The sequence below is a fragment of the Gopherus flavomarginatus genome, chromosome 1 (assembly GCF_025201925.1).
Source record: "Gopherus flavomarginatus isolate rGopFla2 chromosome 1, rGopFla2.mat.asm, whole genome shotgun sequence".
In the NCBI taxonomy this organism is placed as follows: domain Eukaryota; kingdom Metazoa; phylum Chordata; order Testudines; family Testudinidae; genus Gopherus; species Gopherus flavomarginatus.
Genome location: NC_066617.1, coordinates 53,008,797 through 53,080,885, shown reverse-complemented (window position 1 = coordinate 53,080,885; position 72,089 = coordinate 53,008,797). Strand labels below are relative to the sequence as shown.

General features: G+C 41.8%; 1 protein-coding gene across 5 annotated transcripts; it reads right to left on the bottom strand.

Annotated features, from left to right (window-relative positions):
• Positions 1-31,183: 31,183 nt before the first annotated feature.
• GPR85 (G protein-coupled receptor 85) lies at positions 31,184-62,361 on the bottom strand. Of its 5 annotated transcripts, none has more exons than XR_007772058.1 (3): positions 62,173-62,361; positions 60,544-60,643; positions 31,184-31,649 (listed from the first exon to the last, which is right to left on the bottom strand). XR_007772058.1 is itself a non-coding variant. In XM_050936335.1 (3 exons), exon 3 carries the CDS (start codon positions 60,461-60,463, stop codon positions 59,351-59,353), a length of 1,113 nt encoding a protein of 370 aa, XP_050792292.1. In that variant the 5' UTR covers positions 60,464-60,643; positions 61,428-61,555; positions 62,173-62,361; the 3' UTR covers positions 57,686-59,350. The 5 variants fall into 5 exon arrangements, 4 of the variants coding, with proteins under 4 accessions (XP_050792292.1, XP_050792291.1, XP_050792294.1 ...); XM_050936335.1 differs by lacking the exon at positions 31,184-31,649 and adding an exon at positions 61,428-61,555 and having other exon boundaries at positions 57,686-60,643; XM_050936334.1 differs by lacking the exon at positions 31,184-31,649 and having other exon boundaries at positions 57,686-60,643.
• Positions 62,362-72,089: the final 9,728 nt, after the last annotated feature.

Sequence of the window (72,089 nt, the reverse complement as noted above, 5' to 3'; positions counted from 1 at the left end):
GGTTTCTGGCCTAGTGGATGGGGGGAAGCAATAGTCATGCTATATCTTGATTTTAGTAAGGCTTTTGACACAGTCCCACATGACATTCTCATAAGCAAATAAGGGAAGTGAGGTCTAGATGAAATTACTGTAAAGTAGGTACACTTACAAACCTCCAGTGCAGGGGAATCCACAACCTCCCTTGGAAGTCTGTTTCAGAGCTTAATTACACTTATAATTAGACATCTTTCCACATATCTAACCTCATATCTGACTCAAAGAGTATTTATCAATGGTTTGCTGCCCTACTAGGAGGACGTAACTAGTGAGGTCCAGCCAGGGTCAGTCCTGGGTTCACTACTATTCATTATTTTCATTAGTGACTTGGGTAATAGAGTGGATAATATGCTTATAAAATTTTCAGATGACATCAAGCTGGGAAGAGATGCAAGCATTTTGGAGGACAGGATTAGAAGTCAGAATGACCTTGACAAATTGGAGAATTGATCTGAAATAAAAAAGATGACATTCAATATAGACAAGTGTAAAGTACTTCACTGAGAAAGGTAAAATCAAATGCACAACTACAAAATAGGGAATAACTGGGTAGGTGGTAGTACTGCTGTAAAGGTTCTGGTATTACAGTGGATTACAAATTGAATGAGTCAGCAGTGTGATGCGGTTGCGCAGAAGGCTAATATAATTCCAGGGTATATTTACAAGAATGTTATATGTAAGACATAGGAGGTAATTGTCCTGCTCTACTCAGCACTGGTGAGGCCTTAGCTAGAGTACTGTGGCCAGTTCTGGGTGCCACACCCTAGGAAAGATGTGGACAAATTGGAGAGAGTCCAAAGGAGAGCAGCACAAATGATAAAAGGTTTAGAAAACCTGACCTCTGAGGAAAGGTTACAAAAACTGGGTATGCTCAGTCTTGAGAAAAGAAAAGTGAGGGAGGATCTGATAACAGTCATCAAATATGTTAAAGGCTGTTATAAGAAGGACTGTGATCAGTTGTTCTCCATGTTCACTGAAGGTAAGAAAAGAAGTAATGGGCATAATCTGCAGCAAGGGTGATTAGGTTAGAAATGAAGAAAAATGTCTAACTATAAGGTTAATTAAGCTCTGAAATAGGTTTCCAAGGGACGTTGTGGATTCCCCTGCATTGGAGGTTTGTAAGAACAGGTGGGACAAACACCTGTCAGGGATGGCCTAGGTTTACTTGATCCTGCCTCAGTGCAGGAGGCTGGACTTGATAACTTCTGGAGGTCCCTTCTAACCCTACATTTCTATGATTCTATACAGGAGATCAGGCTTCTGGTTTTAAAATCTGTGAAATGGGGATAATAGTACTTCCTGGTCGCTACCTCACAAGGATATTGTGATGTGCTTTGATATTACAGTACTGAGGGCCATATAAGTACCATAGATAGAAAAAGAAAAACAATCCAAGCTTCTGATGCAAGACAAAAGAGATGAAATTCAAAAATAGAAATCTATTTATAAGAATCCATTTGGAGAGCAAGATAACAGTGCCTAGAAGGATAAAACTGTGTCACAACAGCTTAGCCCAATCATTGTTCAATAAAGCACCTTGATTTTGAATACATATAAGTGAATACATACAAATGGAGCAACATACCTAGATATAGTTAAGAAGACTATCATTGAAAATGCCAGTAGACACAAGAGGTAAATCCTGGCCTCATAGAAATCAATAATTGGAGAACTGATCTGAAATCAAACTTCCAATGACTTCAACGGGGCCAGGATTTTACTCAGAATGTTTTCAATCTTCCCTGATCTCTTAATTTATAACTAAGATAACAGGGGCAGTGTAGCAGACATAGATAATAACACTGAAAGGTTTTTTTCATTAGCTTGTATCGATGACCAACAAAAACTGGACCTGGAGACCTGAAGTTACCTTTACTGAAATGTGTGAAACACATCAAATCCTCAGCTAGCGATAAAGCCCCCAGCCTGAGGCTTTTAGTGGAATTTTACAATCCAGTTCACAGTTTACTTTTCCTTATGTTATAAAAGGTATCCTAGGGAGATTACAAAATAGGTTAAAAACTATGCTTGTAACTGTGCTTTGAGCATGATTACTCAACAATGAAACCAAGTGTTTCCTGAAAGAGTGCAAAAGGCCTGCAGAACTGAGTCTATTATTACTATATTCATGACCAATAGGCTGATATACATTTTGTTTTGGATTAGAAAAAAAAAGAACAAGCTAAAATCATCACACTCTGTCATGTTTTTAAGTCTATTATGTACATAATAGAAGCACTGCTGTGACTTATCACTTAGTAGGAATTTGATTTCTTATTTTTAGAACAAAGAATAAATGTTCATTTTAGATCTAGGTTGCAACATAACTAGACTTGGAAATTCAGACAAACCTATGATCTTTTTTATCTGTTTACTGTGCTAGTAAAGCAGGGTGAGAGATAGCTCAGTGGCTTGAGCATTGGCCTGTCAAACCCAAGGTTGTGAGCCTAATCCTTAAGGGGGCCATTTAAGGAACAGGGGTAAAAATCCATCTGGGGATTGGTCCTGCTTTGAGCAGGGGATTAGACTAGATGACCTATTGAGGTCCTTCCAACCCTGATATTCTATGATTCTAAGTGCTCTAGGCACAAGTCAATTTCCATTTCCCCCAAATTTTGTCTCTTGGTCTGCACAATTCTTAGACCTTTGTTGTTTAGAGCTGATTTTAATTGGAGGAGTCAAGAGTGTTGAGCGCCATCCAAGAAGTGCTTAGCACTTTTCAGGATCAGGACCCAGCTTTAAATTAGTCTCACACATCCTGCCTTAGAATTTATGTGTGTGTATGTGCTGGGGAGTGGGTGTTAATAGTTTTCAAGTGACACATCTTTCTGTCTCCCTTTTAGATTTAAAAATAAGTGAAATAAATTAGGCTTATTGTCATAACCCAATGGCCCCCTCCCCTTAGGGAGTTCCCCAGGAAGGTAGATCAGCACTGTATATTGTTAATGCTGTTGCAAGCATTGCAAAGCATTTTGGGGAGGGTTAAAGGCATGTGAGTGGAGAGTGGAAGGTTTCTTTGTAGGTCATAAGAGGCCGAAAAGGGGGGAGGAGAGAGAAGAAAAAGAAAAGAGCAGAGAACAGGTTAACTCAACACTGCAATTAACAAGCTCAGTCCAAAGATAAGAAAACTCCAGCCCAAGGCCAGCTGCTACCCACCAAGACAGAAGGAGAGGAGTCCAACCCCCCACCCCCACTGACCAGCTGTGAGAAAAGAAGAACTAAGTGAGACACAGAGCTGCAAAGATAACAGCAAGAACAGTGAAGGCCAAGACAGAAAATAAAACAGTCTCCAGAGCCGGGCTCTTTTGGAAAAGGAGAAGATACCATAGTAAGCCTGTTTGGATTAGTACAAAGAGCACCAGGAACAGAGGGCCCTGGATGAAACCACCCCCAAAGAAGCCCAGGATTTGAAAGCCTCTTGAGAACTTGAGCAACTTGAAGAGCACAGCAGATTCTTGGATGCCCTGGGCCCAGGACAGCACTCCCATCCATCCTTCCCCCCCATCTTCTTGTGATGTTATATCCAGACTTGGCCAGTCTGGGTAGTGTGGGTGTGAGTATGAAAGTGGGTTAGGGCCTGCGGGCATTAACGCTTTCTTTCTTCCTCTGAGTGACGTGGGAACAGTCCCAGCACTCTCTGCTGTTATTTTATTATTTTATTGATAAAGCTTTAAAATCTAGACACTTGATTCATTTCATCATCTCCTCCCCAAATGGGCCTGTGGCTTCAGCCTGATCAACTGATGCTCCAGGCAGATTGGTAACAAAAATCTGTCACATTGTTCCTTCTTGTTTGCACTACAGTTGCTTAAGTCTTCTCCTTAAAGATTCAACCATTTTCCATATTTTCTGTGTGAAAGTTATGGCGCACAGATAAAGAAGCATAATAAAACTTGTGTGGCGTAAAGTGAAGTCTGTAACTTCTGTGCCATATATCAAACTGTTCAAATCAGCTTATATTGTAGATGTCTCTTAGTCTTAAATATGACATATATACCATAAGCCAATTTAATATGTGCAAGAACTGAAAATTACAGTCAGTTTGGGAAGTAGATGGATCTTTTCATTTTTTTGAGACTATTGTATTCTAATGGAAGATAAGTTTCTGTTATGATCCATAGTAACCTAATTCTGTGGGTTGCCTGACTCTCCTATATTCTGGGCTAGACTGAGAATTTATATCTTGCTCTGCAAAAGGGGGGCATGCAGCTAAGCCCCGCTCCTCAGGAGGAGCCCAGCAAATAAATTTTCCCTCAGTTATATTCCTTTCCTGACCCCTCCCTTGCTCCAGTGGAGAGTAATCCAGTCCACCTGTTACCAGGTTCAGATTACTTCCAGCAAGGGTCTGCCCACCCCCCACTCCCAGCCCCCTGCACAGGAGGAAGCAGCAGGCCTGCTCACCCAGCTTTCACAACTGTAGTCAAAATGTGGGGAGGCTGCACAATGGAGTTGGAAGGGGCATCTCACTCCTCTTTTTACCCCTGCTTGTCTGTGTTAGGACCATCCACAATCTGCCTCTTTTCTAGGAACCAATGGATAATGAATGGTATTCTTGAGAGGGAAAATGGGAAGAAGTAATATGTGTTGGTCATGACTCATTTTCCCTGAATCATCCTCAGAATAAAAGCTACTTACTTGATTCTGGATGAATGTTGTAAAGTCAAGTTTTATAGACATATATTCAGTGCTGGAAGGGAGTTACCAGGTATTTACAGTCATGCATTATAGAGATACAGTTAAAAGTTACCTGCTGTATTGTATGTGAAATCAATAGGGCTATTTTCAGTGTCCCTTCTTGTCTTTCTCCATGTTTGTATAGGAGCATTAATAGGTGCTAGTGCTACCATTCTGAAACTCTGACAAAAGCTGCACCCTATGGAGAAGTCCTATAGAATTAAATAGACAATGATCAACTTTACAGACATTTGTAACCAATCTGTGGAATTCTAGAGTGGGGTTGTAATTCTCTATTTAATAGTAAAGGATTTTAGAATAATGTCTATAGAAACCTATTTATCTTTCATGTAACCTCTATTTGTTTCATCCCTATAAAAATCCTATAGGACTTGACAATTCTTCTCAATGTCAGAAAGATCACAGACACAGCGAATGGGACAAACGTCGTAATAGTAATAATAGTGTTAAATTAAATATTTGCACTGCAGTATCATCTAGAAGCCTCAGTCAGGACTGAGGTCCCATTTAGACAGGTGATGTACAAACATAAAGAAATTCATGGGAAGAAATAATGGTCACATTAAAGTCAGTGGCAAAATTCCCATTGCCATTGACTTCAGTAGGACCAAGATTTTACCTGTGGCCTCAATCACAAAGACCCAACAAGTTCATAAAAGAACCTGGTTCATAAAAGCACTTAAACACATGCTTAAATCCACCTCTTTTTAGGACAGCGCATAAGTATGTGGTTAATTTAAAGCCTGTGCTTAAATCCTGTTCAGTTCATTTTACCATACTCCTAAGTACCATCCTGAAAGGGGGTACTTTCCTGTATTGAAGCCTGCAGAAGGAATTATGTGAGAGAAGACTCAGAGCCCCAGCTACAGGAATATGTGGCTATCAAAAATTTAATTTAATTTAATTTTAATGTTAAGTTATAAACAAACAAATAAATTAACTAGATAGCTGCAATCTCCACTGGCCTGCTGCATATCCAGTATTATACACAGTGATGATCTTGCTCTTATTAAAAAATGTCAACTTGTTAACAGCAATAATAATACTGAGCACTTACGTAGCACTTTTTAATCCTCAAAGCGCATTCATTAACATTAACTCATTAATTAAATTAATTAAAAAGAAATGTGCTCTTTGAAAATATAATGAAATGTAGCCCTTATCGTTTTGGCATAATATATTTTATAACTTGAGTTTTATAGCTTGTTAAAATTGCTCAGTTGAGAGAGCAATTGTTCCCATGATGCCAGTATTAGTTGCTTCATAGTTAAACTTGAAGCTAGCTCTCCACTACAAGCCTGATTTTCATTCACCTCATGCCTCATTTTTCTAAAAAAGAAACTGATTTTTCTAAAGTTTTGCATCTCGCATCTCTTCCTAGAGAACAGTTTTCCTGAGAAGTTTGGTAAAAATTAGAAAAAACATAGTAAAAAGTGACAATGAAATCCTGGCTCCATGGAAGTCAATGGGAGTTTTGCTACTGACTGCAGTGAAGCCAGGATTTCATCCCTGGTGCTGAAAAATGTAGCTGTCATTTACTTTTTCAACTGATTGTAATGGTTTTTTGTTTCACCATATCTATGAACTGGCATGGCCTGTAACCTCCAATTATTTTTATAGGCCTTTCTGAGAAGTGCAGATTAATATTTTGAGAAGGCTAATGGGGATGATGCTTAGTAAAATAATATCAAGATTTTTTTCTAAGAGTATAAAGAGCAATGTAAAAATAAAAGCTGACCTTCTGACTCCAGTTATTGGGCTTAGTCAGAGGTTGGAAGTTAGCAGGAAGGTAGGAGATCAGGGGAAAATGTGGAGAGGCAGGAGCCTCGGAAGGATTTCGGAAAGGGGCTCAGAAGGACACGGACTGGTATAGAGATCTCGGAGCACATGAAGGGTGGCATGAAGCCATGCTACCTAGTTTTGGCATGGGGAAGGAACACATGGACTAGTGGCTGGAAATTGGTGGGGCATGGAGGGAGGGATCAAAAATCGCATCGGCATTTTGGTGTCTTAAACTGGGTCCCACACAGCGGGACATCCAGAATTAGAGGCCGCTTTTGAAAATGTTGCTGCGTTGTAGTTTCTTTCTCCATTTATTACACATTTTTGAATCTGATTCTACCTAGAGACACAGACTTCAAAATAACTTTACTCCAGTCTGCTTAGTTTTCATACCAAACATTCTGTGAAAGCAGAAGCCAATTCTTTGTGCTGTTTTTGTTACTCCAAAAATATTATGTACAACAGTGATGGTTTTAGTAATTATTGTAATTGCTTTATATCCACTGAGATCACATTTATCATGCAAATTGTGCTTGTGTGTCTTCCTAATTGTAAGTACTGCTATAAGAGCTCTGTTGTAATTTTAACATTACTTAATGTCCACTTATGAAAAGTCACAGTTTCAATGCAAGAATTGTAAGGTTTCTGATGTATATGGGATTGAGGTAAATCTTTCTGTAGCTAACACAATTTGCCTCTCTTCTTCCAAGCTAAGTCAACACCTACACAAACACTGCCTCTTACCAATTATTGCAGTTGTGCCCTTTCTCTGTGATGACAAAAAAGGAGCAAAGGTACTGAGCAACTGAATGAGACTGGATAAGCAGGTATCCATTGGTAAAAATTTAAGGATCAGCTCTACATATTAGAGGCCAGATTCATTTCATATAATCACAGAATATCAGGTGTAACTCTTCTGCCCCTCTGAGTTGGCAGCAACAAGGGCAGGGTTCAGTATCCAGGGGTTCTGTTTCAATAACACAATACAAAACCGTCTCGAGCCCCCACCCAGGGACCTGGGACAATTACATTACACCCTCCTCGGTCACCTCTAGGAGGCAATACTTCCCCACTCACAAGCACAGAGTCTGAGTGTAGCAAAATCATTTTAATAAAGGAGGGAAACAATGCGGCATCACGTTGGACAAACACCAGAAACAGGATTATAAGACAAACCATAAGCAAAAACCCACCTCCAAGTACATTTGGCAATGTCCTTTCCCCCTTAGGGTCTTAAGTCCAATCGCCCCAAAGTCCAACAACCCGAAAGTCTCTGGTCAGTGCCACCCCAGAGTTCAGAAGTTTATCTGCAGAGTTTTACCCCCCCAGCCTGAGTGGAAATGGGGGGGCACACACACACAAGGTGTTAAGGGGCACCTTATGAGGGCCAGGGCCAACTGCTCTGCCTCTCCATGGAGTTCTGCTGCAGCCTTCACCACGACCAGCTCCACTGCACCGGCTGTGCCGCTCCTACAGCCGTCCCCGCAAACCACTTCACGCCGCTCACTTTTCCATGGGCTGCTCCAACATGCAGCAAACTGCTCCGCTCTGCCAGCCGCTTAGCGATAGATCTTCAGGCTCCCTCACTAGTTAACACAGCACTTAGTGATGTCAGCTCAGTAAGCTTAGCTCTTTTAGTGATTTCAGCTTGTAGTAGGGGAGCTCTGGTGCTGGTACACCATTGGCCCAACGTGAATTCAGCTCAGCAGCCTCTAGATGGACTCCTAATGGAATCAAAATTAGCTCTACTCTTCAACAGTGGAGAGAGGAGGATGTGCAATTGGTGTTCCAAGCCCTCAAAAGGGGCCCACATCATCAGATGTACACACCAGTCCCTAACCTCTCTCATTTCAATGGGTTTTGGCACCCATGTTCCTTGTCTAGCCAGTGCTATTTCATTGATATTGAGACATCTCTGTGATAAAGCAGTCTCATAGTTCCTCACTCACATAATCAGGGTGACAACACTTTATTCCTCCTGCCCCAATAACAAAGAAATTGGGGATCCCAGAGCTGTCAAAATAGCCATCCCAGGCTGCCATGGGCTATACTAGATGGGGTGGGTGTGCCAATGCAGATACCTAAAATTCCTTTCCACACTCCCTATAATTCACCACCAGATGTCAGGGTAGAGCTCATCCTGACTCTGCCTACACAGGGTTGGAAGGGACCTCAGGAGGTCATCTAGTCCAACTCCCTGCTCAAAGCAGCACCAATCCCCAACTAAATCATCCCAGCCAGGACTTCGTCAAGCCTGACCTTAAAAACTTCTAAGGAAGGAGATTCCACCACCTCCCTAGGTAACCCATTCCAGTGCTTCACCACTCTCCGAGTGAAAAAGTTTTTCCTAATATCCAACTTAGACCTCCCACACTGCAACTTGAGACCATTGCTTCTTGTTCTGTCATCTGGTACCACTGAGAACAGTCTAGATCCATCCTCTTTGGAACCCCCTTTCAGGTAGTTGAAAGCAGCTATCAAATCCCCCCTCATTCTTCTCTTCTGCAGACTAGACAATCCCAGTTCCCTCAGCCTCTCCTCATAAGTCGTGCTCCAGCCCCCTAATCAATTTTGTTGCCCATCGCTGGACTCCTTCCAATTTTTTATTACTATGGATTGTTTGCTTATTTGTGCAACAGAAAAAAAACCCTCAAGTGAAAAACAAAAAAACCTGATTAGGCTCTAGCAGTTCTATCTATGGGCCCTTGACACTGGGAAGTCCTCTACAAAGGAGATGCATAGTGCAAGTTACTGGTAGCTCCCATCCTCTGCTCTGCCTGGGGCCAGAAATGGCAAGTGTGGCTGAAAAAGTAGGTTGAGTCATTCCAGTGGGTGCTACTCACCCAGGGTGGGAGATGTACTGATTCATTGGCAGGATTCCTACGGAACTTGAGGCAGATCCTGAAGCTCTCCCCCAGTGGAACCCCATTGAATAGTGACAGAACGGCTGCTGCCTACCTTCTTCAGGATGAGTCATTCCCCACCAAGCACAGCTGCTCACAGGGGGATGCAATTTGCATGAACACTGCACCCAAGGGGCTGAAATCTGCCCCAGTTCAGCAAAACAGACGGCTTAATACAGTAACCGTGTTTCCCTTCCGTCATTCTGCTATTTTGTGCAGCGTATATAAATCTAATTGCTTTATTTTAACAAAGGGACCTGACTTCAGTCCATCTTTTTGCCAGTTTGATATAGGATTTTAGATGAAATGCTAATTTCTAAGATGACATTTTTTTTTTAAATTTCTGGGAAAGGTAATAGTTTTGAAAATGTCTCATGCTAAAGCCCTTTGCCTGTGCCTCTCAGTTAAGCAATATTTTTTGACATACTTGAACCTGTGCTATAATAATTTCAGACAAAAATGAGTGCGTTTTAACCAGGGCAACTTGGAATGCTGACACTACTAAACATTTAAAGGAAAATGTCAGTGATGTATTAGAATCTTAGGGAGCTAAATAAATATCTGCCAAATAAGAATATGTATATTAAAAAGGAACTTCCAAAAGAGACTTTTAGAAAAGGCTGTTATTATTTCAGTACCTTTTATTCAGAGAATAAAATGAATAGTTTCTCTCACTCACTGGAGGCTTCAGTCTCATTGATGCCGAATTGTACTTCCATGAAGCTTGGCATTCTGCTGTAAACAGATTAAGACTGAAAAAATGTATATCCTATTAGAGGCTTTTGGAAAAATCAGACTATTTCAAAGGAGTTTTAAGGTCAATTCTGTCCATTAAAGAGCTTTTAGATAATGCAACAAAGTGTTTATCAAGCTGTTAAATTAATCAAAACATTTAAAATATAATAGTAGAATTGTCTTTAAGACAGCTTCTCAATGGCTTTTAATAGGACATGAATTTTCATAGTCTTCATTTGCTTTATGAGGCTATCAAACTAGAAGCCTCCTGATTGATTAACTGCTCTTTTACTAAAATCTACTTTTTTTATGATTGGAGTCCCTTTATTTTGTGAGTAAGGGGTTGCTCACATGAGTAGGGATGGAAGAAACATCATAGAGTAGCCACCTATGTTTCAAGGAAATGATGTACAAGGAAATCTATGTTTCAAAGAAATCTAGGACCTGTATTATGCAGGAAGTCAAACTAGATGATTATAATGATCTCCAGCTCTTAAAATCTATGAACCTATGAACTCACTCTGTGAAAGACACAGAATACAGCTCTGTTTGATTTGTAATACAGGGCATGATTATTGCTGAAATAACAAAATGCATCCTTTATTGACTTGATCCACTACATTAGTCACCAGAGGATGGTCCATAAAACGAAACACATCCCTTAAAGTAGGGGATAGTTGATCACCCTAATTCTTGATTTTCTTTGTGCTTAGATGTAGTGTTTATGGTCCTATTGCACTGAAATCACTGGGAGATCTGGAATTGACTTTGAAAAGTTCCAAGAGTGAATTCTGAGCCCATTAAATTTCAGCCCTATAGTCATATTGGTAATGCCAATATTTTTTCTACTGTAAGCAGACTTAACAGAAAACTACTTAGTTTGTTTTGTCCAGCATTCTGAAATTTTGATGTGCAGATACATTTCTCACTGTAACGGGGCTGTGAAATATATTTAAAAATTAAAGTTGTTTTAATTACTGGTTCTGTAATAACAGTAGTGTCAAGGTTTTTTTCCCACTTTGAACTTTAGAATTCAAGAAGCGGGGACCTGCGTGATCACTTTTAAACTTAATTACTAGCTTAAATCTGGTACGCTGCCACCAGCCAGAAGTCTGTGTCTGGCACACTTCTGTTCCCCCAAAACCTTTCTTGGGGAACCCAAGACCCAAACCCTTTGGGTCTTAAAACAAGGAGAATTTAACCATCCCCCATCTTTTCCCCCCACCAATCCCTGGTGAGTTTAGACCCAATCCCTTGGATTCTAAAACAAGGAAAAATCAATCAGGTTCTTAAAAAGAAAGCTTTTAATTAAAGAAAGAAAAGGTAAAAATTGTCTCAGTAAAATCAGGATGGAAAATGCTTTACAGGGTACTCAGACTCATATAGACTAGAGGGACTCCCCCCCCCAGCCTTAGATTCAAAGTTACAGCAAACAGAGGTAAAAATCCTTCCAGCAAAAAGACACATTTACAAGTTAAGAAAACAAACATAAGATTGATCCGCCTTGCCTGGCTATACTTACAATTTTGAAGCATGAAAGACTGATTCAGAAAGATTGGGAAAGTCTGGGTGTACGTCTGGTCCCTCTTAGCCCCAAGAGCGAACAACCAACAAAACAAACAGCACAAACAAAAACTTCCCTCCACCAAGATTTGAAAGTATCTTGTCTCCCTATTGGTCCTCTGGTCAGGTGTCAGCCAGGTTCACTGAGCTTCTTAACCCTTTACAGGTAAAAGAGACATTAACCCTTAACTATCTGTTTATGACAAGTAGTCAGGGTGAAGGTATACCGTGTGTGATGCATGGCTAGAAAGGGTTAAACATCCTGCAAAATAAGTTACCCACAGAAGACATGTGGGGAGATAATGTTTGTGTTTTTGTGTATTTACATATGTATGATATGAGTAGGGCGGATAATGTAATCAACAGTCCCTGTCTATGCTGTATTCTGATAATTCAGAGGTCAAAAGAACATCCTATCATGTACATGAATTGTAAACACAGGATATCTCAGTATTCATTCCTCTGTGAAATGTACTGTGAATGGTAGAGGAAAAAGCAAATGTCCATATGTTAATTTGTATAGCTAAGTACCAATGATGGACCTCCTTCAAAATCATCCTAATTTCCCTTTGTTCCCTGAGGAATTCCAACTTGTCGAAAAGACATGAAATTGTATAAAAGATCCTTGGGTCCTGATTCTGCCATCTTAGATCTGCTTAGACTTCATCAGGGGAAGTTTGAGTCACAAGACTGAGGTCCCAGTTTTGCTGGTATGCCCTGAATATGGACATTGGACTATAACCTATGAACTGAATTCTAAAAGAACTATTTGCAGCTATGAAGCTCACCATCTCTGCTAGGAATCTGCACATAAATGAACTGAACTCATGTCTATATGTATATTAATCTTTTAACCATACCCTTTCATTTGTTTTTTAATAAATTTTAGTTTAGTTAATAAGAATTGGCTGTAGCATATATTTGGGTAAGATATGAAACATTCATTAACCTCGGAGGAAATGTGTCCGATCCTTTCAGATTGGTAGAACCTTTTATTTTATCTGATGAAATAAGATTTACAGAAATTTTCATCATATTTGATGTGGGTACCTAGATGGAGGCCTGAGGCTGGATCACTGTAAGGGAATTGTGTTGTTTGGACTTCTAAGTAACCTGTGAGGTCATAAAGAAGCTGTTTTATGCTGGTTTGGTAAACCTAGGTATTGGAATATCCACCAGCTTTATGGAGATTGTCTGCCCCATTCTTTGCAGTTCACCCTAATTGAGTGACCACAGCTGGCTCCCTACTAGGACCTTGGCCACACCATGGTATTGTATAATGTCATTATAATATTTTCAGTATTATTCCCTATGCTTTAACACAACCTAACATTTTATTTGCTTCTTTAACTACCAGTGCACAATGAGCAGAGTTTTTAATTGAACACCTAGTTTTGTCTCCTAAGTGAGTCCAGTTCATTTAGAATCCATCAGTGTATATGAGTAATCCAAATTGTTCCAATGTATGTTGCCTTGAATTTGCCTAGAATGAATTTCATGTGCAAACATGTTGCCCAATAGCCGAGTTCCTCATAGTCTCTTCTCCTCTTGATTAACATAGAAAATTCTGTTATCGAAAAGTTTTGCTACTTCATCGCTCAGCCTCTTGTCCAGACAATTAGCTACTGTGTTGAACAACATTCCTAGCATGGACCTCTGTTGTGTCCCACTATTAATGTTCTTCTAAAAATTGACCATTCATTCATACTCATAGGTATCTCTCTTTTCCAGTATGTGACCCATGACAGAATTTTAATTCTCACTATTTAGTTTCCTTAGCAGGTTCTTGTGAGTGGCTTTAATCAAAGTTTTTTTCAAGTCCAACTAAATAATATCATCCATTTTTCCATTATCCATGATTTTACACTCTCACACAAAATAATTCTAGCAGAGTGGAGAGGCATGATCTTCCTTTGTAGAGGCTATTCTATTCCCCCGCCACACACACCTTACTCTCTGAGAGTACCTCATCTTTAGTACCTGAAAATAGTGGGTATTTCACCAACAATCTCTTTGACACGGTCTGATGCAAAGAAATTAGCTTCTCTACAATTCCAACACACTGTGAGATCTACGGATGAAACCCACTTTATTTCTTCTTCTTCTTCTTCTATTATTATTATTATTATTTTATTATTATTATCTTTGATTGCTCCCTTTACTAACCCTGGATAATCTAGCTGATCCATCAGCTCTCACAGACTCCCAGCTTTTGCTATACTTAAACATTTTTTTGTTGTTTGAATGTTCTACTAGAATGATTTTTTTGCAGTTATCAATATGGTGATAGCACTTGATCTGAGAACTCTGGTACCATGTACATTTTCACATAGCTCTTGTCATTATGATCTCAGTAACACATTACATGAAAACATGTTCTCACAGGATTGTAATGGGGAAACCTAACATGAAAATGTTTCCTTGCCTGACTCCATGGAGATTTTTTAAATCAACCTCAGATTGAAATGTATCTTCCCACATGATTTAGTAGCCTAGAGCCAGTCTTTGGACTTTAACAGTCAAATCCTGCTGTCCATACTCAGGCAAACTCCCACCCAAGTCAGGTCTTTGGACATCCCTAGTCTGCAGAGCACTTAGGCACATGGTTAAAGTTAAGGATCTGATTAGGTGTTTTATTTATGATTTACCTATTTCAGTTTATGGACAAGCTAAAAAAAAGCACCCTTCCACATGCTGCATATGGCCTTGTCATTATTTGAAAATACCAGTGGAACATATAGGATAACCCTCCGGTGACGATCTCCACAAGGACTGCAGAACCATAACCCATTGTGTTGCTCTCTGCCGCAGCAAGTAAGAGTTTTGCTGGTGCTAAGCTGTGTGTCAGCTCCCTGACTTTCCTGTCTGTCTGTCTTTCTTGCAAACTCCTCAAGACTCTGCCAGTCAAAACCTTGTCCAGGTAACAATCAGTGAACCCCAGTTCCTGAGTTCCTCAGAGATGTCTTTCTGCAGTGTCCAGTCCTCTTACTAACCACTCACAGAAATTACTCTGCTGCCTCCAGAAAGTGACAGTGCACACACCAGCCTATTAAGTTAGCTGAGGTCTCATTCCATACTTCAGTATAATAGCACTGAAATGGTTTATTGTAAAACTAGAAATAAGTTTTTTAACAAAGAACGAGATTTAAGTGTTAATAAACAAGAGAAAAAAAGACAGGCATGGTTACAAACAAAAAAAAAACACACTTTGTAGTGCCTAAAACTTAATTTTTGCAAGTTACAATCTTTGCCTAAGAAGTTTTTCTTACTTACATCAAGTTACCAGTATCAGAGGGGTAGCAGTGTTAGTCTGGATCTGTATTCTTTGCTGCTTTTATCAAGTTACCAGCATCTCTTGCCTTCTGGTGTAGGGGATCCAACTTTCACAGACTCAGAGGGTGCTGTTCCCTATGTCCTCTAAGTGATGGCTAACTAGAATATCTTTTTGCTCCCTTTATATTTTCCCGAAGTCCATGGTCTTTGTCTCAAGAGCCAGCAAGACTTCCTGGGGTGCAGCCTCTGTCCCTTGCTGGGCACACTAAGCACTTTTACACTTGATTGCTTTGTTCACCTTATATGTAAATATGTTTTCATTGTCCTCTGTGTGCAGTCAAGCCAGTCAGAGAAGTAAATCCACTTTCCTTTGTCTGGGGCAGACAGATTTATTCACTGTCTCCAAAATATATTTTAAGAACATATTTCTAGCACACATGCATAATTCTTTGTATGCAGCTCCTACATAGATCATGCAGTGATATTACTTAGCAGCTCATCACCTGTTTACATATAATACCTTAGGGTACATAGTATGACAACAATATGTTGTGAGTAGTGAATGTGACAGGTGACCAAATAGCAACTGTGAAACATCGTGAGGAAGTATGTGTGTGTGTGGGGGGGGGGAGGCGTAATAGGAGCTTATATAAGACAAAGCCCTGAAAATCAGGACTGTCCCCATAAAATGTGAATATGTGGTCACCGTAGTCAGGCTTGATATGAGAGTTACAGTACAGTAAACCCCCTGTTAGTGGCCATTGAGGGGCTCTGAGGGTCACGCCCTCACAAATCTCTCTCTCTCTCTCTCTTGAAAAATCCCCTATTCCATCAGTTATTATTCCCCTCTGTTTTCAAATGGTTTGGGAAAAGATGAGTCTTGAAGTGAGCCATGAACCTCATCTAATTTATTTTGCTGAGCAGGGAGGGATTCTACATATACTTAAGTGCTTTGCTGAATTATCACTTCAATGAGAATTTTATTTGATGGAGATTGCAGGATTTGTCCCTACTGTTTTCTTTGCTGTGTTAAAGGTTATGTAAAAAGAATAGGCTTTATTTATGTACACAAACAGAATATTTTGTTTGGGTCCTACAGCTTGTCCCTCCTTAACATCCTAATGAAGGTCAGTTTGTACTATTTCAGGATTAACTCTGTCTGTTCATTTTTCATCTTTAAAAATAATGCAGTAGTTTTGTGATTCAAGCACAGTACTGGGAAACTACTTTAAAAACTAGTAGAATTTAATGGAAATGATAACTTTTCTGTACATTTTAAAATCCACTTCTAAAGCAAGAGTATCATCATCTGTCAATTTTTGAAGGCTGGTTCAACAACCCTATAGAAAAAAGTTATCATTTTCTATTAAATTCTATACTATTTTTCCATAACGGAATGGGGGAACCATTTCAAGTTTTGTAGCATATATATATCTATATATATCACCTTTTGGGACCATTTCTGATGAAAATTTCTCATAGAAACAGTCACAGATGGAAAAATTTGTTATTATCACAGATGAAAAACATCCCAAGGATTTGCAAATGGAAATTGGCAGATAGTATGCAAATCAGAATTCCTATCTAGTACATCCAGAAAGATATTTGTCATGAATTATTAAATTTTATATAGACTGTCTCTTCATTGTTTATTTGTCTTATGTTAAGTTGCTTTTATTGGAAGTAACAGAATGACAGGAGAACATTGTTAGATGGAACAAAAATACTGTTCTCTTCAGAGGCGATGGGACTTGTTCTGTTTGTTATATAGTTGGGATTTTTGTAAGACTCTATACCAAAAAAGATGTTGGAAAGACTTTTTCAGCTCCAATATGCTAGAAATAATGAAAGGTACCGTATCTTAACCACTGTGTAGCATAGACATGGAATAATGTCATGGGTCATTTAAAGGTTGAGTTAATACAACAGCAAGTAGAAATCTGCAGAGAAGGTGGCAAACTACTCCCCACCCTTCAGAAAGCTGGGGAAAACTAGCCTACTGAAATTTCTGTTGATGGATATCATAAAAGAAACAATATGGTGGGGACTGAAATAGTGGTGAATCAGTGCCTATAATGTTCAAATATTTATCAGTCCTAGAAATAGATTATTCTCATTGTAAGATTTTATTTGAAAAATACTTTATCTATATGTTTACCTTCAGAAGTTTAAAACATTTTACAATTATTGTGAGTCTCTAATAGACTTTTCTTGCAGTTGTCTTTAAAAGTAACATGGCTTGTGATATTATTTGTACCTAATAAAGGATGATAAAATCATGATTTAAAATAATGATGCATTTATTATGTTATGTCTTTTGGTGCCCAAAGGCCCCAATGAGGATCACAGCTGCATTGTACAGGAAGATACAGTCCTTACCCAGAAGAGCTTACAATCTAATTCATGACATGGGCTAACATTTTCAAGCATCCCTAAGGCCCATTTTCAAAAGTGACTTAGGAGACTCAGTCTCACTGAAAGTTAGTGGGCTCCTGCGTCACTTGGCTGCTTCTGAAAATTTTACCCCTGATGCAAGAGTTTGACAACAAACATTTCCAGGGACAAAAGCATCAATGAATATTCTCTCCTATTCAGTATTGATACCTAACAGAGTATTTAAAATGTCTTATTGCAATGGCTTTCTTTCCCTTCTACTTCATGAGCTGCTCAGTAACCAAAGACAGTGTGGATGGCACAGCTCAGTGCAGCTGTGAACTGATCTGGGAGTTTTTCCAGAAATCAGTGGATCTATGACTAATTTTTCTGGACCCCAAAGACCATCCCTTGGTGGCTGTGAGGGGATTATGAAAAATTTCATATTTAATCTTTAGGAAAAATCAGTGACCAGTAGCAGCCAAAATGATCAGTGCATATCAGTTAGGGTTTCAAAGTCATTTTCACAAAGAAAATGGCTAGTAACTAACTGTAAAGAAGACATGAGTGTGGAGATTGTCCTTACATTTCTAAGTATCCCAGCCTCAGGGTGTATGGCCACAGAGTCTGTGGGCCCACAAAGACTGGCTGTGCTATGACTCATACATCCTTCTCTCCAGGTCCCTCCTGAACTTCCCTTATGCGGTTGCGTCACTGCTAGGTACCTATGGTGGGAATATCCCTGTGAAATTTGGCCAGGCTTTGTTCTAACAAGCCAGTCACTGCTTGCTTTCAGGTTTCATTAGGATGATTTGACACAGCTCTACCTCCTACTAACATGCCTCTACCCTGATACGGAGGGACGGCATATAGGGGTGGGAGGGCTTTTTACAACCATTCAAACCTTTGCCTCCGCTGGGAATAGAATAGCAAGTGGACTGAGACTAAAATCCCCACGAGTTAGCCATTCCCACTGCCAAAATCTTTGAAAATGTATGTTGTGTCATGCACAGTATTGGCCTTTGTCATGTAATGTCATGCACAGTATCGAAGCTTTGTAGAAGTTAATTATACATTTGGTTTCAGCAGAAAATAAGTGCAATGTTGCACAAAATGTGCTTTTTTCCAGTCTGTTAGATGACCGCTATATGCATTACTTCATGCATATGCTTCTAGTAACCTCTAAATATCAGTCTCAGTAAGTCATGACACATTCTACAATCTGCTAATAACTCATGTCCCTTATGACCAGTTGTATAAAACACTTTTTACTTGTGTTAGAATATTGCTCCTTTGCTGACCAGTAGCAGAATTTGTGGCCTTGCAGGAGCAGAAATTGGTGACATGGAATCAGATACTTTCTTAGCATATGCTGTTTACTTATAAAATAGAGAACTCCTTCTTGCAGCGGCCTCAGGTAAGGCACGTCAGCTCTGCTCCCAGAAGGAGCTGTCTTACACCTCTGAGTATGTCTACATGGCACAAAAACAAACAAACCAAACCCGCAGCAGTGAGTCTCAGAGCTGGGGTCAACTGACTGGCTTGCAGGGCGAACGCTATGGGGCTAGAAGTAGCAGGGTAGGTGTTCTCATTTGGACTGGAACCTGGGCTCTGAGACCAACCTCCCCAGCTAGTTTTCAGAACTTGGGTCCTGTCCAAGGGGCAACATCTACATGACTATTTTTAGCTCCATAGCATGGGGCCTGCAAGCCCGAGTCGGTTGACCCAGGCTCATAGACTTGCTGCCATGGGGTTTTTTGCAGTGTAGATGTACCCCTTGTCTCACTGCAGGCTCTCACAAACCTTCTCTGTTTAACAAACTCTGTGCTTTTTCCTCTCTCAGACTGCATTTCTACCTGGAAAAACCTCTAGACCAAGGCTGCTCACTGAGATTACATGGCCCAGCCTGCTGGGACTGAGTGTCTATCCTCCTTTTGGGTAGCTGCTCTCCCACACAAAGAAATACAAACCTTTAACTGTCAGACAAGAAGAGTGCTTTATCCCACACAATACCCTCCATGAATATCTGGGTGCGCTTACTGCATGGCATCATAGGCGCTGACTCCATGGGTGCTCTGGGGCTGGAGTACCCATGGGGAAAAATTAGTAGGTGCTCTGCACCCACAGGCAAACAAGCTCCCCACCCTGCCCCACCTCACCTCACTTCCTCCACTGCCTCTTCCCCTGAGCGCACCGCGTCCCCGCTCCTCCGCCTACCACGCAGCGCTTGTGTCATAAACAGATAAGTAAGATTTAATAGGACAGAAGTACTTCATATCTCTTTTGCCTATAAAGGGTTAACAAGAGCAGTGAGCCTGGCTGTCACCTGACCAGAGGACCAATCAGGGGACAGGATACTTTCAAATCTTGAGGGAGGGAAGTTTGTGTGTGTGCTGTTAGTGTTTGATTGTTCTCTCTGAGTTCTGAGAGTGACCAGATGTTCAACCAGGTTTCTCTCTAATCTCCCTGATACAGGTTCTTATAGATTCAAAATAGTAAGTACTAGGTAGATAAAGCGAGTTAGGCTTATGTTTGTTTTCTTTATTTGCAAATGTGTATTTGGCTGGAAGGAGTTCAAATTTGTATTTTGCTGAAAGGATTTTAATTTGTACTTGTGTAACCCTTCTGCCCCTCTGAGTTGGCAGCAACAAGGGCCGGGTTCAGTATCCAGGGGTTCCGTTTCAGTAACACAATGCATAACCGGCTCGAGCCCCCACCCAGTGACCTGGGACACTCACATACCACACCCCCCTGGGCGCCTCTAGGAGGCAATACTTCCCCTCTCGCAAGCACGGAGTCTGAGTGTAGCAAAATCTTTTTAATAAAGGAAGGAATCAATGCGGCATCCCATTGGAGAAACACCACAAACAGGGTTATAACACAAACCATAAACAAAAACCCACCTCCAAGTACGTTTGGCACTGTCCTTTTTCCCCTTAGGGTTTTAAGTCCAATCACCCCAAAGTCCAACAACCCCAAAAGTCTCTGGTCAATGCCACCCCAGAGTTTGAGAGTTTATCTGTAGAGGTCCTTCCCCCCCAGCCTGGGTAGAAAGGGGCACCTTACGTGGTCCGGGGCCAACTGCCCTGCCTCTCCGTGGGTTCTGCTTCTGCCTTCTCCACGAACTGCTCCGCTTTACCAGCTGCTCCACTCTGCTCCTCCAGCCGCCCTCAGAAACTGCTCCACTCCAGCAGCTGCTCTGCTCCATGAGCTGCTCTGCAAACTGCTCGGCTCCGCTCGCTCTGTGGGCCGCTCCACCCGTCCCACAGCTACTCCGCTCTGCCAGCCGCTCTGCTGCCACCAGCTGTCCCGCGGTCCGCTCCAGCCGTCCCCACAACTGCTCCATTCCACCAGCTGCTCTGTTCCACAGTGTAACTTCAGGCTCCCCCACTTAGCACAGTACTCAGTGCTCTCAGCTCAGTTATTTCAGCTCTTTAGTGATTTCAACTCTTAGTGAGGGAGCCCCAGTGCTAGTGCACCATTAGCCCAAAGTGATTTCAGCTCAGTAACCTGTATTTAGATTCTTGAGGGAATAAAAAAAAATCAACTCTGACATTCCACAGTGGAGAGAGGAGGGGGTGGAACTGGTGCTTCTGGCTCCACAAGGAGACTGCACCACCAGGCACAAATACAGGCCCCAATTCACTGGGTTTTGGAACCCATGTCCCTTGTCTAGCAAGTACCACCCAACTGAGGGTGAATCATTTGTCACCAAGCAGTCCCACAGCTCGGCAGTCTGGGATAGGGTAGGAGTGCCTATGCAAATACACTCTCTGAAATTCTTTCCACCAGATGTCAGGGTAGAGCTTATCCTGACTCTGCTTACACTTGTATACTTAGGCTGGGAGGGTATTCCCAGTGTCTATAGCTGAAAGACCCTGTACCTATTCCATTTTAAATTTACAAAGATAATTTTTACTGTTTTTTCTTTCTTTAATTAAAAGCTTTTCTTGTTTAAGAACCTGATTGTTGTTTTTTTTTAATTATTCTGGTGAGACCCCAGGGGACTGGGTCTGGATCCACCAGGGAATTGATGGGGAGAAAGGAGGGAAGGGGGAGAGAAAGGTTAATTTTCTCTCTGTGTTAGGATTATTTTCTCTCTCAGGGAGAGTCTGGGAGGGGGAGAGATAAGGAGGGGGGAAGGTGGATTTTCCTCTCTGTTTTAAGATTCAAGGAGTTTGAATCACAGTAATCTTCCAGGGGGACCCAGGGAGGGGAAGCCTGGGAGAGGCAACGGTGAGGGAAAGGGTTTACTTTCCTTGTGTTAAGATCCAGGGGGTCTGGGTCTTGGGGTTCCCCGGGCAAGGTTTTGAGGGGACCAGAGTGTACCAGGCACTGGAATTCCTGGTTGGTGGCAGCACTACAAGTACTAAGCTGGTAATTGTGCTTACAGGAATTCATGCTGGTACCCCATCTTTTGGACACTAAGGTTCAGAGTGGGGAATTATACCATGACAGCTTGCCACGGCCAAACAGCTGTAGCAAGCTCCAGGCCGTAGGGGGGCGGAGAAGCAGGAATGTGGTGCTCTCAGGGGAAGAGGTGGAGCTGGGGTGGGGACTTTGGGGAAGGGGTTGGAATGGGGGCAGGAGGGGTGGGGCAGGGGTGGACTCGGGGCGGGGCTGGGGGCAGAGGTGGATTGAGCACCCACCAGCACCAGTAGAAGTCGGTGCCTATGTATGGCATCTTAACTGTGTCGATGAGGAGCTTCATCCTGGGTGCTTATACATCCATGACCCCTACCAGGTAAGCCACAGCAATAATAACAATACTTTGCTATTTACAGTACCTTCCATCTGAGGATCTCAAAGTACTTTACAAATATTATTGCATAATTCTTCATAAGGCCTATGCTCGGTAGGAAAGTGTTCTCCCCATTTTACAGGTTGGCAAACAGATAGTCAGAAGGTAAAGCAAGCATGTTTGAAAGTTTCCAATGATTTTGAGTGCCTCAGTTCTGGGGTGGCTATTTTATTTTTTTAAATATAATGGAGATATCCTAGGACTGGAAGGTCATCAAGTCCAGCCCCCTGCCTTCACTAGCAGGACCAAGTACTGATTTTTGCCCCAGATCCCTAAGTGGCCCCTTCAAGGATTGAGTTCACAACCCTGGGTTTAGCAGGCCAATGCTCAAACCACTGAGCTATCCCTCCTTCAGTATCTTGAGATACCTGGGTCTAGTTTTCAGAGATACTCACTGTGACACTGGCAGACCAGGTCATGCAAGAGTGTATTCAGGTCAATTCTCTTGTGTATTACTATAGATTAAAGCGATTGTTAATTGTATATTTGTATTGGGTGTTTAAACTTCATAAAACTAATGGGACATTACATGCATTGTTTTATCTATATCCTGTTATGATGCAGCAGCAAACATTTGCATTATAAATAACCCTGTAATAAATAACTCATCACACACAAAGAAGCCTTGTGGAATGCTAATGAAGGAAGGACTTTATCAGAATGGCCATTGTGTGTGATGACTGGAGGTCAGAGAGTCAAGTGCATCCCTCACTTACCTTCATCAAAAGAAAAGCCCACGTGGGTAAAGACACTGTCAGCCTGTGATTCTATCAGGAGAAGCTGTAAATATAGATTCAAGGAAAAATCTTTAATCTCTGGACTGTTTGGACTCTTATAGGGAAGTGTACCAGATGCAAAGCAGAGATTCCCAGAGACAATCTAGGTACCCTGAAAAGACTTCTGGGAAACTGGCAGTTTATTACATCATTGCCACCATTTGGAATTACAAACTGTGACTCCCCTGTGCATATATTTAAACTGCTTTAACCTCTCAGTAATTGTCACTTCCTTTCCTTAGCTAATAAACCTTTAGTTAGTTTACTATAGAATCAGCTACCAGCATTGGCTTTGGTGTTAGATCTAGGGAACCAACTGATCGGGGTAAGTGACCGGTCTCTTGGGATTGGGAGCAACCTGATGTGGTGTGATCTTTGGATTGAGTGACCTTTTAGCATAAAGTTAAGTTTGTCTGGGTGGCAAGGTAGACTGGAGAGTCTAAAGGGACTGTCTGTGACTCCATTTGTAAGACTGTATAGTGAGCCAGGAGTTCACATTTGTTACTGGCTTGGCGAAATCTAATTATAAAACACAGCACTAGTGTGGGGTGTCTGCCCTGTTTTTTGACAGACTGCCCTGAGGTTGGCACGCACACTCATGAGCTACTCCAGACAGCATGACACTCACTACCTGCAGTTTCCTTGTTTTTAACTACAGTTTCGGGTGCTCAGCACCTCTGAAAATCAGGCTCAAGAATTCTGAAGCTGGCACTCCAAAACTGAAGCATTCAAAATTAGTAGATACATGAGAATTAGGCCCTTAATGACTGGTAAACCAAGTACCAGCTCTGGCCAAGGCACTCGGTGTTAGCTAAGAACTGACAAACTCAGAGCTGAAAATGAAACCAGATCACTTGCATGTTAGTTTTGTTCAAAATAAGTATTGGTCTTATAAGAAGGTAATTAGTGTTTAGACTCTATGAAATGCTTGGAAATTGCTGCTTGCATTAACCTCACTTGTAATGTGTATATTTCATTCTACATAGTAAAATATACGTTTGTTTTATAATTGTAAAAATTTCTGCTCTGAACTTGTGAGCTCTGATGGGAAGAGTGGTTCCCCTGCCCATTCAGGAGGCCTATCAAGTTTAAAGGGGCCATTCAGGGACATCACAAAAGATTGGTGAATGGCCCTATCACACCTTGGAAATGCTATGTGCCAGGGAGCTCAGCTTATGGACTGCCAAATATAAAAGAGAAAACAGGATCACAGGAAAATTTTTCATCCCTTTGCTGTTTGAACTCTCACAGGGCCAGAGACACTAAACTACAGCAGAGATCCCCAAGGTCTACCCTGAGAGACATCTGCCCTGAAAGACATTTTGAATGGACAGATTACTACATCTCTGTTATCTTTAGGAACCATAGATGGTAAATCATTTGTGTGCATATATTCTCTTGCTTTAACCTGTAAATAACTCTTTTATTTCTTTTTCCAAGTTAATAAACCTTTAATTTCAGGATTGGCTACAAGCATTGTCTTTGGTGTAAGATCTAGGGTACCAACTCATCTGGGGTAAGTGATTGGGACTGGAAGCAACCTGGATATTTTGTGATTTTTGGTGTCAGTGACCATTTACACTGGTCTACAATTTTTGAGAAGTAGTCTGCTTCAGAGATAAAATGTGATATTTATTATGTATTTTGATGTGCTGAATTCAAATATGACAATTAAAACAACTGATTGGCTACTGTTTCTAAGATATTTAAGTTTTTACATTTTTATGTCTATGTATATTGTGTAGATAGTAGAGTTTTAATCATAAATTGTAAACCTAAGTCTTTTCATGTGTTTATGGTTGCGTTACATGATAATATTTCACCTGTCCTGTTTATGAACACTTTAAAACTCAGCAAAAGGGTTATATAACTAAAATTTATTATGAAACAAAAGGCAAAAAACTAGTATGTACATAGTTTAGTCCTATTCAGTGTCTACTTGGCGCTTCTTGGCTTGTCTCTTGCATTCATTAAATGGAGCATCTCTTGTCACTGTCCAGCAATAGTCTGCTCCATTTGCCCTGATAGCCTGCCAGCAGATTCCACTGCTGTAGTCTGGAGCCCAACAGCTCTGCCTTACTCTTGAGTAGTTCCAAATCTCTGACAAGGTCATTCAGTTCACCTTGTGTTAGGAGGTGTGGTTCAGAGGAGGAGGATGGGAGAAAATGTAGGTCCTGTGACATTGATGGTTCAGGACCAGAAGCTTCATCTCTTCCTCTTCCTCGTCTGACTCAAGTGAGAATGATTCTGGTGCATCAGGAACAGGCAGTCCTTCTCCTTGGGGTACTGGGCATATAGCTGATGGAATGTTTGGATAATGCACAGTCCACTTTTTCTTCTTTGACACACCTTTCCCAACTGGAGGCACCATGCAGAAGTAACAATTGCTGGTATGATCTGTTGGCTCTCTCCAAATCATTGGTACTGCAAAAGGCATAGATTTCCTTTTCCTGTTCAACCACTGGCGAAGATTTGTTGCACAAGTGTTGCAGCATATGTGTGGGGCCCACCTCTTGTCCTGATCTCCAATTTTGCAGCCAAAATAAAGGCGATAGGCTTTCTTAACCATAGTGGTTATACTGCGCTTTTGTGATGCAAAAGTCACTTCCCCACAAACATAGCAGAAGTTATCTGCACTATTCACAGAAGTACGAGGCATCTCTGCTCACTTTGGCTAAACAGAAATGTGTCCCTTTGCAAAATCAAACACTGACAAATAAGAGAGCACGACACTGTATGATTTCTAGAGCTGATATAGGGCAATTTGTTCAGCAGAGTGATGTAAGCTTCGTTATGATTGCATCATCCATGACTTCTAGGAATAACATGATGCAATTCATATCATGTATGACGCAATACCAGCTTCAGATTGCATCATTCATTGTTTTGCCTAAAAAGCAAGTACTGTCCAAACCCAGTCATAGATTTATTCATAGATCCAGTCAAAGATGTATTTTAGTCATTTCTGGGTTAAATTGAGATCCCTTCCCTTTATAACTCGCTTATCCTCCGCCATTCCCAAGTCAAGGGTTGTATATACTGACCCAATAGCATATCTCGAAAACTAGAGCCAATCAACAATTTTAAGCATCATTTTCATTCTCAGTGACCCAGAATTAGTAAAGTTGGACTACATTTATTTCAGAAACATTTTGGCTGTAGAGCAGTGTTATCATTAAATCCAGCTTGCCTGGTGGTAAGATAGGCTGAAGAGCCTAAGGGGGACTGACTGTGACTCCATGGTAAGACTGTTATAATGATCCAGGAGTTTACAATTATTACTGATGAAATCTAATTACAGAACATACCACCAGTTTGGAGTGTTTGCCCTGTTTTTGACAGTCTTCCCTGAGGTTGACAATTCACAGTCATGAGCCTCTCCAGACAGCGTGACACTCAGCATCTCTGAAAATCAGGCCCAAGGTGTCTCTGAAGCTGGCACCCCAAAACTGAAGCACTCCAAGTTAATAGATACCTGAGAATTATGCCCTTAATGACTTGCTCAAACTCACGTGGAAGTCAGAGCCAGAGCCAGGACTAAAATGCAGGTCTCTTGTCTTCTGTTCCTGTGCTTTAATTACATCATCACTCCCTCAAAAGGAGTTTTGTTCTTAAAAGTACAAAGTAGAACTGTACATAATGTTTGCACCAGTGAAGTTGCAAATTGTGTAAAACTTACCTTAATATACAGACCAGATTTGTCAAAAGGTTTTTGATCTTTAGAGCAAACCTTTGCCCATGTCTGAGTAAACCTTCTACAAGCACTGGAGCAACTAGGCAATGATTTGAAAGAATTTGGCCTGACTTATGGTTTCGTATTCCAATCACTCAACAAGTGTGGGGGTTTTGTTTTTTTTCACACAGAATGGAGTCATTACTGCCATGCATCACATGCAATAACTGAACTGAACTGCAATATTCTGAGCAAACACATAAAAGGCCCAATACTTCTTTTCATTCAGGCTTCTTCACACTGCTCTGTCGGCACAGAACAGCCCTAAAAATGGTGTCTCCAGCCACTGGAGGTGGCTACCTAGATATGCCAACCTTTGTACATGGATACAGGGGAAAGGAGGCATGGCAGAAATGTCCCTGGACTCCAGTGATCCTTGGCACACATAATAGCCCAGTTGTGCTATTTGTCATAAATCAGATTGTTCTACTTTAGGCAGTGTAGAGTCTGTATGGCTCCAGGATTGGAGGAACATAAATATGGTTTAAAGCCAGCCTAAGATATACTAACTGCCTCCTCAGCTGCAGCCCAAGATCTGTCCTTCTGTTTGTAGTGCTTTTCAAAGTGAAATATTCAGGATAAAGCAGTCAACTCTGGACTAACATTTGAAGTACTTGGAATCTTTCTCTCTGTTCAGTTTATTCCTCTTCTAAGTTAAGAGCCCCATTAGTAGATGCAGAATAAGTCAATGTGATGGTTATATTACTTTCAGAAAGGACAGGGTGACATTTTGAGGACTGTGAATTGAGATTATTGGATGCCAGGCTTTCAGATTTCATTTATGCCATTTTCACCTAATCACTGTTTTAGAACTTATTATTTTGTCACAGAATCTGCTACAAATCCACCACGGACAATATAGCTCAGCTGGAATGACTATCCATTGTGAAGTACCACAGCATATTATTAAGGTAATACATTGTGAAGTATAATAAATACGTGCAAGCTTCCTTAGGTCAGTGGCAGACCACTTGCCTGGAGCAGCAGAGCTCTCTGTTACTTCTCATCTTTAGCTCTCACCAACAACCTCTACTACAAAATAAAGGAATTAATTGTTGTTACACTGCCAGAGGGATGTGAGGCTGATTCTAGCATATATCGCTGATTTGCTTAAAAGTATGGTAATCTCAAGGTTGGTATAAAAATAAAAAGACAATGTTGTGATATTTATCAATAAAGTCTATTCTGGCACCTGTACATCTGTATTACTGAAAGAAGCAAGTATTGATATTGTTCTGGTAAAGAAAAACAAGAACTCTATGTAGGCCAAATAGGATTATCTTGTTAATGACAGCAATTTGCATTACTTTTAATAGGATTTCTTCTTACCCATTTGTAGGAGAGAATGAAAGAAACTTCCCAGCTATTTTAAACAAAATGTTCCCGAAACGAGTTCATAGGGTTATATATAATACTGGTATTTCATAGGCAATGCTTGCTAAACAAGGTCAAATGGAATGATACTGCAGCAGGGAATCATGGAGATTTATGTTTAATCAATCCACCTCATAGCAAATTATTTTCAAAATAAAAGGTGTCAGAGCAGGGGTGGGCAAACTTTTTGGCCCAAGGGCCACATTAAGGTATGGAAATTGTATGGCAGACCATGAATGCTCACAAAATTGAGGGTAGAGGATGAGGGCTCCCGTTGGGAGTGTGAACTCTGAGTTGAGGCCAGAAATGAGGAGTTCAGTGTGCAGGAGGGGGCTCCAGGTTAGGGGGTGGGGGTGGGGGGGTTGGGGGTCAGGGCTCTGGGCTGGGACCAATGGGTTCAGAGGTGGGAGGGGGATCAGGGATGGGGCAGGCTGTTGGGGGACAGGGGGGTGATGGCTCTGGCTGGGGGTGCGGGGTCTGGGTGGGGCTGGGGATGAGGGGCTTGTGGTACAAGAGGGGTGGGATCAAGGAGTTTGGAGGGTGGGAGCTGGATCAGGGCTGTGGCAGGGGATTGGAGCATGGTGTGGGGGGCTCAAGGGTTTAGGCTCCGGGCATCACTTACTGAAAACAGCTTCTGGAAACATGTCCCCCCTCTGGCTCTGAGGCACGGCCAGGAGGCTCTGCGCACTGCCCCGTCCGCAGGCACCACCTCTGCAGCTCCTATTGGCTGGGAACTGTGGCCAATGGGAGCTGTGGGGACGGCGCTCGTGGACAGCGCACGCAGCTGCCTGGCCACGTCTCTACATATGTACGAGCTGGAGAGGGGGTCATGCCAGCTGCTTCCTGGGAGCCGTGCAGAGCAGAGCAAGCCTCCAACCCCACTCCCCAGCTGGAGCACTGGAGGGGCAACCCGCTGACCCCATTTCCCGGCAGGAGCTGAGGGCTATATTAAATGGTCTGATGGGACGGATGTGGCCTACAGGCTGTAGTTTGCCCACCCCTGCGTCAGAGCCTTGCCTTTACTAATGTCAACATGTAGCCAATCTATATAGTTAATTAATAAAAAAATCCCAACACAATTTGCACTTGGGGTGAGGAAAGCAGAAAAATGACCCATATGTGACATGTTAGCAGAGGCAGTGCTACCGCATTGAGGGCCATATGCAAGAATATTTTTGTGGGCCTCCCCATGCACAAGACTTAGGGCATGTTTACACTACAAACTTAAGCTGACTTAAGTTATGTCAATATACAGCCACCACTGTAATTAAAGGGCTGGTGCATGTCCACATTAGCACTACACTCCTTGTGTCAGCAGAGCATGTCCACATTAGCAGTTCTTGCATTGACACAGAGAGCAGTGTATTGTAGGTAACTATCCCACTGTGCAACTGGTTACCATCTGCTGCAGGGTGTTCTGGGAAGGGTTTGCAATGCCTCTTAGGGGCAGACTCAGTGCCCATGATGAAGCTTTCTCTGTCCCAACATTCCATGGTCTTCCTAGTATATTTTGCACCACTTTTCAACAGCTCCTGTAAACTGCCCGTCTACCATCTCTGGATACTGCACTGCTCTCCAGTATTGTGATGAACGTTATGAACACAACGCACCGAATCATGCAGTATTATATGAGTTGCAACTTTGATGATCATGACACCATGGTGTCTGGCTTGCTGTGTGCCATGGATGGAAACAATTCAAGATTGCTGTTGGCATTCACAAAGCAGCTGCACATGGGGGACCATTGGTTCTGGGTTCAAGAAACAAGCACTGAGTGGTGGGATCACATTGTTATACAGGTATAGGATGATGATCAGTGGCTGCAGCACTTTCTGGTGCGCAGAACCACTTTCTTAGAACTGTTTGCAGCACTCACCCTAGCCCTCTGGAGCAGGGACACCAAAATGAGAGAATTACTGACAGTGCAGTGCAATCACTGTGTGGAAGCTTGCAATGCCAGACTCCTATTGACTAGTTGTGAATCAGTTTGGAGTGGGGAAATCCAACAGGAGTGTTGCAAGGCTATTAATTGCCTCCTGCTTTGAAGGACTGTGATTCTGGGCACTGTGTGTGGAATAGTGGATGGATTTTGCAGCAAATGGGATTCCCTAACTGCGATGGGGTGATAGATGGTACACATACCCCATACCATCTTACATAGAATCATGGGGTTGGAAGGGACCTCAGAAGGTCATCTAGTCCAACCCCCTGCTCAAAGCAGGGCCAATCCCCAGATTTTTACCCCAGTTCCCCAAATGGCCCCCTTAAGAACTGAACTCATAACCCTGGGTTTAGCAGGCCAATGCTCAAACCACTGAGCTATCCCTCCTCCCTTCCCCAAAGACAGAGTACATCAGCAGAAAGGGCTACTTTTCTATGGTTTTGCAAGCGTTAGTGGATCATCGAGGTTGTTTCACCAAGCGCTAGTGGATCACTGAGGTTGTTTCACCGACATCAACATGGACTGGTCAGGGAAGGTGCATGACACACGTATCTTTACAAACACAGGCCTGTTCAGAAAGCTTCAAGAGGGGACTTCCTTTCCAGACCAGAGGATTACCACTGGGGATGTGGAAATGCCAGTAGTGAACCTGGGAGACCCAGCCTACCCCTGGCTCTCATGGTTCATGAAGTCTTAACTGGCCACCTTGGCAGCACTAAGGAACACTTTAACAGCAGGTTAAGCAGGTGCAGGATTACTGTTGAATTTGCCTGGCTGCTTAAAGGGCACTGGAGCTGTCTCCTCAGCAGGTTAGAACTCAGTGAGGAAAATATCCTTATGATTATAGTGGTCTGCTGTGCCCTTCATAATATATGTGAATCAAAGGGTGAGAAGTTTTGCCCAGGGTGGAGCGTGGAGGTGGAGTCTGCTACTTTTGAGCAGCCAGATACCAGGGCTGTAAGAGTGGCTCAGTGGGGAGCTATTCAGATCAGGGAGGCTTTGAAAGACCACAGTAACGTGTGTTGCTGTAATGTGTTTAGCCATTCTTTTTTTTTTTTTTACCATAGTATGAACCTTGTAATGATTACTGTGTGTGCTACTATAACACTGCAAATGCACCTATTGGTACTGTCTCTGAAGCTAGCAGTAGTCCCCATATGTTGGAGAAAAATAAAGATTCATTTAGTTCCCAAAAGTTCAGTTTTATTCCACATTCATGCAAACATATTCATGTATTGGTAACCTAAATGTCATACATACAGGGGAAAGTATCTTTAAAGGGGAAGGAACAGAAAATCCACAAGGAAAGTATCTTTAAAGGGGAAGGAACTGGAAATTCACGCACGAAGGCACTTCTGTATGGATTGCAGGGGGAGGCGTGTATGGATGTGTTCACCCTGAATTTCAATCAGGGACCGCAGCATTTCTATTTGCTCCTTGAGCAGTGCTATCCTCCGTTCCTGCGCCTGTTTCCTGTCGTGACTATCCCTCCACAATTTCTCACTGATTGCCTCCCTCCGTGCTCTCTGCTCACAATCCAAAGCACCAGATGACTGCAGCACCTCTTTGAGCTTGTCTGCTTTTCTCTTCCACTTTCCTTTCCTTATCTGAGAGACGTGCTAAGCCAATGTGTGGGAGATCTTCAAGGGCACATCTGCAGCTGCTAGAGAAACAATAGAGTAGATGGAGGTGTTATAACTTATACCCTGGAGCCAAACAAGTAACTAGCAAATCTTTCTCACTTCCACTTGGCACTCACATGGTGGTGGCCCCAGCCATGGTGGGCATGGCCTGGTGGGGGAGGGGTGAGTTGGGACAAAGAGGAGGGGTAGCCATGCAGTATCAGAACCAGCGCATAGGGCAACTGTCCTGAATACTGGCACTATTTTCCACAGGCGGCAGGCGAGCAGGGGTGATTGCAGCTGATATCTCACTGCTGAGGTTAACTTCCAGTTCCTGCTTGCATGGGGCTTCAGACTGGGACCGTATGCTGCTGCCCTGTGTGCTGCTATGCTGCCTGCTGAAGTAATTGCTGAGTGGCCTGGCAATGTTTCCTATCCAGGGGGAAGAAACAAAGCAGCCCTCCTAAGAAACCTTTGGCAGAGGATTGGAGATTACCTCCAGGAAAATGTCCCTGAGATCTCTATGGAGGAGTCATGGGACAGCCTGTTGTGTATAAACAAACTTTTCCGCAGGGTCCCTTCTGCCTAGCCATACAGGGTAATGAGAAGGAGATAGAAACTGGTCCGGTGTTGGTTATTTCACTATCTCTTGCAGGCTGATTAAAAAAGCAGTACATGACCAGATGTGTTCCTGCAGTATTGAAGCAGACAGAGTACTTACCAGCGGTTCCCTTCCCAGCATCAGGCTCACCAGAGCTGGACTGTTGGGACTGGCTAGACTGCTGAGGAGTCAAAAAGAGGTCCTGTCTTGCCACATCACCAGATCTCCCTGGCACCTGTCCACCATCCTCCTCCACCTCCACTTCCTCGTCCAGCAGGACATCCTCTGGTGGCCAGTGACTCCAGCTCACCCAAAGGTGGGGTCACTGTTGAGGATGGCATGCAGCTCCTTGTAGAAATGGCATGTCTGCGGCTCTGCATCAGTGTCTATTTGCCTCCTTTGCTTTCTGGTATGCCTGCCTCGGCTCCTGGATTTTTACGCAGCACTGCCCTGTGTCCATCGTAGCCCTTCTCCACCATACCCTGAGTGATCTTGCTGTAGATATCCAAGTTCCTGAGGCTGGAGAAGAGGTGTGCCTGCGCAGCCTCCACTTCACACAGACCCAGGAGATCCATCACCTCCTGTGTACGCCGGGCAGGAGTGTGCTTGCTGTGTGGAGCAGGCATGGTCAGCTAGCAGTTGCTTTCCACACCTAGCAAAGAGGAAGAGCAATTTCAAAACTTCCTGGGGCTTTAAAGAGATAAGGGGTGTTTACCTGTGTGCCTGGCTGCAGGGCAGCAGAGTTCAAACCGTGACCAGACTGGTCACGGTGGGCATTGTGGGACACTTTCTGAGGCCACTTAACCCAACATAAGCAACACAGTGTTTACCATGACACTGTGTCGCTCTAACTACATTGCAAAAAGCTCCATGCCTCTTGTCCAGGTGGTTTATTAGGTTGGTGTAGCAAGCGAGTTAAAGCAGCAGAAGGAGCATTGCAGTGTGTATATCTCCATAGGCTGGTGTAAGCTGTCTTACATCGACTTAACTTTGTAGTGTAGACAGGCCCATAATAAAAAGTGAATAGGGGGATCCCTTAAGTTGCTTGGGGCCCTAAGCAATTGCTTAGTTTGCTTATGCCTGAAGCTACAAGTATGTCATGGAGGTCACCAAAGTCATGGATTCCCTGACTTTCTGTGACCTCTGTGACATTGGCGCCCCACAGCAGACGAGCCGCCACAGCAGCAGGGAACCCTCTTCCAGCTCCTCTTCCCTGCAGGTGGTGGGGGACCATCCTGCAGCTCCCTGGCCCCTGGAGGTGGTGTGGGATTCCCTGCAGCTCCCCAACCCCTGCGGGTGGTGGGGGACCCTCCCACAGCTCCCCAGCCACCACAGATGAAATTCAGTGTTGATAAATGCAAAGTAATGCACATTGGAAAGCATAATCCCAACGATACATATAAAATGATGGGGTCTAAATTAGCTGTTACCACTCAAGAAAGAGATCTTGGAGTCATTGTAGATAGTTCTCTGTAAACATCCACTCAATGTGCAGCAGCAGTCAAAAAAGTGAACAGAATGTTGAGAACCATTAAAAAAGGGATAGATAATAAGACAGAAAATATCTTATTGCCTCTGTATAAATCCATGGTACACACACATCTTGAATACTGTGTGCAGATGTGGTTGCCCCATCTTAAAAAAGATATATTGAAATTGGAAAAGGTTCAGAAAAGGGCAACAAAAATGATTAGGGGTATGGAATGGCTGCTGTATGAGGAGAGATTAATAAAACTTTTCAGCTTGGAAAAGAGATGACTAAGGGGGGATATGATAGAGGTCTATAAAATCATGACTGGTGTGAGAAAGTAAATAAAGAAGTGTTATTTACTCCTCATACCACTAGAACCAGGGGTCACCAAATGAAATTAATAGGCAGCAGGTTTAAAACAAACAAAAGGAAGTATTTTTTCACACAACGCACAGTTAACCCGTGGAACTTTTTGCCAGAGGATGTTGTGAAGGCCAAGACTATAACAAGGTTCAAAAAGAACTAGGTAAATTCATGGAGGATAGTTCCATCAATGGCTATTAGCCAGGATTGGCAGGGATGGTGTCTCTAGCCTCTGTTTGCCAGAAGCTGGGAATGGGCAATGGGGGATGGATCACTTGATGATTACCTGTTCTGTTCATTCCCTCTGGGGCACCTGGCATTGGCTACTGTTGGAAGACAGGATACTGGGCTAGATGGACCTTTGGTCTGACCCAGCCCAGCCATTTTTATGTTCTTATGTTCTTATCTAGTAGCTGTCCAATGGAGACCTTATGAGGCTTCAAAATTGCTGGCATCTGAGGGTCATAGTAAAAAATAAACATATGTGGCCTTCTGGGCACATAATCCAGCTGTGCACTAGAGCAATTTGTTCAGAGGGAAGGCTGGCCAGGGCCACAAGCGAAACAATCCTCCCCTAATTTTGCCCCCATCCTCAAGACATCCATTCATGTACCCAAGAGCTGCTCGGGGATAGGGTTGGGGAATTAATGTAGGTGTTACTCCATGTTCTAGGTCTGTCCCTCTATCTACAGAAATTGACTGCACTCAGGTATTTATTTGATACAATTTTGTTTATTTTTAAAATAATGTACAAAGTCCTGTGTCTCTGAAGGCAGAAGGAATCAAATAGCAGAAACAGCTTCTTTTCCTCACATCTTCAAGATTTTCACCAAAGATTTTCAGTCTGTACCCTGACCCAAGAACCTTTCCCTGGGTTTCTTCTAGGGTCAACCACATGCTTTTTAACTGTTCCTTCAAGGTACCTCTCTGATGCTGTTTATTCTTGTCTGACCTCAGTTTCTGTGAGCGTTCTCTGTATGCTTTCTCTCCTGGGTATGTTCACACACAACTTTCACATTAGGTGGGGCTTATGCTTACAGATGAATTCACACCTACCAGTCTCAATGCGATTTTAACTCAACCCATAACAAATTACCCAAATCATAACAATATGCTTTATGCCTACAAATTTGTAAGACAGATAGAGTAGATCGGGGCAGGCAACCTATGGCATGCATGCCAAAGGCGGCACTCGAGCTGATTTTCAGTGGCACTCACGCTGCCCAGGTCCTGGGCACTGCTCTGGAGGACTCTACATTTTAATTTAATTTTAAATGAAGCTTCTTAAATATTTTAAAAACGTTATTTACTTTACATACAACAGTAGTTTAGTTATATATTATAAACTTATAGGAAGAGACTTTCTAAAAATATTAAAATGTATTACTGGCACGCAAAACCTTAAATTAGAGTGAATAAATGAACACTCGGCACACCACATCTGAAAGGTTGCCGACCCCTGGAGTAGATCAAGCTATAATATTTAATATAGTATAAGATATATGTTATTAGATAAAATAAATATAAAAGGTGCCAATTAAGATTTATGAAACTATGTCAGAAAATTGAAGCTATCTAAAGCATTCACTAACAGATCCCTTTAGTTTGAAGAACTTTCATTGCCTAGGCAATGAGATAACAAAATATTGCAAATAGTTAGGACCATGCTTTCTATTTTAAACAGAAATGTGATCAATAAGACATATAACTAATATATAACAAAGTAGGTGTACAAAGTATTTGTTTGGTATTTTAAAGCTGATACATTCAAATGGAATGTTGAGAAGCCAATGTGAAGTGTCAGTCTTTGTGGTGATGTTATAAGGCCTAAAGCAACATAAGGGCTCATTATCTGTATGATTGGCAGTTGCATAGAGAGAGTTTTGCAAATGAAGTGATCCTAGTAACTTTATCACCGAACTGTAGGGTATAATCAAGTATTGGTACAAATGTAGCTGGGTGTATGGCTGTTTTGTGTAATTTCATTAAGTGCTATCTCCTGTTGGTGATTGACCAAGCAAATAAGTCAAATTACAGTGCTGAACTACTAAACAAGGACAAACCCATCAAGGAGTGTGAAGACACGTTACACAAAGACACTGTTCTAACTTCAAAATGGACATTTCTGCAGAAACTGAAAGTGCTGATGCAAATAGCATAGAGGCCAGGCAAAGTTCAAGAAGTCGTAAAGGATACACCTCATTTTCTTATTGGGTGATCAGAAGTGACACAACTCATATCCTGGCTGGACCTTTCAATTCTTTGCCAGAAGCATGGGTCACTTTCTGATTGGTCCACATCAGCTTTGCCAAGAAGAGGAACCAGGCCATACAGCCCAGCAGAAACTGTATAAAATGCCCTGTGTTGTTCAACATGTTGCTCCCAGAAGCCAATTGTTGGGATGAGAGAAGCTGTGAGTGGAACTCTCATTGCCTGGCAGCGAGAGTGCTCTCTGCTTGGTAACAACTTAACTGTTTACTATTTACTCTGTCTTTTAAAGTCCTATTGAGGGAGACCCCTTGAAATCCAGAAACAGAAGAGGAAAACAGGTGTGATAACACCCTGAGTGAATCACTGTAATGAACTTCATCACAAGAAACCAGTCACTAAAGCTGGAGAAGCTACCTTCATGCCAATTCCAACTGATCATAGAAAAACGACTTTTGTACATGTACTGTTTATCTACTTGACAATATGGTTATGTTAAGATAAATGCTTCTCAAAGAGTTTGTACTTGAGTTAAAACCCCACTGAGTGACTAAAATGTATGATGTGTACTTGTATTTCACTAACAAATTTGGTCTTAGTTGTCTAGAAGTTACACTGACTCAGTTAAGATTGCTGATGCTGGATAAAATTCATTACACTAACTAAACTTAGTACTATTTGTAACAGGAAACTGTGCTTCTGTACAGCAACAAGAAAAAGAAATCCTGAATGTTTCAAAGAGTTTGATCTAGAACTCACACAGATTCTGTGGCCAAGAGAATCTACAGCTTCCTAGATAAAAATAGGAAGAAGCTTTGAATTGGCTTGTAAACTAAAGATTTTACCAATCTCTGAACCTTTCAACAAAAGTGGCATAAAAGCTTATAGTACTGGTGAAACTCAGAGACATTAGAATAACGTCACAATAATAACCTGTGCGTTATATTTTGAGTTTATTATGTGCTAGTCTTGTGTGTATATGTGGCAAAGTGTGGCTATGAGAATTGCATTGGGAAGGAGTAATTTTGAAGCAAATGGACAGTGCTTGATAATTAAGTAACTTGTCTAAATTTTAAATTCTATTTAGAATTTTTTGGTTGAACTGATAAGAGAAGTTGAATAATTCCACAGGCCCATAACCTTAACTGAAAGTAAATAAGGGTCTATATGTAAGTATCCATGGTTCTATGTTAGTACTAAAATTACTCAGACTACAAGATTGTGATGACACCTTGAATTGAACTGATTTATCATCTCTTGAGAATTGTAACATCTCATGCTGAGCTCAGTTCTGACATTGTGAACACTATCATCTAATCATCTTTAACGTTCTTATCTGCTTTAGAAGCTATTTTGATTTATCATCATTCTCCAAGTCTGTATTTTAGTTAAGGTTACAAATCCAAAGAACAGTGAAAACCCTAGTAGAGGTAACTTGTTAAATAATTTAACCAGTGTGTGTTTTATAACCAGTCTTTCTAACAGATGCCTATAATATTTGTATCCACTCTCTATCACTGTTGGGGCAATACCCTTAATAGAAGGTGGCCATGGTCCCTCCTCTTCTCTAATCAGAAGTTCTGTCTTGTGTGGGCAGGTAGGGAAGAGCTACTGTGGTATGAGGTGGCTTCCCCTCTCCCTGACTGAGAGTTCCTGCTCCAGTTCATCTCTGTGGCTCCTTTAAAAATTCTTCCCTGACTTATAGAGAGACAAGGTGGGTGAGGTAATATCTTTTATTGGACTATTGCTGAAAGAGACAAGCTTATGAGCTACACAGAGCTCTTCCTCAGGTCTTCTTGACTGACAAGTTGTAGTCAGCCAAATAAGAACTCATTTTCAGGTAGGACATCAAAGGTAGCAACGAGCAAGTTAAATGTACCCACTGAAGGTCAGATTTCTCTACATGGACATTGAGCAGTGCTCTCATAGACTCTATTCTTGGGCCAGAGGTAGATTTAGATAACAATGTAAGGCCCAAACTCTTATTAAATGGCTACCTCTATGGAAGTAATTCTGCTTCATAATATAGAGCAGCTTTTGCAGCTTTGAGGCCTGCGAACTTCTGTAGCTCTGTAGTTGCAGTGACAAATTAGAGCTGACTATAGTCAAACAGGAGAATTTTCTTTAGATTAAGCGATAAATAGAAGCTTATATTTTGAAGTCAAATGTCTTGGGTTCTATCCCCATTTTGCACGTGAGCTGTAGCTGATTATTTTATCATTCATTTATTGTGTGTTGTGTAATGTTAGGATTACAGAAGTATAAGTTTGATTAGTAGTTAAAAGAGATAAGTATGTATTAGGTATCTAAGTAAGTGGGGCTGAAATGCAAGGCCTACAGGCTGAGGCTTTTATGATTTTAGCTTAGCTGTATTAGGTCTTAGAGTTAAGAAATGCTTGACATAAGTAAGTGACCGAAGAATAACCTGATACGATAAGATTACGGGAAAAGATATACCAATGGGTAGTATTGCGTAAAATTTGCCTTAAGATTAATTTTAGATCACAAAATGGTTTAGAGGCACATTTTTTCTAACATGTGCCTTAACCACAGGATACAGGTTGTGTGTCAATGCCAATGAGAATAAAAGGAACTTTACATAACCTATTGAAAATGGTGTACCCCAATATTCTTGGAAGATACAATACAAATAAGGAGAAAGAGAGTTGACACTTTCATGCACATGCACAGGATATGAGGTATAGACATAATCACATTATAAAAGGATGGCCAGATTGGGAAAATTGAGCTCCCTACAGGAAAACTCCAGCAGGAACCAGCCCTCTACTGGTGATCAATCCATCTGAACCCTCTCAAACCCTAATACTATCTAGGAGGATGTGAGTATGAATGTAGCTTTAATTTGGATATATGTAGGATTTATCTATGCTCGGATGTTCACAACTTTGTTGGTAACTTTAATGAAATTGATAAAAAGATATTAGACATTGTTCTTATGACTGTATCCATTACTTTCCTTGATCTTCATGTGTTCCTAGAAGCTGTAGATCTGAAACAAGTGGCAGAGGTAACTCTATTGAGCCTGAGACTGTAGCCACCAGTAGTGTAATACAACATCACTAAATCACTTTAAATAAAAATCAAAGGGTACAGTGAAGTATAGATGGCAATGTGATGTCTGTATTTTTATGGCTGAGGATATGTTACACAGGCATGCAAGTTGGAGTAGAAATTCACATTTTCCAGAGCTGTGTAGTATGGATGCCTGTAAAAAATTCTCTCTTCTATTTTCTCTGTAGAAATAATTCATTTTTAATGGTAATGTTTTCAATAATGAATCACGTTTAGAGCTGGGAGTTAGCAAGAACATTTTCCATTTGGTTATTCATTCTTTTTATTTGCAGAGGCCATGTAGGAATTCAAATTAAATGAATTTATAAGTGACTGTCTTTAAGATAGATACGAGTAAACAATACATTTAAAACTATTCTTCTTATGGCTTAAGCAGAAATGCTTCATGTTGGAATCATTACTAATAGAATCCGTTTTTCTTCAGATCTGTTCTCTCCCCCCTGCTGCCACCTCCCAAATAGAATTTGTTCTTTCCCAGCTTGGTTGGATATTAAATAATTTATAGTAGACAATCCCAAGTTATTTAGATAAGAAATTAAAAGCATAAGTTTTGTCTGCTTCAAACCCTGCGCCTTTTACTGGAAACAAATTTATGTCAGTAACAAAAAAATGTATTTCAGTCGTCAAAAGCTGTTTATAGAGGAGTTAGAAGCGCTGTCGGCTAAATGATTCCTATTATGTGGGTTAAACTCCAGACCAGTAGTGCAGGGGTTTTCACAAGGGGTGAAGGGCACCAACAAATGTCAGAGCTGCACAATGAGGTGACGTAGTAAAAAGTTTGTATTTGACTTGCCATTTACAGCCAATATCAATGTCTATGCTTCCCAAACTGCTTCTGGGCCAAACCTTAACTTTGATATTTAGGCCAAATTTTTCAGAAGTGGCCTCTGATTTTGGATGCCTCCCTTTTTAGGAGCCCAGTTGGACTTTGAAAATATTGGCCTTAGGCTTAGTCTCGACTTGGAATTAGCCCTGGTTTTAACCATTGCTCCAGCTCCATGAGTGCAAAGCTGTATCATAAATGAGGAAATGTGCTTTTTTTTTTTTTTTAAGATATGGGGAACTGAGGCAGAGAGAGACTATGCAAGTTACCCAAGGCCACACAGGAAGTCTGTGGCAAAGCTGGAAATGGAACTCAAGTCTCCTTCATCCCAATTCAAACCAATGCACCATCCTTTCTTTCAGCTCCAAAGCTGTATAGGTGTAAATTAATAGTTTGTAAGGCACTTTGAAATCTTTTACGACAAAAGGCCCTATATAAAGAAAAAGAAAATTATGTTAAAAAAGAAAATATATTAAAACAATGAAGTAAATATCTAAGCAGTAACCAGACGAGGCTAACTGCCACTGCAGATCAACCTAGTTCAGTGTCAAGTGGACTGAACGGAATACTTAACTGGGAACCACAGATGTTTTAAAATTGGATGGGCCAGTAACAGCAGACACTTGAGCCCTTGTGCTTCAGGGAGTCATCCTGATTTATTGCAATGAAGCCATGAACAGGGCGATCCATTTGCTCCTCCTTCAGACTGCTCAGCATTTAGAATAATGAAGGTTTTAAATGAGGGATTAAAAAGCTTTCCCAAAAGAGAGCCTGGCTGTTTGAAAAGTTGAGAGTAGAAGATTCTATAATAGTGTGGTTGGGAACTGGGACAGCCCTGTTGGCTGAGGCCAGGTCTACTCTACAGATTTATATCCATGAAAAATCCACACTCCTGAGTGATGTAGCTATAACAACCTCATCCCCATGTACACAGCCTCTAGGTGTAGGACTGTCTTCCCTTAACTGCTACAGCAGTGCAGTGGCATCGGTGCACTTATGCCGATGCAGTATTTTAAGTGTAGACTTCTCCTCGAAGTTGTGAACTGGTCTTTGCTTTTGCCATCTAATATCTCCATTCAAAAGTCACCAGCTGTAATTAAATTAGATAAGGCTACAGTATCCTATGTTGTGACAACTTTCTCTTCTGGAGTCCAAACCTTTCTCATCAGCTGGAATTTTTGCCAGTATTGCTGTTATATTTAATGAATCAGAAAATAAAATATAGCCAGGTTAATCTTCTTCCAAAACTTCTGTTACTGACCACAGTTAGGGAAGGGACACTGCACTGGTGGCATGTTGCAATAGGTCAGTTATTGTGTGAAATCATTGCACCTGCTGCTACTTAGTGCTCAAAATTCCATCCAGCTTGCACTGATTGCAAGATGGCCTGCAAAGGAAATACCAGGAAGAAAGGCGTGATTGTGTTGCCATGGATTGTTGTATTGCAAATTTCTACCTTTTGTATTTGACACTTCCACACTAATGATGGGAGACAGGCAAGCAGCTTCAGCCAAAGTAAGAGTCAGTCTGAACCATTGCCCAAATCGCAAATCAAACCTCAGCTGAAGCTTATTTAATATGAAAAAGTTTGGTTTAGAGTTCCTATTTTCCCCCTGTTTGCAAGCTGCTGCACTTTTGAGTTCAGTGCTGAAATACTGTGAAAAGCACTGCTGTCATAGTGTAGACAAGGCCAGATACTGAATTGCCTGAACATAGCTGGTCAAGGTCATCCTGTTCCTGTATGTATCCTACAGTGTAGTATGTATTGCCTTTGGCTGAATGGGTTGTTGCATATTTGCAAAAAACGAGGCTATTCAGCTGTTACAGGCACCTAGTTCTAAAGTGCAGGAAGTATGTACTGATCTATTGAACCAGAACGGTGAAAATATCCTCCTCAAACAATAAGCTGGAGGCGACAGAAGAATGTGTCAGCATGCACCCATTCTCAAGATTGGAGATTAGTCACAGGAGCTCCCCCCCTCACGCACCTACCTCTCTGCACGATTTTTCATTAAAGAAAGAAAGAAAGAAAGAAAGAAAGAGGGAGATACCAAAAGAGAGAGCCCTGCTAGCTGGGATCAGAAGCCCACACCTCTCCTTTGGAAGTGAGAGTATGGATCAATACAGCCCCTAAGACTGAAGTGACTCCCTCAGCGAAGGTGCAGAACTAACCCAATAAATGAGTTGCAACATTGTGAGTAAACAATACATTCCCATGCACTGTCCTCTCTTCTGTCTGCCCCTGCAGCAGCTGAGCAACCCCACTCCAGCAGCTCCACCATGAGCACTCTTTTCCATTTGACCATGAGCAGGGGATGATCCTTTTTCCTGGGATGGTCAACCCATTCTGCAGGGCCTCACATATTCCCAAAGGCCCAGGGGATATGTACATTTTTCTCCTGTGGTTTACATAGCACTCCATTCATCCAGCTGTCTGTACTTCACAACAATAATAGTACAATTATATCAAGCTAACAAACATAAATTAAAAGCATAGCCAAAGAGATAACTACGTAGTTAAATCCCGTGGAATACATTCCAGCTGATGTGATTGTTGAACAGCTCATTTTGGTGAGACTGACCCCAAAACAATACTGCTGTTAGAAGAAAGTTCTGAGCATCTCAATACCAGAAAGGCACAGGACTTGTCTACACTGTTGTCAAAGCAAAGGGGCATATTCATATTTTGGAGCACTGTTGCTTTACACTACCTCAGCTCTATCAAGCAGCCATGCAACTCCCATAGGGATGTCAGCATAGTCAACTCTATACCACTTGTGCCCCTCTCCCACCATGCAGGATGTCAGTGGGGAGAGGTGAAGCACATGATGCTCTGATGAGTCCTTTGTATTTTGCTTCCACTCTTCTATTTCTAAGCCGAAATCTCAGAGGAGCATTATGATCTTTCTTCTTTTCTCCCACAAAACTACCTGAACGACAATTGCTTTTGTTTTTTAATTACTTTCATTTGATTTTTAAGCCTTAGAAACATCACCACAGTGGGTAAAATCCTGGTCCCATTTAAAACTATGGGAGTATGTTATTTTTGTCTCAATCTCACGAGGTAAAAACATTTGTCTGCTTCCTTTCATCATACAGGTATCTTAGGGTCTCATCCAGGCCCCTCAGAAACCTATGGAAAACCCCATTGGGCACAGGATCAGCACTTCAGTGCATTGCTCAGGATAGAGTTTTCTTCTTCTCGCCAGAATGATTTTTTTTTTCTGTAAGAAGCTGATGCATCATCTCTTTAGCCTTTCTGTTTATTGTTATGCATCTCCTTTAGCTTGGTAGTCCTCCGAGGATCTCTGTTTCAACTGAGCTAAGAGCAAAGTCATCCTGCCATTTCTTCGCATGCCATTATTTGGGCTTTTGTTTCCTCCCGGTGGCAGCTAATAGCTATTTATAATGTTTTATTCCCCTAATAATTAATATACAAATGTTTGAAGAGGAAACAGATATTCTGATGTAGTTTCATATCCTAGGACCCAATGCTTCACACGCTTATTACTGAGCGCAGGTCTACATTGAAAAGCTGCAGTTGTGCTGCTGTAGCACTTTAGTGAAGACCTACACCAATGGGAGAGCTTCTCCTGATGGCGTAGTGAATCCACCTCTGTAAGAGGTGGTAGCTCTATCAATGGGAGAAGCTCTGTCTACATCAGGGGTTAGGTCAGTGTAACTATGTCAGTCAGAAGTGTGGATTTCTCACAGCCCTGAGTGGTGTAGTTATACCAATGACCTGGCCTGAGTGCAAGGGTGCAGGAACAATTTTTCTAGTATGGGTGCTGATGATGGAAACCACAGAAACCACGTAGTTGGTGTTTGTTATTACTACTTAAAGCCAGGGGGTGTGGGAGCACCCCTAGTTCCAGCACCATTGCCTGAGTGTGGTGTCAGCTACTGGGAGCAGCGCTACTGACACCCTATTGTAGTCAGTATTACTGCTCATGGTACTGTTTGCAGGATCAGGCCCTTAATAAGCACAAGAAATTTGCATGATCTTAATAATTGCATGATTTCTGTTTGCAGCTGTGGCTTATTCCTTAATACATCTTAGAACTGGGCTGCAATCTATATGTACTTCACTGCTTAGACAGATTTGATAGAAAGAGAATCAATAATTTATGTTCCTTTTAAAAAGTGTTCATAAGTACATCACAGAGAATACCTAAACTTCAGGGAGAAGGTGATATTATTATTTAATGCTTTGTTGATGAGGTTTATTTTGGGAAGCTCTCACTGGCACAAGCTAACATATCATCTTTGAGTTGACACACACATTATCAAAATGTGAACAGATACATTGCTGTAAAAGGGCTGCATCTAAACTGGGCTTGAGAGAACAATTTTTTTTTTCCCTTCGGATTGGGCTTTGATTTTGCTATGTTAGTTTTCTGCCAAAAGACCTTTAAGCCAAATTAAAAAGCACTGATGTTGCTTCAGGTTCCTCTTTCCAGCATCCAAAAAGCCCAAGTTCATACTCCTCCTCACACAGTGCTGAAATACATTTGTCAGTATGCGTGGCTTGGATGAATGTCTTTATATTTCCAGAGCTTCTGCAGTATTTGTTTGCATTACTTGTCTTACTGTGCTATTCATTCTGACAGCAGAGATCAAGGCCTTTTGCTTGTATTTCCCCCTCTTATTTCCTTTGTTTGGTATATGAGGAGAGTGACTCACAATGCTCCAGAGGGCAGTGTTGTGCTGAAAGCTTTGGTTCTGTGGGATTTGCCTTTCCAGCATGAGGAGGATGAATGCTATTGATTCTCATGCAGATCTGCTTAAATGGTCCACAATGGCCTTGGTTACGTACATTTCTTGACTGGGTCCTTGCAACAAACAAACTGACTTGCTCATGCACATAAAATTACTTTCAAGGTTTGTCGAAAGTTGATGAGGTCACTGAAATTAATTGTTTTTTAATTTAATCCAGTAAAGAAACTCCCTGCTTATGGTAAAAATGTGCTAGATTCACCTTGCAGAATTAATGGGGTGCAATATTGATCTCCCTGCTTTTGCTGCATGGTGAGCAGAGAAGGAGGAACTCATCCCTAGGACAGGAGGCACTGCTGTCACCCTCCTCCCTTGGAAGTTCTGCCAGAGGAAGGCAGCTTTCACTCGAACTAAGGTTCTGTAGGAGCAGGCTGGCAATGGCTGTACGGGAGAGCTGTTGAATCACTCATCTCCCTCAAGTATGGTCCTCACCTGGCTGGCTCTGCCCACGCTGCGGGATGAGCCAGCCAGACTAGCTCCCCTGGAGCAGTGGGGATTGTAGTCAGCTTGTGCCATTGAACCCGACTCCTGGTGCGCACTCTGGTGCAAGTGAACTGAAACCTGGGTTCTGTGGCAGGCGCTGGCAGAATCCATGGAATCTAGCATAATCACTTGGAGTAAGGACCAGACCTTGCAAACTCTTACAGAGATAAGAGTCCACCTGTTGGCCAAATCTTGAAGTCCTCCTATAGTAAGACCTTTGAGAGGAGGCACAAGGTCAGCAAAACACTGCAAGCTCATTCTGACAGAATTTCATTCAAATTCTTCCATTTGAGGCTGGCAGAAGTAGTAGGTCCATCCCCTAAACTTTGTGGAACCTCTAAAATGCACATGGATCTTGAAGATCCACAGGAGATTAGGGCCATCCACACCAGCTCTGTGGTCCCTTGCAGCTCTCGTCTGCTGCCTGGCAGCACCTCTCCAAGAGCCTCTGTGCCAGAGTGTCTTCCCCCCACCAGAACTTCCCCCCACCCCTGACAAGGGCTTTCATTACATGCAGAGGTCTGCAGGAAAGCTAATACACCTTAGAACTGCATTACTTTCTAGTCAGAGTTCTCATTGCTGGTCTCTGCTACTGGTCCTCCTTCCCACTCCTGACCTGAAGAAGATGTTGCTGCAGAGTCAGATGATTCATTGTTCTGCATGCCCAGAAGATTTCAGGTACATGCACAAAGGGAGAATGATTGTTCAGCCTCCATTCAGATTTCACTCAGACCTTACTGAGATGAGGATCTCAGAGAGAAGCCTGAGTAAGGGCAGACTCAAAACTGAGTAATTGCATTTGGCCCCTTATCTATAAAAATCTACATTTTTTGCAGGTCTGGCTCTTAATAGAACATCATGATGATCTTGCTTCAAATATTAAAATGTCTGAGAGCATAGCTCCTAGGAATATTTATATATTTTTTTAAAAATCAGGTATTGATACTTGCTTTTATTTACAACAATATTCCAGATATGGAATTGTCCAGATGACTCTGCCTAAACTATATGTAACTGCCAGTTTGCATTTTTGCAAGCACATCTGGAAACCTGAAAAAGGCTTTTAATATTTTAAATCATGCAGATTATTTATTCAGCCCTCAGGATCGGCTCATTTTGATGGAGGCAGTATCTCTATTTCAGCCATTTCAACTGCGGCCACCTTTCTTCAGGCTAGAGAAAGGCTTTATTAAATGTGCTGGAAATCTGTGGTGCCACTGAAGTATTATTTTTTATTTTTCCATGAGAGATATTTTTATATTTGGACATTTCACCATGGATCAATTCTGTCTTTAGCTCTCAGAAGTGCTTTTTGCCTGTTCTTTTAAAAAAGCACTTCTACTCCAAGAGCTTTTGTTATGCAGATATATCAGTTTTTATTAACTGCAAAAGCTTATATTATCCCAGAGGTCAGGAATTCAACTGTTGTTCAATTATGATAGGACAGATGAGTAAGCAATACATTCATTTCAGTTCTTTGACAACCTTAATGAGGTTGCTGTCATATTTTACTAACAAACTCCATTACTTCTTATTTTCAGAGTTTTACAAACATTAGCTAATGAATTCTCAGATCACCCATGTAAAATAAGTTTTATTATCCCAATTTCACAGATTGGGCAAACTGAGATTAAAAAAATGGCTAAAACCAAAATTTTTTAGAAGGGTCCACTCATTTTTTGGATGCCCAACTTGAAGCACCCCAGGGCCTGATTTTTCAGAGGTGGTGAGCAGAGCTGGTTGGAAAATCTGGTTTTCTTCATAGAAAATTTTGACTTTTAGTCCAAAAAAACCAAATCTGAAAAGGGTTTTGAAAAGCTGAATTTTTTCATGAAAAGCAGACAGTTTGGAAAATAATTTCAACAGGAGATTTTTATCCAGCCCTAGTGATGAATACTTGCAGATCCCATTAACTTAACCAGGAGTTACGGGTGCTCTGCTCTCCTGAGAATTGGGTACTGCATGACTCATGTTGGGAACCAAAAGCTGAGATGCCTAAAATTAGTGGACAGCTGCAAAAATAGCCTAAGTAATGTGTCCAAGGTCACACTGAAAATTAGGTCAGTAGCAAAGCAGCAATTGGAATCCAGGAGTTGCTGGCTTCCATCCCAGTGATCAGTTCACTGGACCATACCGCTGCTGTTATATGAAATAATGATAATATAACGCCAAGGTGTTTTCAAACTGCACCAAAAATGCATAGCATTTTCACTGTACTGAAAAGCTATCATTCACTTTGAAATGTATCAAAATTACAGGCCCAACTCCTTCTAAATATATAGGAACACCTATCCGAGAACATGTAGTTTGTCGGTAGACTAGTGTTCAGACCACATCAAAAAAGAACAGAAATATCATTCCCTGCTGTAATAAATGAAAAAAGTAAAAGTAAATAATGGGTCCAATCCTGTCTTGCTTGAATCCCCAAAACTCCTGAGGTCAAATATAGATCTAGCAGGGGGAGCAGCTTCAAGTGCTGTCGAGCCGCTCCTGTCCAGGAGTCTCCCACTCACCCAGATTCTCCCAGTGGAGCCTCCTGGCCACCTTCTTCCCCCTTCTTGAGACAACACACTCTAGCTGCCTGAGAAGAAGAGCTGCTACAAGCACAGGGAAGCCACTCCTGTCCCAGTGTCTTTCCCTGCCCCCCATCCCGAGCATTTTTCAAACTCGGATGATTTTTTTTTCTATCCTGGCCACCTGCCCTTCCCCAATGGCTCTCACAGTACCCTTTGTCTGCACCACAGCATCTGTCCTCCTCCATTTCCCATTGGCTCCATTTCCGCATCCCCATCCTCACCTCTCAACAGTTCCTGCCATCTCTTCCAGTTCCTCTGTCCCTCTCCTCACTGCTCTTGCCAGCCCCAATCCTGATCCTACATCTGCATTCTCATCCTCTTCTCTGACCCTCCCTCCACCTACTCCCTCCACCTGTGCCCACCAGTATCTCTAAGTCCACAATTCCTAATGTCACACCCATCCCCCACCTTCCTTCGTCTACTTCTCCTGGGCTGTCTCTGGAACACTCACTACCATTTAAAAAGATTTCAGTCAGCCACAATCTCTTCATATCTCTCTCCCTAGATCTTCTGGCTCCCATAGAGACCTTGATTCCTTTGTCCATCACTGCTTCGGCAGCTGTGCTCCCCCTCCAGAGGCCTCTCCTTCTCTCACACTTCCCAGTCCATGGTGGAGGCGTTGGGCTTCTTTTCTCCCATTTCTGATGGTTCCAGCCCTTCCTCGTCTTCCTTCCCACTCTTCCTCCTCTTTTGAAAAACATTCTTCTCTCCTCAACCCGTCCATGTTGCTATACTCTACCATCCACCCAACTCCTCCCCATCAGCCTTCCTCTCTGACTTTGACTCCTGGCTCTCTCTCTTTCTCTTCTCACAATCTCCCCCACTCACCCCTGGTGATTTCAACTTCCATGTTGATAACCCATCTCACCTGTTAGCTGCATCTTCCTCTTCACCTTTTGTCTCCATCACCTCTTCATTCAACCTGCAGCTCTGGGGCAACTCACCCACTTACCACAAGAGTCTTACGATAAGACCACTTGGCTTGGTCTTCACAAAGCACTACTCTCTTTTTCTCTATTCTCTCCAACCATTACCTGGTCCCTTTCAGCATAACCCATCAGCTCTGCTCCCCTCATTCTGCTACTGGCTCCCCCTTCTCTATTGCATCCAACTTCAGCTGCTTGTCTTCACTTTCAAGGATCTTCACAGCGCATCCCTACCCTACCTATCATCACTCATTTAGTATTGAGATGTTGAGTTTTGCCTCTGGCTGGCCCATGATACCAGCCTCTATCGCCCACTGGTTAAATTTTCAAACAAGAACCTTTGTGCTGTCTCCCATGTTGCCCCTTGTGCCTGGGAGGAGTCTTATTATCCACCCAATTTAAAACTCCCCTTTGCCATGAGGCCTACAAAAAAAGTTGACAGTGCCTATGTCATAAACAGATGGTTAAGGCTTAATGTCTCTTTTTCCTGTAAAGGGTTAACTAGCAGTAAACCTGGAACACCTGACCAGAGGACCAATCAGGAGACAAGATACTTTCAAATCTCGGTGGAGGGAAGCCTTTGTTTGTGCTTTCTGGGTTTTTTCTTTGTTCTCTCTGGGTTCTGAGAGGGACCAGACATGTAAGCAGATATCTCCAAGTTTCTGAAACAGCCTCTTCTGTTCAATTTAGTAAGTAACAGTTAGAAAGGCGGTTTAGTCTTTTAATTGTTTTCTTATTTTGCAAATGTGTATTTTGCTGGAAGGATTGTATCTCTGTTTGCTGCAACTTGTATTTGTGCTGGGGGGAGGATTCTCTCTAGTGTCTATAAGCTGAAAGACCCTGTAACATTTTCCATCTTGATTTTACAGAGACAAATTTTACTTTTTTCTTTCTTTTATTAAAAGTTTTCCTTTTTAAGAACCTGATTGTTTTTTTATTCTTGTGTGAGACCAAAGGGGAGGGAGTCTGCACTCACCAGGGAATTGGTGGGAGAAAGGAGAGAAGGCGGGGAGGAAAAACCTGGTTTCTCTCTGTGTTAGTATCACTGTCTCTCTCTCAGGGAGAGTCTGGGAGGCGGAGTGAAGAAACAGGGAAAGGTTGATTTCCTCTCTGTTTTAAGATTCAAGGACTTGAATCACAGCGATCTCTTAGTGTAACCCAGGGAAGGGAGGATCTGGGAGGAAGAGAAGAGGGGAATGGTTTATTTCCCTTTGTTTTGAGACCCAAGGGGCTTTGGGTCTTGGGGTCCCCAGGGAAGGGTTTGGGGGCCAGAAAGTGCCCCAATACACTATATTTTTGGGTGGTGGCAGCTCTACCATTTCTAAGCTAGTAATTAAGCTTAGGGGGGTTCAGAGTGGGGGTTCATACCTTGACAGCCTAGGCTGCTGGTGTGCTGAGACCACTGTCTATCATGCTGACCCATATTATCTCACTGTTTCCTTGTACCCTCGTGTGTATCCATCTATATGAATGTATTGTCTTGTGTCTTATTAGAGTGTAAACTTTTTGAGGCTCGATGGTTCTACAAATTAATCATAATAACAGGAACTCAGACAGAATATAAATCCCAGACAGATAAAGATAAGGCTGACAGAATTCCAGGAAGGCTATATTGGGCCATATAGACACAGTTTACAGATGTGTTGGGCACCTGCAACTATAGCTGTAGCCAACACTCAGCATTTTTTAAAGTCAGGCTTTATGGGTGAAATCAATGGACTTTATGGTTCCTTTGAAATCAATGGGAGTTTTGCCAATAATTTCAATGAGGTCATATCAAATGACTTTTTAACACAGCTGTGTAAAAAAAGAAGTGATGCTGCACCTATGTCAATTATACTTCCATTATAGTTTGTTAAAAAATAGTAACATCCCATAGTAATAGCCTGTTTCTAGACACTCTAGGCTTGCCTACCTGGAGACACTTGAGAAAATTAATCTGAATTAAGTAAAAGTGTGAATTTAAAGTTGATCAATTAGACTGCACTAAACTCCTGAGTGGTCACTCTCATTCAGAACTGAAGTGGCCTTAATTTGGTTTAGCTTGATTCACTTCCTCCGTCAGTTGCCTGGACTCTATATAGTTCCATACTTGCTAACTCTGACAACACCAGAGTGCCAGTGCCAATGTTTAATGCATTACATGTGTTATTTTAGAACAGGAGGTTTGTTTCCATTGTAGTTAGTTTGACTTGGAAGTAATTGTCTCTTCTGAGCTTTAAAGTAGTAAATTATTTAGCAGTTAGTATTTGTCCTTAGATGGCATGGTTTAAGAGATGTCAATATCACTCAAAGTGTACCTGTTAGCCAAACCGATCTTGCATGGAGGGAAGGTATCAGTGTAAAGGAAATGTCAAAAGGGGAAATCAGTTTCTTCAAGCTTTTGAACCTTTAAATGAAATGTCTTAATAATAATTATTGTATCAACGTGTACTTAATTGCTGTCTAAAGAATTTTATCAGCTCTGGACCACACTGCCTTGCCTGACCATGATTGTGTTTATCAGTTAGTCTTTCAGTTCTGTGACTCATTATGGGCCAGCTACTCTTTTGTGATACTCTCTTCTTCCTGACAAATTAATTTCTTATTATGAGTGGAGATGACTTATGTGGCGAGAGCTTTTAACATGAGACATTCAAAATAGATGAAATTCCCCCGAGCACGAAAGAACTAAGCAAAGATCACATTGCCATTTACACCCTGTGACGTGCCTCATGGGGGAAGGAACAAAGGCAGATCAGCTGGGCAGTGAGGTCTTGATAGCTTGGTTTCATCTCACCCCTGAATAAGAATGGGCTGTTGGGAAGGGTCACTGGATCCCACTTATGCAGAGCTGTGGCACGTGCCTATGAGCTGGAATACAAGAGCGACTGCAATGTGGCAGGCTGGGGAGGGTGAGGAGGGATTCTATCATTTAACCCCCAGGAAGTTCCCTACACTGAAGTGCAGAAAGGGACAAACTTCTGCACTTATTTAATCACACTTTTCATTGTGCTTAGCAAAAATAGAAACGATTCACTGAAATTCCAGAGATAATTACTGACTCAGAAACATTTTCTAAGAAAACGTTCAGAAATGCCATTTGAAAAAGCTGCTTTGTGACCTAACAATGCTTGTGGAATAAGACCGCAGATGGCATGGCTTAGCAAGAAACAAAGCAGGAAGCAGAGTGTAATTTCTGCTTCCCCCTGTGCTCAGCCATTCCTCACAAACCTGTGCAGGACGGGGAAGGACAGCTAGGTGGTGCCATTCCCCGAACCCCCCTCACAGACTCTGGCAATGTAAGTACCCCTTACACCCACTTAGGCATCCAGTTAGGGGAGCAGGAGGACTCACAATAGAGCCCAAAATATCACTTACAGATTAGACATTAACAAGTTGTAGGTAAGCTTGCCCCTCTCCTTTCATTACAACTGTTTTTACTTACTCATAATATGTCCTCCTTTTGGACTCAAACCTACCATCTCAGCTAAACTGAATTATTTTGGAAAGTTTGAGCTAAGTCCCTTTAGCTGTTTGTGTGTACACACACACACACTTGCACAACAGTGAATATAAATCAACAGACTATCTTTGCACAAAAATAAATTAAGAAATGGCTGAACTTTTAAAGTCCTTCTGTGGCTGGCCCTCACTGAGGACTAGTGGATGGGAAAGCCTGAACAATTTTATTTATTTATTTTGAAATACAAAGATCTTGCATTCTTTACTGAGTAGCAAGTACAGAATTGGAACCAAAAGTTGCAAGCGATTACGTCTCAGTGAAACTTTGTTTTATTAGGTCAGTCGTTATGTTATGGCCACAGGGCTGCAGTTATGGCAGAGTGCGTAAACTGAAAACCTATAGAATTTTTTTCTTTTTGGTGTTTACTTTTCATGTATATACTCATCCCATCAAAAGGAGCGCTAGGTATCCTTTGACTGATTATTAAATTACAGCGAACCAAACAGACTTCTCTGGGTGCCCCACCCAGTAATTACCATGAAACATAACCCAGCAGCTACGTATGTATTTCTTATCCTTATGCTCTCCTACCAGCGTCCTCCCAAAGCTGAGGAGCCTTCACAGGGAATGGTTGTGAGGTAAGGAAAGGCACAATACCATTGTCTCAGAAGTAGGGCTTGTGTATATGTTAGAGAGCAGAAGTTTACAGAAATGTGCAAATGCACACACCACCACTTACCCCGAGGGTTAGTGCCCTAGATGCGCATATTTTTACTCTTCATAAAACAAAACAAAACTGCAAACCATCTCCCTCTCACACTCATGCAAAAGATGTAAAAGCAAATACAAATATAATTGCTGCTCAGGTAGTGCTGGGCTGGGCAGGGAAGATAGCAGTCCTCTTTCAAGGATACAAGAGCACACAAAGCATCCACTTTTCAACAGACAGCAGAATATATCATCATTGGCTAAAAGAAAGAGTGTGTGTGTGTGTGTGTGTGTGTGTGTGTGGTGGTGGTGAGCTGATGTTGCTTTGTGGAGAGATTAGCATTCACTCATATCCAGAGAACTAATGCTAGACTTATGCTCCTTGTAAATCCTTCAAAACAGGGTTTACATGGGGCACAGGCCATCATGGGAACACAAGGATCGGGACTGTGGCTGGCCACTGCACAAGGGATGAGGGTGTAGATAAAATCTTCCTTGCCCAATTCCCCCTCTTGCACACATGTGCTAGGGCAGCCTCAGTTGGTGTCCATTTTAAGGGACTGACCTGCTAACACTCACTAATGTAGTGCTTTTTATTGTGAACAATCCTCTGACTATTCATACTAGCAAGCCCTGAATTTGCCAGGTTAAAATAAAGAGTCAGAAAATATATAAGATTCTCATAACAACATTAAATTCCCATACAGCACACACATGCTGGTACATGATAGTTGGGATTGATAGGCTTTTAAATGCATTCTTTAATATACAGAACATGTAATCTGACTGAGTTAACATTTTTTTCATTGCTATGAGAACCTGAGCTTGTGCATTATACATTTCCGACTATTTTTAATATATTTCAAAGCCTAAACCTGCATTCCTCACTGAAGTAAAACTGTTATAACTTCAATAGGATTTTTGCTTGAATACAGAATGTATGAGCTGATCTTAAATGTGCAACTCTGACATTCATTTAAAATGAGAGAGGGAGTGAGGAGATGAGATTGCATGAAGCATGTGTTTTTATACTATCAATGGTTCACTCCTTTCTTCAATCATTAGCTTTGCTGTCTGACTTAAATTTTAAATGTAACAATGCAACAAAATTGTGACACGACAGTAGAAAGTCAAGTATATTATTTCACACTCAGGATTTTTAGATATCACATTAAAAAGTGAAATCTGTTTTAAGCAACCAGTGAAGGGATCAACAAGATTTGGTTGCTTAACAAAAGTGGCCTCCTAACAAAGGTGGAGCAGAAGTTTACTCACTTCATTTGGGGATTCTTAGGCCACAACTGCTTGAGACAGAAGGTTGCCTAATATTTGTACAGGTTTTGACTTCAGTAGGTTCAGACCCGCTCCCTCCCTCCTCCCTCTAAAAACAAGGCCCATTTAAGGTGTCTCATGTCAGGCACCCAAAACCACTAGTGACTTTTCAAAATCTTGATCATTATTACTTCTGTTAACAGGTGTATTTCAATTGTATGCAGTACATGGATAACCAGATATATTTAATTGCAAAAGATTAAATATTGTTTTTACTATAGGACCATGCTTCCTGTTTAGACAATAAAGAAAGATCCGTGTTCTTTACTGCATTGCTTCTTTGGTCAAAATCTTTTTACATACTGATACCATTTAGCTAAACAAGGCAATCTCTAACATACGCACGTTAGCTAGCTAAAGACTGTGACCCTGAAGCTCCCTTTCTTTGGCTATAAAGCATATGAGATACTTCCGGGTCATTCTAGGAAAATCGTTGTATATTATACAGTTATTTGATTTGGGATTGGGATATGCATTGCACAGTGCCATATCATCTCATCAGTGGAGGGCAATTTATGACCCTTACTCATCAAACTGAGCGCACTGAACCCTTCTCACTGAAAGTCACTTCAATAATGAGTAGGAAAGGATTTTATACTGACTTGTAATAATGGAGAATATTTTAGGATGAACATCCTCCCTCTTCCTCTGAAAAGTCAATTAGAGGAGTGCTGTAACACGCACTTAAATAGTGCTCAATGAATATAAATAAGAAGGAAGTTCACTACATGGTATGTAAGATTGTATAACTATGTAACCCAAAACTTTTAGTCACCATTTATAAAAAACAAATGTTCTAGGCAAAATATACATTCTAATTCACCTCTGCGAAAGTCATTGAACTAGCTTCTTTACCCATCAGTAATAACTTGCTGCTCCAGCAGTGGACTTGTATTAATAAAAGTAAACGTTCTTATGCATAAAAGGCAGAGCAAAGACAATGCAAGTGAACAAAGACAACACACTTCAAAGAGGATTAACACACTGGTCTCCTATGCCCTCCGGGTCTAAAGATTGATTGAAAGCTGTTTTATAAGAATATTTTGTAGTTGTACAAAATGTTGCTTTCATTTGCTAGCTGGATGTTTTTATCCACTTAATGTGTTTTTAAACTAAGACTTCACAAAATCAGATCTCTCCTGGGCAGTAGAACAATAATTATGGTCTCCTTTATTTTACGGTTACTTTTATTTTAACTTTTTCCTTTCTGTTTCACCTACTTCTTGGCTGAAGCCCCATGGCACAGAGACCAGATCCTGTTAGCCAGGAAATGGGAAATGACAGCTCTCAAAGCTACTAGCAATAGCTACAGGGGCCCTACTGCCTGCTACAGTCTTCTTCAGGAAGGGAATCCAGACAGCTGGGGCCTGTTGCTGCAGCAAGTGAATCCACTATTTGGATGGGGGTAGGCAGAAGGATGGAGGACTCGGTGGGATGCTCCTAAAAGAGCACAGGAATCGGAGCAAAGAGAGACTAAGGAAATGAAACATCTTAGCTGGAAATAGGGTGGATAGGGAGGCTGCCAAGGGCCCACAAGGGCAGTTAGGGGCGAGAAAGGGAGTGGGGCTGGAGACATTTTGATTGAAGGAGCCTGTTCCAGGTGATTTCATCTGCTACTTCGTCAATAAGATTAAAATGAAAATGGCTAACTTTAAGTTAAATGTGTGAGAATAAAAGGTAAATGCAGATGTACAGTAGGATGATATTGTTATACCAGAAGAGAGCAGTAACTCTTCTAGTCTACTGTCATGGCTCTGGCAGTGGCCTAAACCCTGAATTTCAGAGGAAAGCAAAAATCCCCCACACTGAACCCAGACAACTGTGCAGTAACATGGAGAGAATCTTCTTAGCCCCATCAATTTATACCCTGAAGCATGAGGTTGATACATTAACCAGGATCAAAATGACAAGTTACAATAACTGCACATGCTATTTTAATTCATGTAAGCATATAATCCTCACAGAAATCTTATTTAAGATATTTGCCTCAATAACATCATGTGCCAATGAGTTCCACAGAGTATTTATATCTTGCATAAAACATAACTTAATGTGTTGCCTTTTGATTTCACTGAATGTCCCCTTGTTCTTTTATAATGGGACAGAATAAAAGGAAGTAGCTCTGACATAGGACCTCTTACTAATGTCATTTTAAAAATAGTTCTAGCTTCAAGTAATAACGCAACTATGTATGTTTAGGTAAAGTCCAAAGAATTGTATCAAACTGTATAACGAAGAATATTAATATTAGCATATAATATTTAGCAAAAAAATTGTTTTCAAACTTTGTTGTTTGTTATTTTAATTTACAACATTTACTGTTTGCAAAATTTTCCAGGGAAATATTTTTAAATAGTTTTTTCCCCACTGCACAGTAAATACAGCCATCTAAGTATTCCAGAATCAGAGCGTTATAGAAATTTTGGCGTCTGCTTCTGCTACCAAATTACGTTAATGGGCAAGTACCAATTGACTTTCTTAGGAGCCACGCCCAGGGCTGAATCTGCAGTTTTTGAAAGTATCTTACTTGAAAACTATCTGGCTAATCGTCAGAACCTATTATATCTACTACTATAACTTTATTTACAGATTTATGTATATGTACATCTTTATTACAATATGTAATATCAATTTTCCTTGTAAAGGTTACTATTTTATAGAACTCAGACGGAAGTTATTGCCAATCAACTGCTTAGTAAACTTAAGTGGAACAATTTCCAGAATTTTTCTCAACATATAATTTACTTTTTATTCCATTTTGCTATCTTAGACAACTTTTTTTAGCTATATAAATTTCAAAGCCTTTTTCAGTGTAATAAAAAAGCCTTTTTGCTAGAAGTTTCTTGGTCCCATTTCAAATTATGATCTGCAATATTCCTGTACCAATGACGAATCATTAGTGTAGTGATTTTTCTGTTTCAAATCTATATATTAAACTATGCCCCTCAACCAATCAACCTTGGTATAAAGTGTAAGTGAGGTCAAATAAACAGATTGCTCACTAAAAATCTGTGATCAAGTTGTCTGATCATATATAGACACAGCTCTCTGAATCGCTGCATACACACTGTATAATGTTATCATACAAACTTAAGCATTTCAGTTACTGACTGCTGTTTGTGTATATTTGATTTACTGGCTGGTCATAAAACTACAATGACAGAGTACACCAATATTTAATTAAAACGACTAGTCTTTTCTTTCAAATCTTAAGAAAACCAACATTCTTTATGTCTGACAGACTCATGATGTTGTGCTTCAAATATATACACTTACCAAAATTAAACTGTTAAGTTTATGTCTAACACTGTGTTGTACCTTTAAATATAACTGACATCTTAGAATAGATAGAGGGGTAATTATGATAAACTACACAACAGTGCTATTGTAGATAATATCATTTATCAATCCTGTGGTCCCCATCATTCATGCATTTACAGTTTGGGAATACAATGACTGCAAAAGAATAATAATCCATAATGGCTACATTCTCAAATCTCATGCTAGCTCACTAGACAAAATAAAAAAGGTTAACTGTATAAAACTGGAAAAAATGTAAAATTTTATTCCAAGAAAATTAACAGGCTACACAGGTAAATTTTGGCAAATGCAACTTTATATTGAAATCCACACATCTGTACCTTAAAGAAGTAAAGACTCACAGACTCTAATGTATTTCTAAAATACTAGAAATCATATTATATGCTTCAACAAGTTAAAACTTAAATAATTTAAAACAACCAATACACCAAAATGTGCAGAAAGTATAAACAAGACTGTGCCTTCAGTAGAATAAATGCTTCACAAATTGTGCAAGATATCATACCAAGGCTGCAGTCTCCCCATGACAGCTGTCTTAAAATATAAACATACATCAACTGCCTATGTTTCTCAGAGCAAACTAGAATGGGCAGCACACCTAGAAAAAATATCATATCATCCCAGTGATGTGCATACCGATTTTGGGAACCATAGCAGTAAAAAGGAAAGAGAGGATTATGTGATCTTTCATGCACTCCCAAATGACTGACCAGAGTTACTGATTCAATTTTCCTTGCTTATTTGCTTCATTGCTAAACAAAATGGAAGATACTAGATAACCCTTTAAGGCAACATGTGTTTATTCTGTATAATTATGACCATTCAATTATGACTGGGTATTACCTAGGCTAACGTTGCCTAACAGACTGATATCTAGCATTTTAAAAAATATAAATAAGAGTCTAATAAACTTTATACCAAATCAGCAAAAACCACAGAATACAGTTGAATGCTAGTAATTTCACTGTTAAGGAAATGGTATTTAGAAAGAGTAATATATTTGAAAAAAAAGAGTAAAGTCTAATCTGAACAAAAATACTGCTTTGGAATGCTCCCCAAAACTCACTCACAAGGCAAACAGATTTGTCAGTGTGATAATCCAATAATGCATGGCACATCTTTAATTAGTTACGGTACTTACGAGTCCCCAGTTTTCAGTCTTTGCAAAACAATAATTGTCTGAAATGTTTTAAACGTCTTCAGATGTCTAAAATTAGTTTTATCAACACATTAACCTCATATCAACTTAACTTATTAAGATGTCCAATGCTAATCGTTTTGATGGTCTTATTTTATGTAGTGATATACACAGCATTTAGCACTGATACTTAGCATCTGCAATCCTTATCTAGATTTCAACCACATAAAGGAATTCAGGGCAGTGGTTCAGTCCTTTGTTCTTAATTACAAACCTTCACCAGTGGTCAGCAGGAACACATTTGGGTTTCAAATAGGATTACAGGTGAGCTATTGCAAAGACTGCAGAATGTTGCCCAAATCCTTACAGCTGCTGATTTCCCATTCTTGATTTTCTTCTCAAGACATGGCTACAGGCCACAATTGCTTAGCAGAGAAAGGGTAGTGTTTTACAAGGCTAGAGATTTACAGATGCTCCCTCATATAACACAGTAAGGTTCCCTTGGTAACCTGGATTTTCTGCAGTAAAGAAGGGTTGTACTGAAACAGCGCCTCAGCTCCCTGTTGGAGAAAATGCAGACAAAAGGATTGATTCCAGCCTGGGCAAAACTCATCCAGACAGCGGCCGTTAGAAATCCCCCTGGTACGACAGGCCCTCTTGCAAAAACTCTCCAGTAACAGGCTACCAAATAGGGACCCCACAAGGTCAGAAAGAGGAATGTCATAATGTAAAACATTCTGCTGATTCGCTTTTCCATTTTGAACTCATCTAAGACCAGTAGCCTTCTCCTGCTGGTGGTATTTGCATTTTGCCTGATTCCAAGCAAGGTTGGTGGTGTGGGACCCCTTCCAAATCCAGCCAGCCAATTAGCTGCTGCTTGACCACTGGCTCCAGGGCCATGAAAAGTCCAGTTCTGGCTCACTGCGGCAACGAATTGGACTGGCTTCATTTTCCTGCGATCATGAACGAAAAATATCAGCTTGAGGTAGACAAGCTGTGTGGCTAGGAGTATAAGGGCAAGAAGAAGCATAAATCCCAAAGAATCATTGGCCCTGAAAGAACGATGCTGAAAGGTGCATTGGTCTTCCTCCCTAATGAATGAGTAGGTGCCCACATCTAAAACTGGGGGGAAAGCCATAGCTACAGAAAGGGTCCACACCATACAGATAACTGCCAAACAAGTCCAGAAGGTCAGCCTTTTTGTATAAAACCGGTGGTGGGCAATAGCTAAGTACCTGGTGACACTTATGCAGAACAGCATGAAAGCAGTGTGGAAGCAGGATAAAACCCCCAAAAAGGCAATCACTTTGCAAGTAAGAGTCCCATACGTCCAAGTAGAGCCGTTTTTTACAGAGGTGAAAACAAATGGGAAACAAATAGCAGATCTGAGGATGTCTGAGCAGCAAAGATCCAACAGGAAGTAGTAAGGAGCTCTATGCAAGGTCTTATCTTTGACTAGCAAAATGGAGATCAGAAGGTTACCCACCACACTGACTCCTATTATGAAACCCAGTGAAGTCAGTTTCAGAAAGGCTGTTAAAGGAGAGAGATTTTGTAAAATGTTGTCAGCTGCATGGCTGTAGTTCGCCATAGATGGATGGATGATATGGATATTGCCACAGTCAAGTCTTATGATCTATATATAAGAACAAGGAAAAAATAGATCCATACATCTTACTGCAAATGTAATCCACAAACAGAACAGATCTTGTGTCTAGTCATACAGTACATCCTCTTTTCTTCTTTCTGACTTGTCATGCCACCAAAATATCTGAAAAAAAAATCAAGCTATCAGTTCTTAAGTTAACAAGTAATGATGTCAGAAAGTGCTAACACAGATGTTAATTTATGGGGACCCAAATGAAGTTGTAAATTTGTGTACTATTTGTTTTTATATACCATGAGGCATTTTTATCTGACCTGCACACTTATTATATAGCATTTGGCTTATTTGGAATTTCATAGATTTGGCTTGTTTACAGCCCCTGAACTGACCAAATATGTCATATTTGGTATACACCTTATATTTGGTAAAATATACAATTTTATAGTTCATGCCTCAAAGGCTTTATGAATAAAATGATCCCCAGTTCATAACTCCAGGAAATAATCACTGGTATCTTAAAAGAAATCCTAAAAGACCACTTACATTTGGACATTACCTACATTTATTTCACTTCTACATATTTGTCAATGTTTTAGAGGCAGCTGCTGTGTTGATATGGATCATACCCAAAGAAACCCTGCAGAATTTATGTTTTTTAACCCAAGTCACCAAAGCACATTAATCACAGTGTTAGCTCATGCACATTGTAAACGAAAATGGTATTCATTATTTCCCCCCCCAGTAAACCCTGATTTTGTCATTTAGGCTTTGATATAAACACGGATGCTAGACAGAAAACAGCACTGTGCTTTAAAGGTCCCCCCTTCTTCTGCCCCCCTTTTATTATTACAAATCTTTAAAGCCCCAATATTATCTTTAAAGCCCCAACATTATTATTAAACCCTAGTAAACGTAAACATTGAAGGGGGGGAAGAGAAAGGAAACACACCCAAGAAATAATTCCCTTCCCTTGAAAGGGTTGTCTTTGGCTGTGCTTAAATAAACGTATAATGAACAGATCTTCCTTTAGTCAATTAGGACTCCACGATTTACACTTATTCTCCGGGTGAATTGCATCTGAATACATTTCATGCAAAAGAAAAAATAAAATACAATCAAAAATTGCCTGCTGCTTTTCCAAAGCCCAGGGACAAGAGCCACTGCAAGTATGATCAGGCTCCTCCGTTATTCACATGAAGTGCTTCCTATGCCACCTCGGGTGTACAAAGGAGATTCACACTGAATTCCACTAGAATCCTTCCATTCTTTCCATCCACAAAGCGCCTGATTACTGCTGTGTAAACAGAGGCTGATCAGATCATGGCAACATTTTAAAATCATGAACCTCCCCCCGCCGTTTCCCCCTCTTTATCCCCTCTGCTCTCCACACAGCTTGATATACATGCACACACATACCCAGCGATGCTGGGGGAGACTTGCTTCTGGGTTGCAAGGGCGCCTTGGGTGCTGCTCGTGCTTTGCAGACCATTTGCCCTGAGCCTGCCAAGCCTGCCCAGCTCTGGGGAGCTCAGCCGGAGCCCAGCGAAAGATGCATTGTCTGTGGGCACTTCCATTATGCAGTTTAGTTAAAAAAAACCACCCTTGGGAAGGCAGATCTCTCCCCCTCCCCCAAAACCTGCAGCTGCACCAGCACTGTGCCCCCAACGCTCTCCCCCCAGCCCCTCTCCTCCTACCTGTTGGTGCTGGAGAGCCACACACACTACAGCGTCTGCTGGCTATAAATTGCTAGTGGGTTTTTTTTTTGCCTTTCTTTTTTTGCCTTGGTACCTGGACTGAGAACATAGTCAGTGGCTCTGGCGGCGCATGCTCACTGAGCCTCTTTCAGTTCCCAGCCTCGTCCTCCCCTGTCGCAGCGGCACAGTCTCTCCAGTAACGCAGCCGCGGCAGGCGCCGCCGCCTGGGTGAGCCCAGGGCAGCTGCACGTTGCCCTTGCACTGGGCGGCTGCCGGGCCGGAGTTAGTGGAGAGCCGGGGCCAGCCAGCGTGGGGGGCGGGAATTAGGCTGCCCAGCTCCTCGTTCATGCCTTTGAACTGCTCCCTCCTCTCCCCACCGATCGGGGCCGGGGAAGGAGCTGGCTGCAGGCTGGTACGTTGCAGCCCCTTAGGAGGCAGAGGTCTGTAGGTTGCCGCTGCTGGGGATGAGATCCAGGTCTCCTCACACGTTACCTAGTTGCTTCGCACTTTAGCAATGGTAGAGCAAGAAAGGGGACTAGGAAGTGCAGTAACATGTCCCGAGAGTATCCAGACGGTAGTGTGTGTGTGTCAGTGCCTATGGAAATAATTAAACTGACGATGGAGCTATAAGACTCCACATATGGTGAGGTTCAGATGATGTCCTGGCTGGGAATCACAGGAATGAAATGCAAGTGCTATGAGATGGCATTGCTGACCAAAGGCTATTGCAAGACGTTATTCCCATTCTCCCTGTGTGCTGTACAATTCACTCTACTTGTTGGATATCAACTGCAATATTTAAAACTAGAAAAACGTGAAGATTTTGGATTAAACCTCATAGAGCATGTCCCTTTGCCCTCTGGCATATTTAATTTGATACAAGATAATTATCTGAGAGAAGCATAGGAAAAAAACAACTACCAAAAATAATTTATTTTATTTCAAGACTGTTATGGAACAGCTCCTTCTTGGTGGGGAAATTTTGATCCTGAAAGTCTTCCACATGATGAACTTCTATTCAAGTCAAAGGGAACTCTTTCTAGGGTGGATTTGTAGGGTTTTGCTCATTATTTGTAGCTCAGGCCTTTCGGAATACAGTTATCTTGACATCATTAGTAGATTGCAGTCCCTTTTGTTAATCTGCTGTCAGAATTGTTTGGGATTTGTTTCACTTTTAAAGTGACCTTGAATTCAATGGCAAAATCCATTAACTTCAGTGGGAGTATAACTTGGCCCAAAGGGACTCCAGCGAGTGAAAAGTGTGGTTATTTAAAGCAAAAACAAAACAAAAATCCCCTAAATGTGTATTATTCACTTCAGATGAAATTCAGCTTTGTGCAGAGAGCCCGCACAAAACTTATGTACAACTTCAGTCCCATTTTGAGGGCTTTGATACTCAATTTATGCATAGACCATGTGTGTCCACTGCACACGGGGGCTTAATTTTAACCTTCAGTAATTGACGTTGTGGGTGATTAAAAAGGTTATTAGAGTTACATCACTCCAAGGTGTAGAATTGTTACTCCATAGTCACCTTGGCTCATTTTCTGTATCCAAACACATGTTCTCAAGTGTATTGTTAAACAATACTTTTTTCTTATACTTATGGTTAAAAATATTTAAAGACAAATAAATGTCTCCTATGATCTGGCAAATTAAATAGACTGATCAAATACACTGGAAGAATTCCTTGTATAGCTTGAAAATGATGTACTTTTGATAATAGCATATCAGCTGTATCTTCAACATTCTGATTAGGAAGCAGGTCGGCTGATGTATAACTCATTGTTGAATATAATTTTTATAATATGCACATGTCATAAACCTAGTCCCAGATTTGGACCTTAGCGTCCAAAATATGGGGGTTAGCATGAAAACCTCCAAGCTTAGTTACCAGCTTGGACCTGGTAAAGCTGCCACCACCCAAAAATTTAGAGTGTTTTGGGGCACTCTGGTCCCCCCAAAAACCTTCCCTGGGGACCCCAAGACCCAAATCCCTTGAGTCTCACAACAAAAGGAAATAAACCTTTTCGCTTCCCCCCTCCAGGTGTTCCTGGAGAGATACACAGAAGCAAGCTCCGTGAATCTAAACAGAGGGATTCCACCCTCCCCGTTTCCAGCCTTGGAAAACAGAAGTACCGAGAGCTAATCTCTCTTCCCCCCTCACCCAGAGGGTATGCAAAGTCAGGCTAGTAAATCTAACACACACAGATTTCCCCCTGACTTCTTCCTCCCACCAATTCCCTGGTGAGCACAGACTCAATTCCCTGGAGTTCCCCCCTAAAGAAAAACTCCAATAGGTCTTAAAAAGAAAGCTTTATGTAAAAAGAAAGAAAAATACATAAAAATGGTCTCTCTGTATTAAGGTGACAAATACAGGGTCAATTGCTTAAAAGGAATATGAATAAACAGCCTTATTCAAAAAGAATACAATTCAAAACACTCCAGCAACTACATACATGTAAATACAAAAAAAACAAACCTATCTTTGTACTCACAACTTGGAAACAGAAGATTAGAAAGCAGGAAATAGAGAAATCCTTCCCATAGCCGAGAGAGAGACAGACAGAAGACAAAGAACTCAGACACAAACTTCCCTCCACTCAGACCTGAAAAAGTCTGGTTTCCTGATTGGTCCTCTGGTCAGGTGCTTCAGGTTACTTTTTTTCAGGTGAAAGACACATTAACCCTTAGCTATCTGTTTATGACAGCACATAGGTAGGATTTATTCATAGAACACAATTTGGTAATGTGTTCACACAGTAAGAAAGTTTTTTAAAAAAAGATGGTCTAATGCAAATTAACACAACTTATTGTACATGTGTAATTTCAGAACCCAAACACCTATACTTGGACGAATACGTTTTGTCACAGAGTGAGCTGACTCTTTGAGGGGTTAGGTTGCTTCCTCAGTTGATAGACCAAAGTACCAGGATCATATGACTAGAAACCTGGCTGGCTGGGAGATAAGGGCAGTCCTGGGAAGACTCTAAGAGAAGCAGATCTGGGAGTGAGTGGTCCATGAAAGAGTGGGAAGAAAGTCAGGAAAGGGCTAGGGAGGCGGCCTAGGCTGAATAACTCTCCAGAGCTCTTAGGTGGAAGGCCTGGAAGAGACGTCTGCAAGGAGCAGGAACCAGCTAGGAGGAAAGCCTCAGCAGGCACCGAACTAAGAATCCAATATCAAGCCAGTTAGGAAGGGTGAGTGGAAGATACATTGTTTTGAGCTTTATGTAAATAACCAAGATTTTTGAAAAGAGGAGCGTTATTGGGAAAAAATCATCTGCGATGTGAAGTCTTATTACATGGGAAGAAGTGGAAACTGAGACAGTATCAGGGCCTGAAGACAGACCCTGCTAAAGATGACAGGTGGAGCCAAAGGATCAAAACATGGGAGTGAAATCCTGACCCTACTGAAATCAGCGGCAAAACTCCCAGTGCGTGACTTCAGTGGGATCAGGATTTCAGTTTAATGGCTATAAATTATCAGTACACAAACAGCAGAATATTCATTCCACCATTGTCTTGCTTATATGGATAACTGCGGTATTGGCTAATCTTCCTGAAAGTTGGATGTTTGCAATGTCCGTTTATTCTCCATAATGCAGTTTGTAGAGCAATTTTGTGGGAGGTTTGCAGAATAGCCCGAGTGCTTCATAAGGGTGAAACCCAGCTCAGTGCAGAGGGCCAGCATAAGGTGTATCTACTGCTTATATGACTGTGATAGGCTGTTATCAAAAGTATATCCTTTTCGAAACACTCAGGGAATTCTTCCAAGAGAAATTTAATCTTTGTGCAGAAGGCCAGAATAAGCTCGGTGCACCACTCAAGCCCCAGTTTAAAACTTGGAAATAATATTTAATCGGCCTAATGTGATCCATAGACCTGCATGGGCCTTCTGCACAGGGGTGAATTTCACCCCTATTGTATTTGATCGGTATTTGTAAGCTCCTAGCAGTGTCATGGCCTTGTGCTGTCCCTTGCTACAGGGATGAATTTCACTCCATCTGCCCCATACATCCCACACTGCTTGTACTATACAGTGTTTGCCATACTTCATGCTTGTGTGTAATAAAATTTACCAGTTCTGTCCTAAAACTATGCAAGCAGCAGAAGGCAGGGAAGATGTAAATCAAGGTGAACGCATTAGGTGTGTAAGGAAAACACCTGTGGTATCGGTGTGTATGTGCAGTGTCTCTACATTCATAGACCTGTTTCAGAGCATGAGGGACATAGTGATGAACTTATCCAAATACAAATGACAGGTGGACAAGGCCCAAATGGTCAGATAGTGAGATGGCCCCTAATGTGCAAGGAAGAGATAGCTGAAATACAAGGACACTTTTTAAACAGTGGGCTAAATTCTGGCATCAAATTTCTGTTTTCAGCCTTTGTGTATTATTGTAAACTAAGCTGAAACGCCTAGACAAAGCCCTGCTACAGTCTGACATACTTCAAAGAGAGAGTCTCTCTCCAGGCACAGCTCACACATATCTGAAGTAGAAACTTCAGAAAGGGATGCCGTTTTGCAAACATTTTACATGCAACACACAACTGGATCCTGTGCTATTTTCTAAAAATCTCTTAACTGTACTCCACTTCAGGAGCATAATTTATTCTTACCTACAGAATCATTTACTTTCTTTATATGCATGTCCACTAGGGAAATTTATATACATGTTTATTGCAACTGCATGATATGAATAGGGTTTTTTTTTATAAATATAGGATCAAATCCTCAAGAACATTTAATGAGGTCCTTTGAAATGTTTCAAGACTGCCTTTGCAACTTTTTTTTTCATTGAGTCCCATTTTATGTTTTACAGAGATAAACATTTAAGGGAAAACTCATTGTAGCTTACTTGCGGTTCATACCGAGTAAGCCCTGATTTTAACTTACTGCATACTCTTAGGTTATGCATATATGCAGAAAGGTCAGAGTATCATACATAGTACAAGGCTTGTTATTTTCAACAAAGTATTTATTTTCCTGTGTATAGGTTTGTATACAACATAGACATTTTAAAATTCAACAGCCCTCAATGTCTGTAATTCACTTGTGATTTATTGAAAAGTTACTAAATTGCTATTGGTTTCAAAGCCACATTGGAGTGATAATTCAAAATTCATGTCTTTAAAAGATACAGCCATCCAGATCTTCACATTGGTGTAACTCCACTGAAGTCAGCAGAGCAACAGACATTTGAGGATCTGGCCTGAAGTGAATGTTTAAATAAAAAATGATACAAAGAGTTCAAAGCGTCAGTTGTTGGTCATTGGGGGCAGCATACAGAGTATAGGGGGACGCTGGTATGTGGGAATTGGTTAGCACATAACATATACAGTCTGCAAGGTCCCCCAATGTGGGGTGTATGGTGGGTGAGATCAAGAAGCAGTAAGGAAGCAGTGAGGGTACATCGCTCATACAGTGGGTTACACGCAGTCATGGGTATAAGTAAGCGGGCCGGGTAATGGGGACAGGATGACCCTCGCATGGTGGAATCTAGTTCGGTGGCTTTAGGGCTTAGGGGATATGGTTCGGTAGGGGGGGTTTATAGGCCTCCTCCCCCCGTGGGTGCGCAGAGCCACGCCGGCTCACTCTTGGTATTGGCGGTGGCCGGTGATGTGCTCTATGTAAATGTCCCTAGACCACCGGATAGTGTCAGAGACCATCAAACGTCTCATGAGCCGTGAATAGCGACGGCCCACCCCACAGGCCCTAAGTACACGTTCATTACAGGGATCCCAGGCACCCAGGCCCCGACAATCAGGGCATCGGTGTAAACCTCGTAGCCCTTTGCCCGCAGGGTGTCCGCCAAGGGGGCATATTTTTCAAGTTTACGGGCTCGGGCTTCACGGAAGGCTGGGGTCCTGTTCTCAAACGGGATCGTCACGTCGACGAGGATGATCTTTTTCCGCTCCTCGTCCGTGATGACGATGTCCGGGCGCAGCAGGCTGTCGGTGTCAGGGATGGTGTGGTTGACTGCGACCTCACCCAGGTGTGGGGCAATGGCCTTCACCAGCCGGTCCTGAACGGCATTGTGGCGCAGCTGCCAGGCTCTGGCGTGGGGCTTGCAGCTGCACAGGACGTGGGGCAAGGTCTCCAGGGCGTACCCACACTTCCTGCAGCGCTTGTCTCAGTTCCCGTGGCGGATGGCTTCATTGAGCGGGACGCAGTGCAGGCGGGCGCGGTGTATGAACCGCCAGTCGGCGAAACGGGTGAAACTGCCCGCGGGGAGAAAGTGGTTGCTGGAGTCCCACTTGCTGGTCACCTCAAAGGCCTTGCCCTGGTCAGGTTTTTTCCTCAGGGTGTCCACGTAGAGCGCATGGACAGCAGCCTTCAGTGACTTCTCCAGCACGCCTCTGGCTCCGGGGTTGACGATGGTGTTGCCCTCTGTCTCGATCCATGGCACCAAGACTCCCAGCTCCTGTCATTCCTCGCTTCATATCCAACGGCAGCCCAGTCGTTTTCCCAGCCGGCGCGTGGGTTTCTGTAGTAGTGGCCATTTTGGATTCCTGACCAATTAGACGTGTAAAGGTTTTTAAAATGATATAATATTTGTATTTAGTTTGCTAGTAATTCAGTGAGGTAAGCTCCCACATCCATATTCAGGCACCTGCCTGATTCAAAAGTATTGAGCATTCAACAATTCATATTAAGCTCAATGAGAGCTGTTGGGTGCTCAGCACTTTTGAGGGAGATGCCTATATATTTAAACATGGATATGGGAGCCTAACAGTAGGCTGTCATTTTTGCAAATCTTATTCCAACCTTTATCTTTAGGTAACATGGTCAATGCATAGTGATAGCTCAACATGCTTCAAAATAATAGGATAGAGCTAGTTGGAAACTGGAAATTCCCCTCCCATAAAAATGTCACATTTAAAACAAAAAATCATCCTAAATCAGGACAAAACATCAGAAACACAACCGCAATGTGAGTTGTTGAGTGCACTGTACTTTTTAAGATCAAGTAGATGCCTGAATATGGCTTTTGGAGCCTACCTCATTAAATTGTTAGAAGATTAAGTTAAAAATATTACACCAGTGAAATTGACAAGAGCCTTCCAAGCCCCAAGCTGGGGAGCCATCATTTTGATGTTTCCCAATGTCCAATTGACATTTTTCAGCAAAGCTGAAATTTCCCCAAAGAGAATCGATTATTCATTTTCTGTTGGGAAATCCTGATAGAAAATTCCCAGCTTGCTCTGCAGTAGGATCTGTACTGAGGTTCTGAGTGCCCAGCCTAGTAGGAATGTTGGTTGGTACAAAGGCTGGGAAGAAGGAAGACCCTCACATCATCCTTGAGTGAACCCTGTGGACCAACTTCAGAGCAGCATTCATGCTGCCTCTAGCCCCCTCAGTCAGAAAGTCTATTTAAGGCATTGGTAATTAAAGATGGAGTGGAAGGAGCAGGAGGATCAGCAAAACCTCCTCCCACCATTTCCTCCTCCCCCTAGAAAAATAAAATTTCCCCCAACCCTACAAACTCTTCAGAGTATCATACTCAGTAACCGAGAGGCACTGAAACACACATATGAATACTAAAAATAGCCTTATAGCAGGATTGACTCATTTATTTCATTTGTTTTCTTCTAAAGTTTAATGAATCCAATTACTGATACATATTTTAGTATAAGCTTCATTACAACATGGCTTTTGAGTGCTACAAATATGCTTGATTCACTGGTTAGCTTTGTTCTCCGTGTCATACAGGAATGTGTGTATACTATCATGGACGCAATACCATTACCTGTATAATACAGATGAAAGAACTTGTTCTGTTCATTACCAGATCCCCATGGGTGACAGTCATGAAACTGTCTCATAGATGATGTGAAGAAATGGTGGTTGGAAGTGGGCAAGAGACTGGGTTTGGAGCTTCCCCATAGTTACACTGCAGATACTGGGCTGTAGTAACTGAAGCCAGTGACATCACTCCCACAGGACTGATGGCTCAGGGTATGTCTACATTGCACACGTATCCTGGCTCTGATTCAGGTTTGAGCCCAACCCCTGGCGGCTTCCATCATTCTGACTTGAGTCTGTAAGCACCCAGGTCCTAGAACCCTGCTGGGGGAATGGGTCAGAGCCCAAGTCCGCTGAGACTCAGGTCCCAGCTATCATTTTGCAGTGTGGATGCAACTCAAGCCACAGACTGAGTCAGACAGTCTGCATTGTGCAGTATGGACATGTGAATGCGGCTGTGAGACCTGGGTCCAGTAATTGTAAACCCAGGTTTACCATGCAGTATGGGCGTTCAAATGCAAGCTTGATAACACAAAGTCTGCAAGCCCAGGTCCCACAGCCCACGGTTTACAATGCAGCATAGACAAACCCTGTCAAGCACACTGGCCATGCCCACACATCTCCACTGATCTGTCCACATTCCATTCCTTCTCACCCTCACAGTGGGACTGCTGTGCTTTGGTCTTTCCACAGCACAGGAATGAGTGAGTGTGAGGCAGGATTTTGCCCCCATCTTCTTTCACGTACATACTATGCCAGCCGGTGTCAATCAATGTAATAGCACCGTTGATTTCAACAGAGCTGTGCTAGTTTACATCAGCTGAGGATATGTCCCTGTGGTTTTAATGGCATAAATTATCAGCAGTAGAAACAGATGATCAACAAAAAGCCAGTAGATTTTCATTTTTGAACAGTGCAATTGGTTGTTTTGTGTTCTGTTTGCCCACCTCACTCCTTCTTGGCTATTATGTTTGACAGCCTTTTTGTCTAGGCTACATGTAACATTGAGTTTTCAATGAAACCCTTACCCAAAGAATATTTAATGTGCTGGGCTTACCTTGCAAATGGGAAGTCAGAGCTGGAAGTAAGCCAGCCACTGATGAAGCACCCATCAGGACACTGGTACACTCTTCAGGGTCATAGCCTTTCAGGGTGCCAGTCACCAGCATTCGGTGGTGCTCCATTTGTTACCAGCCCAGATGCCAGTGGAACCCTGTTGAACACAGTGAGTAGGGGGGTGACAAATCTGAAACAAAAACAGGTTTTAAAAAAGGAACCTAGAAATAGTGGTGAGACACGGACAGGCTGATTTCCAGCGGAGAAATGTGGGACACCACTATAGGTCCAGAGGACACTAGTTAACTGTGTGAAGAAAGAGCTTTGTTTAAACATTGGAGGCTAAACAGTCCTGTGTCTGGGGCAGCGCATAGCTACATGACACACAGAGGAGATGTTACACTTCAACCTACCCTGGAGCTTCCTAGTGTGTACAGGGTGGGGGCTGAGTGTTTCTCCTGGCGAATGGGCTTGGCAGATTGGGGGGTGAAGGTCGGGTGGGGACCTGGCCCCATCTCCTTTTGAGCAATTTACTCACTGTGGGGAATTAGGGAGTACTCCCTGCTCCAAAGGATTGCTGTGGTGCTTGGCTTCTTACGCACCCACATACATCATCATCACCAGTACAAGGAGGACTGTATCCTAGGTCTACTGCCTTCCAGTACTAGTCAGGGGTGGCAGGAAATAGGAGAGGTTCAGGATATCAGCAGAGAAGGAAGGGAAGGGACTGTAGGTTGCTGGGGAGAAGGACTATTTAGCAATAGTATTTTCTGTATCCAGAGAAGGTGATTGACCAGGAGAAGAATGTCATCTACCACATTAGTAGGGCTTTCAGGCTCCACCCATGGCAAAGGCTTGGAGGTGTAAACTTCATGTTAGAAACCATGACTCTCACTGGTGCCAGTGGTTCAGATCTAGGTGATAGATAAAACTGAGTTCCCTGGCAATTTGTCTGATGTTTTCAGTATGTTAAGAACTCTACAAACCCGATTACCACCTTCTGCAGAAGGATCCAGCACTCAGTTTGTACAGTGTTAACCACCACACAAGATCCAGGGTGATGAAGAATCAAGCCCCACAGCTGGGTTGGCAGCGTGTGGATGTTGGGCTCTAG

Bases quoted from the DNA above. Each gene is read 5' to 3' on its own strand.
- GPR85 (XM_050936335.1), bottom strand. From the start codon at position 60,463: ATGGCGAACTACAGCCATGCAGCTGACAACATTTTACAAAATCTCTCT.